General features: G+C 38.8%; 2 protein-coding genes and 1 pseudogene across 5 annotated transcripts; all 3 read left to right on the top strand.

Annotated features, from left to right (window-relative positions):
* Positions 1–43,530: 43,530 nt before the first annotated feature.
* On the top strand, positions 43,531–49,037 carry LOC143607055 (uncharacterized). 3 transcript variants are annotated; one of them, XM_077082634.1, is made up of 7 exons: positions 43,531–43,699; positions 45,881–46,042; positions 46,556–47,185; positions 47,262–47,608; positions 48,299–48,397; positions 48,483–48,620; positions 48,694–49,034. In XM_077082634.1, the coding sequence occupies exons 2-7, from the start codon at positions 45,949–45,951 to the stop codon at positions 48,829–48,831; spliced, it is 1,446 nt and encodes a 481-aa protein (XP_076938749.1). In that variant the 5' UTR covers positions 43,531–43,699; positions 45,881–45,948; the 3' UTR covers positions 48,832–49,034. The 3 variants fall into 3 exon arrangements, with proteins under 3 accessions (XP_076938749.1, XP_076938752.1, XP_076938758.1); XM_077082637.1 differs by having other exon boundaries at positions 43,541–43,699; positions 45,891–46,042; XM_077082643.1 differs by lacking the exon at positions 43,531–43,699 and having other exon boundaries at positions 45,961–46,079; positions 46,496–47,185; positions 48,694–49,037.
* A 4,369-nt stretch (positions 49,038–53,406) lies between these two features.
* On the top strand, positions 53,407–55,136 carry LOC143605381 (peroxidase 21-like; annotated as a pseudogene). Its single transcript, XR_013148508.1, has 5 exons — positions 53,407–53,492; positions 53,615–53,762; positions 53,888–54,076; positions 54,265–54,430; positions 54,504–55,136. The product of XR_013148508.1 is annotated as a peroxidase 21-like (transcript).
* A 5,965-nt stretch (positions 55,137–61,101) lies between these two features.
* LOC143606986 (L-type lectin-domain containing receptor kinase VIII.1-like) lies at positions 61,102–63,604 on the top strand. Its single transcript, XM_077082593.1, has one exon. It carries the CDS (start codon positions 61,406–61,408, stop codon positions 63,521–63,523), a length of 2,118 nt encoding a protein of 705 aa, XP_076938708.1. The 5' UTR covers positions 61,102–61,405; the 3' UTR covers positions 63,524–63,604.
* Positions 63,605–72,089: the final 8,485 nt, after the last annotated feature.

Genomic DNA, 72,089 nt, shown 5'->3' with positions numbered 1-72,089 from the left:
GGAAGCGTAAAGAAGCAGACTTCCACTCGAGAAGAAATTTCGAGGGAACCTTCAAACCAAAGAACACGGGGGGAAACCCACGTGACTTCTCCAAAACTTTCAGACCAACTGTTGCGAATGCGGGAATATCCAAATTTGCAAGGGACATTGCAGAAGCAATCGCTCCAAAGAGTGCCAAACAGATGTCCAACATAGGCACTTACGATGGCATATCTGACCCGGACGATCACTTGAACAGATTTATAGCGGGGGCAACCGTCAGTAATTGGACAGAACCCACATGGTGTTACATGTTCCAGATGACGCTCGTGGGGGCAGCCAGAGCGTGGTTTGATTGTCTACCGGTCCACCACATCTATGATTTGGCAGACTTCCAGCACAAGTTCAGCCAGCACTTCAGTCAACAAAGAAAATATACTGAAGAGCAATGGACGATCCTCAACTGCATCCGTGAGGAAGACGAATCTTTGCTAGACTTCATCACTCGCTTCAACTCAAAGAAGCTAAGTCTGGGCACTATTAGCGAAGATCTTGTTCGCGCCGCTTTCATACAGGGCGCTGAGTACCCAGAGCTCATCCGCACGTTGACGGGTAAAGATGGCATGCCATCCACGTGGGATGCCATCATGACGGCAGCTAAACGCTTTGCCGAGACGGAGAAGCAACTAGGTAGAAATCTTCCCCAGAGCACAAACCTCTACACGCAGAGAACAAGAGAAAATAACGTCTGTACCGCCCGACAAAATAAAAAGAGGAAGCTTGGTATTTGGCAGTCAAGGATAAACTTTGACACCTCATCCAGCTCTCGCCCTCTCTTAGGCGGAAGGGACAACACGCACTCGTCGAACCGGAATCCCAGATGGACGCCACTCACCAAAAGCGTCACCGAGATATTTGCCACCGAGAAACTCCCATGGCCAAAGGCTCCAATAATCCGACAGCGTCATAACGCTGATCAGAGCAAATCCTGAGACTTCCACGGGACAAAAGGCCACACCACAGAGGAATGCACATCTTTGAAGGATATCGTCGAAACATTCGTCAAAGATGGGAAACTCACACACCTCGTGGCGTCAATCAAGAACGGAGGGAGGAATGACAATCGGTACAAGGGCAATGGACGAAAGCCCGTCGACATCAGTATTCACATGGTTCATGGCAACGTCAGAGGAAGAAAACGACGAACAACAGAGCCAAGTGCGTGGAAGGAAGCTGAAGTGCGCTTCCCGCGTGTGCCAAGAGGGCCCAACAAAGAAGGCCCCATAGTCATCAAAAGCCAGCTGGGGCACTACATCACCTCCCGCACTCTTGCTGATAATGGCGCTTCGTCAACGGTCATGTATAGGCAGTTCTTCGACAAGCTAGACGACGAAGACAAAGAACGCCTAGAAACGGTTTACGCCTCGATGGAAGGGTTTGACGGCAGCACAAGCACCTCCTTGGGTATCCTATCTTTCCCCGTCACTCTCACGGACGGGAAGTACTCCCGCACAGAAGACGTGGACTTCGTTGTAATAAGGAAGCCACACCACACATACGACATTCTCTTCGGGAGAGATGGGATAGCAAGATTTAATGCCGTGGTGTCTTCGGTCCATGGGATGATGGGATGGCCAACAGCCGAGGGCGTTGCTATGATCACGGGCATTCTCCAGGTATGCATCGCATCTGTCTCATCTAAACCCAAACCAAAAATGGCTAAACCAACCACCTCTGAACCAGAAGAATGGGCCTTCAATGGCAAATACCCTGACCAGGCTGTTACCATTGGTCCAACGATCACTAACCCCACACGCACTTTACTCAAACGCTTGTTGCAAAAAAACGCCGACATCTTTGCGTGGACACCAGCTGACATGACTGGTGTACCTCGAAGTAAGGCTGAGCATAAGCTCAAGTGTGACCCGGCGTTTACGCCGGTCATACAAAAGCGTCGCGTACTGGGTGCTGAGTAGGCTAACGCGTGTAGAACCCAAGTCAAGGAACTCCTTGACGCAGGCATCGTACGCGTTAGTAAATATCAAACATGGGTTGCAAATCCCGTCATGGTACCAAAATCCAACAAACAATGGCGCATGTGCATAGATTTTAAAGACCTAAACAAAGCATGCCCCAAGGATTGTTACCCGTTACCCGAAATTGACCTTAAGGTAGATTCATTAGCACCGTTTCGCCTTAAATGTTTCCTTGATGCGTATAAAGGATACCATCAAATCCACATGGCTGTTAACGATCAGGATAAAACCGCATTTCGGACGCCCGATGGCACATTTTGTTACCAAATGATGCCATTCGGACTTAAGAATGCCGGGTCCACATACCAACGCCTGATGGACAATGGAGTTTCATGCCCAAATTTGGAGGAACTTGGAAGTTTACATGGATGACTTGGTCATCAAAAGCCTCGAGCCAGAAGCGATGTTGAAAGACATCGAAGAAACTTTCAACACGCTCAGAAAGATAAACATGAAGCTCAACCCGAGAAAGTGTTCCTTTGGGATGGAAGAAGGGAAGTTCTTAGGAGTCATCGTTACCTAAGATGGCTTCAGAGAGAACCCTGAAAAGGTCGAAGCCATTATGAAATGGAATCACCTACTACCATCAAACAGGCTCAGACACTGAATGGACGACTAGTCACACTTAACCGCTTTTTGGCAAACCATGCGGATAGGTCGTTCCCATTCGTGTCAACATTGAGAAATTGCTTGAAGAAAACGCCTTTCCGCTGGACACCAGAAGCGGAAGCAGCTTTTCAAGAGATTCGGTCACGCTTGATCGAACTCCCAACGCTCACAGCACCAGAATGAGGGGAGGAATTACTTCTCTACCTCTCCGCCACAGACAGAGCAACCGGGGCAGTCTTACTAGTAGAACGAAAAGGCATCCAGATGCCTATCTACTATGTAAGCTGCGTCTTAACAGACGTGAAAACCCGGTACTCTACCCTGGAAAAATTAGTCTTAGCGCTTGTACAGGCTTCACGCAGGCTAAGACGATATTTCCAAGGTCACCCAATCACCATTCTCACCAACTTCAAACTTGCAAACGTTCTAGGCAAACCCGAATTGTCGGGGCGCCTAGCCAAATGGGCAATTGATTTGGGGGAATACGCGATAAAGTACAAGCCAAGACCAGCCATAAAAGGCCAGGTCTTGGCCGACTTTATTGCGGAAGTCCCCGCATCGCGGGAAAAAGAGTGCCAGGAAGAGGCTCAACCCTCTCCAGCACAAGACATTGACGATGTCTGGCGACTCTATACTGATGGAGAAGCCAACAACGAAGGTTCAGGCGCAGGGTTGAAACTAACTAACCCAGCAGGCCAAGAATACACTTATGCTATTCGGCTGGATTTCCCAAGTACGAATAACGAAGCGGAGTAGGAAGCATTCTTGGCCGGATTAAGAATTGCGCGTAAGATAGGGGTGAAAAACTTGGAAGCCCACGTGGATTCCATGCTAGTAGCCAGCCAGATTAACGGGACGTACACGGCCGTGAACGACACAATGGCCCTGTACCTCGCACAAGCAAAAACCCTTATGCGCGATTTTAACAATTACAAAGTTGTGCACATCAAGCGAAGCGAAAACAAATCTGCGAATACGTTAAGCAAGCTTGCATTGTTAGCCTTCACCCACCTGGGAAAGGACATCCGCGTTGAACTTCTTGGAGCACCATCAGTCCCGCGCAAGGAAATTTGTGTCATCCAAACCGGCACGGAAACATGGATGATACCAATCATAAATTACCTTGCAGCGAGTATACTACCAGAGTCAAAGACACGGGCAAGAAAGATACGCTGTAAATCACTGAACTATCAACTTGTTGATGACCTACTTTACAGGCGTAATTTTCTTGGCCCACTCCTCAGATGCGTTGATGACCAAGATGCCGACTACCTCCTAAGGGAAGTACACGAAGGCATCTGTGGAGTACACGCAGGTCCACGCACAGTTGTAGTTAAGCTAAACAACGCGGGATACTTTTGGCCGGGGATGCACACGGATGCGCTGGCCTACATCAGAAAATGTAGGTCCTGCCAGCTTTACGCACCCAACACGCATCGCCCGAAGAACGAACTTGTTCCAGTCACTTCTTCATGGCCATTCCAGAAGTGGGCCATCGATGTGACAGGCCCATTTCCCACAGCAGCAGAGAACGTTCAATGCCTAGTGGTAGCCATCGACTACTTCACCAAGTGGATAGAAGCAAAACCCCTAGCCCAAATAACCGCAAAGCATATCAAAAAATTTATTTGGGAATTTTTTATTTGTCGTTTTGGACTTCCACAGAATTTGGTGAGCGATAACGGCACCAACTTTGCTGACCAGAAGCTACAAAAGTGGCTGAAAGAGCTTCAAATCACCCACACCTTTACCTCAGTGGCACACCCGCAGGGTAATGGTGAGGTGGAAAGAGCAAACAAGAGCATCGTCGACGGCATAAAGAAAAGACTCTTTGAGCATAGATCCGGCTGGATGGACGAAGTTCCACATGTCCTTTGGGCAAACAGAACGATGAAAAAAGCAAGTACGGGCGAAACCCCGTTTAGCCTCACCTATGGCACTAAAGCCATGGTTCCAGTCGAGATTGGTCTACCCTCACCAAGAGTCATAACTCAACCAGAAGACAATGATGCGGAAAGACGGTTAGACCTTATGCTAACCGAAGAGCGCGGAGACCTAGCCGCAGCGCGTGAAGAGAATTACAAGCGACAAATGCAAAAGTACTACAACACACGGGTAAAACTCTGCAACTACAATGTCGGAGACTACATACTGCGTAACAACAAGGCTTCGAACCAAGAGCGCCCAGGAAAGCTGGTCCCGGTCTGGAAAGGGCCATACATTATTAAAGAAGTTCTGGGAAAGGGCGCATACCGGCTCGAAAGGCTCGATGGCACCCCCATCCCAAGAACATGGAATGGAGCTCAATTACGCAGATGCTACATGTAGATCAATTCCAAACTTGTAACGAACAGGCCTAGAGCCACTTCTAATGGAAATGATTCTCCTTATCACATTGATGTTGATAGCCTTACCTTTATACTTATGAACTGACCACACTGATATGCCAGTATTCACCGCATAAATAAGTGAGGGAGGAAGTAAGTCGTTGCGTGTGGAAAGCGGCACAACCCGCATAAACACAAAAACAGCAAAAATTTCTAAGGAGAAGATGAGGAAAACCTTCACGAAGGTCAGACATAGATGAAGTTTGGTCATCCTACTAAGTGAAAGTGACGGTCCTACCCGCACAATCATGATAGAGGAAACAGAACATTAACCTATTATCTGACACGCGTCGAAAGGTTAACTTATTCAAAACACTTAGAAAATTGTTAAGTTAAACTAAAATATGCATGAACAAATCATATAATGTTTACAAGGCAAGGCGTTAACAAAACATTTATATTCACATTAAAAGCTGTTCAAACATTACAAAATGGCCAGGTATCTACCCGCCTACAAAAAATACAAATCTATCCTAACGGCTGGGAGAAATCTCAAGATTCAGGCTTCGGGACCACTCTCTCCAAACCCACTTGAACCCGCACCATCAGTTGACTGCGGATGTTCAAGGAAAGATTTGAGAACAGCTAGCCCGTCATCAGCAGCAGCAACTTCGTTCACCTTCTCCACAACAGGATGAGAGAAAGCAGCATACTGGTTCACAGCTTGGTCGTAGGCAGCTTCAGTGTCAGCATCGTGTTGAGGAAATTTGGAAGGCGGGATTCCTTTCTCTGCAAATCCTAGACCAAGCAAGAAACCAGCTTTCTCTCCATCCTCATGAGAAGCTTTGAGGGCTGCACTCATGGCATCATTATAGGATGTGTTCGCGAAAATCCGATGCACAACCTACAAAAAAAAATTCTAAGTATAAAGAAAAAAGCAAAAAGCAAAGAATAATGGAGCTGTGCGTACCTGCGGCAACGCTTCTCGTAGAAGCCAATCCTTACTGGACAGGGCCTCTTGAAGGGTAGCGTGAGCTTGATCGCGTGCGCGTTCTGCTTCATTCTTGTTTAAGTTGGCAAGCAGCACTTCCTTGGCAGCAGCCTCCTCAACGCTTTTAAGCTTGCGCTCAGTGCGATCAAGCACACCCTTCTGATCCAAAAGCTCCTGTAGCTTCTTGGCATTCTCCAAAGCTAAAGCCTCATGAGCCTGCTGAAGCTTCTCTAGTTTAGCTTTTAATTCTTCATTCTCAGCGCGTAGAGGCTCAGCAACAGCTTCAGCTTTGGTGGCCCTTTCGGTTGCATTACGCGCAGTTTCCTTGGCCAACCTAAGCTGTTCGTTAACAGCTTGGGTAGCCTTGTAAAGGGCCTCACGCCTGGCCTGGATTTCGGCCTCAAGGTCCTTGAAGGCCTTCTCTTTTTCAGCAGCAGTGGCGGCAAGCTTCTTGTTCTCCTCCCGCAGCGATCGCACCTGAGCCCCCTCCATGCTACGCGCAGTCCTTAACTTGTCGTTTTCACGACAAAGTAATTCGACACGCGGCTGCATCCGGGCGAGTAGAATTCGGAGCTCGTTGGACAACCTGCCCTCCTGGTAGCTAGCCATTGCCTCCCCCAATGCACCGCTTGGAGCGGCATGACGAGTCCAATCGACGCAGTCTGCAGCCGTCCGGAGGGTTGTTCCCCGGCGGATATTCCACCTTGGAGCATAAACCTCATTGGAATCCGAAACTGCAAAAACAAAAAACAGTTAGGAAAAAATGACAAGGATGGATAACAGGCAAAAGTAACCCCACGCACCTGTAGGGTCGATGACAGGCCGATAGCCGCTGAACCCATCACCTGAACCTAAAGGATACCCATCCAAGAAGTCAAGGAGATGGGAAGGAGGCAAAGATCGGACCCCCTCATCAACAGAGGTAAGTCTAGAGGCCCCAACTAAACATACCTGAAGAACCGGCCAAAGACGAGGTAGTCGTTGACGCCGAATGTGACACTGTAGAAGCCACTGAGGTAGAAACCATCGGACATGAACTCATTTGAGATGAACTCACAACCGTGGTAGCTGCTGCGGATGAGCTCACAGAAAAAGTCACCGCCGGTCCGGTGAAGGATGTAGTAAAGATGGCACTGACGGCCGGCGGAGAAGTTGAACTGCTTAACGCAGCAACGAAACTGGACGCCATCGTCGGCACAGAATCCATGACAGATGACGTCATAACCGGAACAGTTGCTTCAACAGTATGAGCAACTGAACCAGTACCAGAAACAGGCGCAGCCGCCTGGGGCATCGCCTCGGATAGGTTGACCAAACCTATCGTCGTGGGTCCTGAACCGCTTCCTCCCGCACCGCTCTCGAAAGCAGATAAGTCCACTCCTGCATGAAGAAAAAAAGATATAAAAAACAAAGGCGGAAGGAAATACGGAAAATGTACACAAAAAGTATACTTACTGGTTTTCTTGATCTTGAAAGCCCTGACAGGCGGAGATGGACCCGATGAAACTGGCCTCTTCACGCCAGTCACCTTCGCAGCGCTTGGTGGCTCGGAAGTGACAGCCGTTGTCTCAACCTCTGAGACAATGGCCTCGCCACCACCACCAAGGTTTCCCGCTGCCTCCTCACTTTCAGTCTCTGAATCAGACTGATTCCCCAGGTCAACGAAGGTAGCAACCTTCGTTTTGCCCTTCACCCCGGCCACCTTCTTCTTCCTCACAATAAAAGGTCCATCTGCGGATCCCTCATCAGAAGATGACAAGATCAGAGGAATTCCAGCAGAAGTTTGAGCATGAAGAGGACGAGGATTAAAGAACTCTTTACCTGGCCGAGTGGCGCTTAAAATCTCGTGGCCTGGCGGGTAGACCTCTACGAATCTATCTGCAGTCTGCTCCAAACTGGGCAACTCGTTCTCATCGAGATCACGAGTACCCAATCGTGCGGGACCACCAGTCTCCCGCGGGTGCAAGAGCGAATGTAAGTTGTTCCCTTCTGAAATAAAAACGATAAAAATGTTAGAAGGAAAACCCTAAATCAACACAAAAGACGGGGCGTACCAAAAGGAAGATAGTTCAAACCGTATTCGAGAACGATGGGTATTTGCGGCGTCCCAGACCCGGCATCCTTCCACACGCGGCTCATCCCAAGCATCACCATCCCAGACTCCGCGAAGCGATAAACCGGAGTCTGAATCTGGGAGATCTTGGTGAACCATTCCGTCTCCTGGTAATTGGAAGCCGGAAGGTTGGGAAGTGCCCTCCCATTCTTGAACGTCATCGCAATGGGAACGACGCGAGCGGAAATGTAGAAAAACTCACGCTTCCAAGAGCGGAGACTACGCTCGGTAGCGCAGATCTTCAAACCCTTGATCCGAGTGACAAGGGTATACCAACCCTGGATGCACCTCCAGGTATAGAAGGTCATCAGGCGGTCGACTAGAGGCTTGATACCCAAAATACGGCACACCCATTCTAAATGGCGAACTTTAGCAACTGCCATTGGGTGCACCTCCGTCAAATGAACACCGTGTTTCTCCAAAACACGGTACACGAACTTCGTTAATGGGAATCTTAGATTCCCATATAAGAAGAACGAAGCGTAAACCCCTGTCTTGCCCTTAGGGGCATCGTACACCGTATGATGGGCCTCCGGGAACTCTGGCTCATAGGGCTCCAGCATGAACTTCTTGACGATGTAATGGTATACATTGACAGAAAGAGTACACTGACACTCGCCGGCAGTACTCTTATCGTCCTTATCGGACGTAGACGTCGGGTTCTCGAGGTAAACGTCGGACTCCTCGACGTTAACCTCTGGGTCATGAGTAGAAGAAGACATTTTTCAAATGTTAAAGATGAAAGAAAGCGGTTTCAGGAGAATGCTCGCTGGAAAAGATGAGTATTCGCCGGAAATCGCTTAAAAGGAGGAAGAGTGAAGTGAAAGTATGGGACGAGATACACCCTCTCCCCCCTTATATACTCATCGCAATGAATGCGATGAATTTAATGCGGATGAGAGAGAAAGCACAGGCGCAATGACACGACGACACGTGTGGATAAAGCAAGCTGGCAACAGGTGTCGGAATGGCGCGTGTCATGAAATTCGCGCCCACGCGCCTGAAAAAGCGTCCTGATTAACCACATGCTGTCACGTCGTCATAACTTCCTGCACGTCCTGAAACCGTCAGAAGACGCCAACGTCCTTTCAACCGTTTGGACTGTCCTTATCCTTTCACCAACTCTCCGAATTCCAAAAAGATTCAAAAATAAGAGGGAATATACCCCCTTACCTTGGAAAGCAAGAAACCGTAAGACAAGTGCGGGTACAGTGTCAAGGCGAAACCCTTCACATACTTAGCACTTGCAGGGAATTGAAGCCAAGAAGGACCTTATGGGCCATGCTTGCGGAAAGAGAAATAACATCCCCGCATGGCGGGAACGTTGAGAACTAGATTGTTTGAAGCTTCAAGGTGGAATTGGTTGTCTAACATAACTGATCACTATGTCTAAAACTCCCAAAACCTCGGAGAATCTATACAAGTGAAACTCAACGCTCCCGACTTGCGAGGAGGTTACACACCTACCCGCATCATAGCCAAAGATCAGGCAGAAAAGTCGGGAATTTCTGCAAGTGACATTAGGAAAACTGCGGGAAGAATCCCCACGGAAAACCTTAAAAAACGAAAACCCCTCTTTAAAACCCCTTGCTTAAAGTCCAAAAGTTCACCTCACTTATTAACAATTCATGAGAAGAACAATAGACTGGGGGGACTTGATGAGGTAGGTCCCCGCAAAGCCCAGTTGGACCCGCAAGACTCACCTTGAAGAGGTACGTCTGCGCATAGACCAACTGGATCCGCAGGACCCGCCATGCTCAGAGATGAAGACCTTACACGCAGTAAGCCAGCTGTCCCCGCAGGAAAGCCTCCCTTGGTACAGTACCCTGCCTGTCCCCGCAGCTGTGGGTACAAGCCAAGAAGGAAGGCTACCCGCACTAACAGTAAGGCTACACGCATAAGGCACTAACTCTTATACTTCAGTAATGTCACCTGAAGAAGGAATGAGCAGGGCGGGAATATTCCCGCCCAAAAGAGCCAGTCCGTACGCTTCTAGAAGATCTTTTGTACTATACCTACCAAGGTATGGACAAATAGACAAGATCTGGCAAAAGCAACCCATGAACCAATCACAGGGTGACAGCTCACCGACAATAGTACGAGGAGGAGCACGCTCCAGTACAAAATGTCACTATCAGCCGCTGCCTACCCACCAACTCCCATCGTGGCACGAACATAGCCCATAGTTGGTGGAAAAGGAATATTATACAGCTGGCCGTACCTGCTTAGAAACCTACATTCGGCTATAAATACTCCAACACCTTGGAACGGTATCATCATCTTCTCTCTAGCTATTTATCTCAATATACACTTATATTCAGAGCAATCTAGTCTGATTCTCACGCCGGAGGGTGGTCACAAGGAGGAACCCCCCCCCCCCCCTTCTCAGTGACGAGCTTACGGTGTCTGTTTTGCACGTTGAGAAGAATAATCATCTTTGCCGGACCTAACCCTCGTGGGAAACATCTACTTAACCCTAAGATTATCCTTAATCTACCGGGGTCACTTAGTGTTTCTTCATTATTATTGTAATTGATTTGATTGAATATATAGCTTTAAATATTACAAATTTAATATGAGGCAGAGATTGTGTTTTATACCATGCATAAATTAATACCAACATTTGGTCTCAAAATATGAGAAAATGAAAAATAATTAATATGGCAAATAAATATGCCTAAAACACTGAAAATTTATACAAATTTGTTATGTATAAACAATGTGTGCATGGTCATTACTGTCCTACATGTTTTAGCTAGTTTGTTATGTAATGTTGGTTTTCTATATTGTTTCTCAGGTGTAATAGTAATATCGAAAGCTTTGAAACTGTTGGTGGTACAAGGGTACGTTGTCGACTTTCTTATCCATTGTAAGTCTTTGATTTTATATAATTTTGTTGTTTTTAATTCTTTTTATATATGTAATGTTCATATAATGTGCGGAATTAAGTCACTAAGATTCTTTTGTTACTACATGCTTTATTATGTTTAGTGACGTCTTTTTAGTTTGTAGTGTAATGTCTCTTTTCTATTCTTATTGGAGGTGTCCATAATAAGTAACAGATTGTTTTAAAATATGTTAGCTGAATGCAAGTTTTGAAAAAGAAAATAACGTAATCTATACTATATATGATACATCAAACAAGGGCAAATTAAGACACCCATTTTTAAGTAATTTACAACACTTAAAGCATGAAGTATATGTATAATTAAGGGTAAATTTGTCTTTTAAACACAATTCACTCAACTTACAAGTTTGCCCCCTCATCTTTAACCATATCATGTTTTTATTTCAACTTTAAACCAACTTCTCACCCACAATTTTTACACGACGATAAGTTTTTCATACGTTAATTTTTTTGTAAAATTATTGCACCATAAAAACGAGTATTTTATTCTCTTTAATTTGTATATAATATTATTATAATTTTTTCAATTGAAAAAAATTAATATGTTACGTAGGGGTGTTCAATGCCGGTTTTGATTGTTTTTAAACGAAAACTAAACCATTAAAAATTGAAACCAAACTGTTATTAACGGTCTGGTTCTGGTTTGGTTTAAGAGTTTTAAGCTTTGATAATAAAATTTGCTTAAAATGATTATTAATATAACTGTATCATCAATTCCAACTAAGTCAAAATATGATACTTGAAAGGATAAAGAAAGTAAAAAAAAACGACTGAAAGTAAACAACCCAACCGTGAAACCAAGCCGATGACCAGTTTTAAACGGTTTCAAGTTTTTAAACCGACCCATGAACATTCATAATTGTTAGTGATTAATAGAGTCCGCGTTCAAAGACCCGCTGCATCGCGCGGACGCTCGTCTAGTAACAATTGATGTGGGTTATTTTCATTTCAACTGTTTTTTTTCACATAAAAAGAAAATGTTTTTGTTTTTGTTTTTGTGACTGGATATACGAACTTATCATGGCTGTACATGAAAGAAAATATATATGTGTACATCTATAATTTGTTTATATATATATATATATATATGTGTGTGTGACATTCTTGAATATATGGTTCAATATAGTCAAGAAAAATAATTAAGGTTATTGAGTATTTGAAAGTAATTCAAACATCATCATCATCATCGTACTCAGTATATCCCACCAATAGCAAAGCTATGGTAGGGTCTGAGGAGGGTAAGATGTAGGCAGCCTTACCTCTACCCCATAGGGATAGAGAGGCTGCTTCCGGTGAGACCCCCGGCTCGATAGTAGTTTTGCATCAAGCCTTGGACATAAGGCACATAGCACTCAATCATCGGGACACCGGCTGATCGGTGCATGTACCCTTATCTTTCAGCTATCAACGCCACTACATGATGCCTGATTAACCGTCCGTCACTTTTAACGTTATTTTCACGAGATTAGTAAAATAACGTCAAAATTAGTGCAATTTCACTTTTGCCCACCCGAGGGTTCACACATATATACATCATATGTGCGCACCGCAAGCAGGGCTATAAGTAATTCAAACATATATATTAATTTTGTGATGATAGAATTCATGTGCATATATAAAGAAATAATTATACACTTCAGTTAATTGAAAATATACATTATAATATATTATTTGGTGTGGTTTTGAATCAAGAATAAAATAGTATTTTATTACTATTGAATTGTTATATTGCTATCGATCTCTTAGTGTATCTTTCAAAATTCAAAACAATTTGAATAAGATTTATTTACCAATTTTGATAATTATCATTATGAGAAAACCATTTCGTTTTTTTGTGTGGGGAAATTATGACAGCGAAGGTTGGCCATTGGAGTTCAAGTGAATAATTACATATAAGCAGAAACATGATCAAATACATTTTATTCTTAACATGAAAACGGTGAGAACCAATTTGATGTTATTATTAGGTTTATTTTTATAGGTGTTTGCTGTTATATTTTGTTCGTGTTTGCTAATTTTCGATTATGAGACGTTATAACTATTTGCTGACTTATATTTTGTTGTTATTATTAGATGTTTTCTTTTGTTGATATAATTATTTGTTGGTATTTGTTGTTATTATTTTGTACTTGATTTTGATTATTTTGTTGTAATTTTTAGGTTCTTTTCTTTGTTATTATAAATCATTGTTTATGTATACTGGTATTGTAGTTGGTATTGTTTCTTATGTTCTCAATTTTTTATAAATTGGTATTATTTTCTACGTTCTCATGTTAAGACTAAAATGTACATAAACATTCCCCCATAAAAGCATTTTATCCATTAATAACATAAATCACACATATACATATGGTATTCTAGGGGTTGTTGTCTAGTAGATGGGTTGTGAAGAGGAAATAATATGTTGAGAAATAAATTGGTTATGACACGGGATCATGATAATTTCGATCCAAATGTAGTGAATACGTTATACGGAACCTGATGTGACTTCAAGCTATATGTATGATAATAAAGTTAGATTTATATGTTAGTTGTTAACCCTGCACTTGCTTTAAATTTCAAAGGTTGTCACGACTAATTTTATTGTTTATTTGAATCTGATTATTGAACTGCTTATTAGTTCAAATGCGAACCAAGGAAAACATTTAAAGATGAAGCAAAAGAAATTAAGATGCTTATATATGCAAAAAGAAATCCGGAAGACAATTTTCGGTTGCTAAAAGGTACGTTTACTTACTCTACTTTGATAAATATGTAAAACGCTTTGGTTTTGGGAGTGTAACGTCTAATAAAAATGTAACAATTTTTTGTTTCACAGTCTAGTTTAATCGATTTTGATAACAAAAATTAAACTAAACCTGTAACTACAGACTACAGTTTTGGGAATGAAAATTTTTAACACACGGGATCGGTTGGATTTAGTGGGTTGGTCGGACATGCTGGGAAAACGGTTTGGCTTTGATGCTTTCGATCGTGTTTTTTCAAAATTGTTATTTGTGTTACATTTTTAAAAATGATAAATTTGACTCACTGTTATAAGATACCCGATTATGATGCAATAATAATTATTCTTTTATTTTGATTTGATGCAAGTTGTTAACAATCTGAATATTCTTTACGTTACATACTACATGCTCTCATTAAAAAAAATAACAAACTGATTGATCGTTACATATTTATTAGACGTTACACTCTCAATCTCAAAACCATATCAAACGAACTCATATTTGAGTGATTCAAGCGGCCACGGAACCGTCTCGTCCCGATCTACAAACCCATCAGCTCAACTTCGCCGAAAACGGCTGCTACAGTTGCCGGAATAGTGAAACAGTGGCCGGAAATCTTCATGTTGAGCTGCTACGGTTTTGCTAATAAAAGACAGACTTCCCGACTCTGATCGAAGATCTAATCGGTGGGAATCTTCATTTATATACCATAAATACTCGGTTAAAATTTGAGACCGATCCGACGGCTAGATCTCCGGGAATCTTTGTGTCTTTGTGGGTGGTTTTCTAAAAAACGGGAATTGGGTTAAGTGTGTGTTTTGATGGTGTAGGCTATGGTGTAGAGATGTATGAAAATGGAAAGGATTAGGGTTTTAAGGGGTATTTATACTCCCTTAAGCCCATGGACCTTAGGCCCATCTTTCCTTTTTGGTCTATGATTAATTACATCTAATTAGCCTACTTATCCTTCCAACTTTATTATTTTACTATTTTTCTATTAACTCAAGTAAACTTTTCCGTTTTAAATAAATAATATATTAATTATTTATTCTTGTAAATTTCGGGATGTTACAACAATTCGAATAACAAAACTAAGAAGCGATTTGATTTGTAAATCGTACCGTCACTTTGTCGCTCAACTGTTGGAACTTGTCAAATTTCGGAAGTGATTCGTAAATCATATCCGCCATGAGTGATGCACCTGTGGAGATTGAGAAGAACAATAAATAGATTGAATTAGTTTTTATTGAGATTGAGAGCGTAACGTCTAATAAATATGTAACGATCAATCAGTTTGTTATTTTTTTAATGAGAGCATGTAGTATGTAACGTAAAGAATATTCAGATTGTTAACAACTTGCGTCAAATCAAAATAAAAGAATAATTATTAATGCATCATAATCGGGTATCTTATAACAATGAGTCATATTTATCATTTTTAAAAATGTAACACAAATAACACTGCATTTAATCTCGAATAACAAAGCCTGAATAACGTTATTGTTAAACGAACCCGCACTCCCGCGTCACATAACTCGTTTAATCTCGTAACGTTATTTCCTCCATCGACAAGTTAATCCAATAAATATGTAACAGTTTTTGGTTTCACGGTCCAGTTTAATCGATTTTGATAAAAGAAAATTAAACTAAACATGTAACTACATTTTTAAAAATGATAAATATGACTCATTCTTATAAGATACCTGATTATTATGCATTAATAATTAATTTTTTATTTTGATTTGATGCAAGTTGTTAGCAATCTGAATATTCTTTACGGTACATACTACATGCTCTCATTAAAAAAAATAACAAACTGGTTGATCGTTACATATTACATATTTATTAGACGTTACATTCTCAATCTCAATAAAAACTGATTCAATCTCTTTATTCTTCTTATCAATCTCCACAATTGCATCACTCATGGCGGATATGATTTACGAATCGATTCCAAAATTATTAAGTATAAACAAAATAACTGATGTGAATAACAACTTGAAAAAAGGATTTGTAAATTATAAAAATAATTTCAGAAATTTACATCCAATTACAAACACAACTGATTCAATATATAATTATTATAATAACAAAATAAACAAAGGATCCGTGCAATTATCTGTGAATTCTCAATCAATTACAAACACAACGGATTCAAAAACCATTGTAAGGCCCCGTTACCGGTAGTCCTATCTTGGTGTTGGATTTACTCATAAACGCAGTTCTTTATATCAGAGTTAATTAAAAACTTTACGCGGAATAACATAAAACATCAATAGTCGTTACAAACATTCATAACTTGTCTTTAAAACATAACTTAAAACATGTCTTTTAGTTCAAACGTTAACAATTAAATCTTCAGATGCCAGCTTCTTTATTCATCCGCCATATGTCTCCCTTTAAGCCAGCTGTCTCATCCTACTCACCTGCGTGCATACTAAAAGTCAGCTACGCTGAGTGAGTTCTAGTTAATCATACATCAAACAATACATTCACTTACCTTCAATCATGCATCCGAAGATGCATAATAATTACTTTACTAATTTACTTATATATCGTACTTTCATACATACGTACATACTTATTACTTTTATACTTTATATTTACTGTCCATTCTATCTCAGATATTATTAGGGTCTGATCCCTTCCTTTTATATCTCAGATATTATTAGGGTCTGATCCCTCTTTCCTTTGTCTATCTCAGATATTATTAGGGTCTGATCCCTTTCTTGTCCATCTCAGATATTATTAGGGTCTGGTCCCTTTTTACTTCTCTATCTCAGATATTATTACGGGTCTGATCCCGTCTTCTCTATCTCAGATATTATTAGGGTCTGATCCCTCTTTCTTCTTCTTCGTTCATACTATCTTTACATACTCATATACATACTTTCTTTAATCATTATTACATACTCATGTATCGTACATATATTTATATCATACACATTCATCTTTCATATACAAACCTCCCTTGTCAATACGTGTAATATCCGAAGATCGTTCACGTATCGACAAGCTTTCATTCACAATCATAACATAATATCTATCACATAAATCATACATGGCATACACTTACCATTTAAGGTAAGTGTATTAACTATCACATCGAGTATGCACACAGCCCCGAAAACATAACAAGGAAATTGGGCTAGAAACTCACCTGGATCCTGTTGCGTTAATCGTTAATCGTTATCCCCTTCTTTAACTGAGTTCGGCTAACTGTATATAAGTTATACGTATCAAAACTCGTCCTATAATATCATATTACTTTAACTTAGTTTTAAGCGAACTTAGTGTTAAGCGAACTTAACATTAAGCGAACTTATTATCTAAGCGAACTTATCTTTTAAGCAAACTTATACTGCGAAGTTGATCAGTAGGCGAACTTGCTTGCAGGCGAAGTTGTACAGTAGCAGTTTCGGGTTTGGTTTTGAACCCATAAACATCTCAGTTTTAACGTGAAATCATTTGATACGATGTTAACAATTCCCGTGAACATTCCCATGGTCATTTTCGGATAAGACTCGGCCCGAAAACGCATAAAGTTTGGATCTTTAAGCTTAAAACGTTTCAAACTAGATCTAAGGTCTATTTTAAACGAGCCGTTCATAATCATGAGTTTGTTAAGTCTATTTTAATCTTCAAGTTTGCAACTTTACAATTTATCTAGACCCGATCTATCATCCTACCAATTTTCATATAAATCCAGTCATGAAAAGTAAACCTTTTTAACAAAAACGTACCTTTGAGGTTTTTGTCTAATATCACTCGAGAGGCCCAAAACCATACCAAACGAACTCAAATTTGAGTGATTCAAGCGGCCACGGAACCGTCTCGTCCCGATCTACAAACCCATCAGCTCAACTTCGCCGAAAACGGCCGCTACAGTCGCCGGAATAGTGAAACAGTGGCCGGAAATCTTCATGTTGAGCTGCTACGGTTTTGCTAATAAAAGACAGACTTCCCGAACTCTGATCGAAGATCTAATCAGTGGGAATCTTCATTTATATACCATAAATAATCGGTTAAAATTTGAGACCGATCCGACGGCTAGATCTCCGGGAATCTTTGTGTCTTTGTGGGTGGTTTTCTAAAAAACGGGAATTGGGTTAAGTGTGTGTTTTGATGGTGTAGGCTATGGTGTAGAGATGTATGAGAATGGAAAGGATAAGGGTTTTAAGGGGTATTTATACTCCCTTAAGCCCATGGACCTTAGGCCCATCTTTTCTTTTTGGTCTATGATTAATTACATCTAATTAGCCTACTTATCCTTCCAACTTTATTATTTTACTATTTTTCTATTAACTCAAGTAAACTTTTCCGTCTTAAATAAATAATATATTAATTATTTATTCTTGTAAATTTCGGGATGTTACAACAATTCGAATAACAAAACTAAGAAGCGATTCGATTTGTAAATCGTACCGTCACTTTGTCGCTCAACTGTTGGAACTTGTCAAATTTCGGAAGTGATTCGTAAATCATATCCGCCATGAGTGATGCACCTGTGGAGATTGAGAAGAACAATAAATAGATTGAATTAGTTTTTATTGAGATTGAGAGCGTAACGTCTAATAAATATGTAACGATCAATCAGTTTGTTATTTTTTTAATGAGAGCATGTAGTATGTAACGTAAAGAATATTCAGATTGTTAACAACTTGCGTCAAATCAAAATAAAAGAATAATTATTAATGCATCATAATCGGGTATCTTATAACAATGAGTCATATTTATCATTTTTAAAAATGTAACACAAATAACACTGCATTTAATCTCGAATAACAAAGCCTGAATAACGTTATTGTTAAACGAACCCGCACTCCCGCGTCACATAACTCGTTTAATCTCGTAACGTTATTTCCTCCATCGACAAGTTAATCCAATAAATATGTAACAGTTTTTGGTTTCACGGTCCAGTTTAATCGATTTTGATAAAATAAAATTAAACTAAACCTGTAACTACATTTTTAAAAATGATAAATATGACTCATTCTTATAAGATACCCGATTATTATGCATTAATAATTAATTTTTTATTTTGATTTGATGCAAGTTGTTAGCAATCTGAATATTCTTTAAGTTACATATTACATGCTCTCATTAAAAAAAATAACAAACTGGTTGATCGTTACATATTACATATTTATTAGACGTTACATTCTCAATCTCAATAAAAACTGATTCAATCTCTTTATTCTTCTTATCAATCTCCAAAATTGCATCACTCATGGCGGATATAATTTACGAATCAATTCCGAAATTATTAAGTATAAACAAAATAACTGATGTGAATAACAACTTGAAAAAAGGATTTGTAAATTATAAAAATTATTTCAGAAATTTACATTCAATTACAAACACAACCGATTCAATATGTAATTATTATAATAACAAAATAAACAAAGGATCCGTGCAATTATCTGTGAATTCACAATCAATTACAAACACTACAGATTCAGAAACAATTCGAATAACAAAACTAAGAAGCGATTCGATTTGTAAATCGTACCGTCACTTTGTCGCTCAACTGTTGGAACTTGTCAAATTTCGGAAGCGATCGTAAATAATATCTGCCATGAGTGATGCAATTGTGGAGATTGAGAAGAACAATAAAGAGATTGAATTAGTTTTTATTGAGATTGAGAGCGTAACGTCTAATAAATATGTAACGATCAATCAATTAGTTATTTTTTTAATGAGAGCATGTAATATGTAACGTAAAGAAGACAACTTGCATCATAATCGGGTATCTTATAACAATGAGTCATATTTATCACTTTTGAAAATGTAACACAAATAACAATTTTGAAAAAATACGATCGAAAGCATCAAAACCAAACCGTTTTCCCAGCATGTCCGATCAACCCACTCAATCCAACCGATCCCGTCTGTTAATAACTTCATTCCCAAAACTGTAGTCTGTAGTTACAGGTTTAGTTTAATTTTCTTTTATCAAAATCGATTAAACTGGACTGTGAAACCGAAAATTGTTACATATTTATTGGATTAACTTGTCGGATGGAGGAAATGACGTTAGAGATTAAGCGAGTTAGGTGACGCGGGAGTGCAGACTTGTTTAACAATAATGCTATTTAGGCTTTGTTATTCGGTTGTTGTAACATTTCCAAAATTTCCAAAACATATGATGGGTTCTATCCCACATATAAAATAAGAAAATGGAAATACCTCACTTTGAATAAATGAAAAGATGGGTTCATCCCACATTAAAAGATGGAAAAATATGGAAATTTCCACTTGGGTATAAATATGGAAGGGAATTTGATCCCACATGAAAACTTGAAAGAAAATGGAAGCTCTTTAATGAATTTCCATAATAATATTCTTATATGATAGGTCACTCTCAAGTGTTCCTAGCGGAGGGTGCGTAAGCACCCGACGCGCACACGCACGGGCTCGGGCTCGGGCGAAATGCGATGGGCGCAATGTGGCGCTCTGACGGCGCACTTTGCACTTCGCTCGCTCGCTTCGCCGCGAGCCGCTATAAAGTTACGCAGACTTGCCACGTCACCTGACACGCGTCAGAAATGGGGATGACTCATCAACCCATCGCGATACGCGATCCCCGCTTATTGAACCCATCGCGATACGCGATGGGTCAGAAAATCAGTTATAAAAGGGGGCAGAATCAGCCTTTATTTCCTGCTCATAATTTTCTTTCTCTCTCAAATTTTCTTAAGGATGTTGGTATAATACCCGAGTGGTCGTAACGATATCCTATCCGATCGAAAGAAGCTTTTTATACACGAATCCAAAAGCTCTACTTGAATAAGGTAAGACATTGTGCCATCGTGTAAAGTTTCTAATCTTGTGATTATCGTTATGATTATGGGTTTATATTAACTTAGCTCATAAACCGTAAACTTGCAAGGTGAGACATTCGAGTTTTTGTAGCACTCACATTTGCGTGAGACAACTGTTCTTCCGACACTGTCATGATAATTTCAAAACCTATAAAACTCATGGCATATGGTTTAAATGTTTTCAAATATATTTTTAAAAAGTATTTTAAATACATTAAAGTGATTAAGTCTCTGCAGACTTACGAGATGATTACTACTGGTATTGTGGGGTTTTGTATACAAGGTTTGCCTACTGGGCTATTACACGTTACTTATTGGACAAGTGTTAGCCAATAAGTAATATGACCACAGTCTTAGATACGGTCGAGTGACAAGTACCTTTCGGTAATTTTTAAGCAGGCAGACGTAAAAACATCTTAATGCTGTAATCGTATATGTGTCATCATAAATGAATGTACTCACCAGTATTTTCTGCTGATCAAATATTTTTAAAATACATGTTTCAAGTGAGATGATAAAGATAAAAAGGAATGATGCCCGCGGGCCTTCCAGCTTAAATAAGTGGCTTATCACCAGAATAAAGAAACATGTTATTTTTTTGTAAAATAGGGTTTATCCCTATAAAACATTTGTAAGGATATAAATGGGTTTTACCCAACCAGATGAAATGAAAATCATGGTATTTTACACTCTGATGATTTTTCCTAACTACGGTCCTGATAAATTTTCCCCCTGCTAAATAATGAACACCGATACCACCACTCGCGTTCACGGCTCCCCTCCCGGGGTATGGGTTCGGAGGCTGTGACAGTTGTATACTTGGGCTTATGTGTAATGTTAATTGGGCTTTTAATTTATTTATTTGGGCTCATGAGGGAATTAGTCTTGGATTAATATATTAATCAATATTTTCCCTGGATAACAAGATCATCTCGATCGAATATACAGAACAGAGAAGACGATTACTTATTCTCTGGTCCTTCATCACATTCACAGAATCATCAAAATCCAATTCCATCTATGGAAAATCTCCGTCTTATCCGATAAATTATTGCGTGTAACTCGCAAATATGTTTATCTAAAAGTGATTCACGATTCAGAGATTAATTCAGGCAATTGTTCAAGAAATCAAAGATACATGTTTGCATCATTGATTGAATTCATCATCGAGGTACGCAAATTATACAACAATTATTCCAACCCGAAAAAACCATGAGAAATTTAAATTAGGTTTTGGCTCTAAATTTAAAACTTTGGTATCCGAAAAACCTGAAACCCAAAAAACGCTCATTCTTCATTGAGTCACTCATGTCCCCCAAAAGTGTTGTTTGTGTGGATTGAACCTAGGTCTCCATTGAGAAACTTAGGTTTTCTACCATTACACCACAATGGAGAGAACATGAGCCTCGTGTTCTCTCAACTACTCATATCGATCGAGTTAGGTTTTCTTAAATACAAACACGGTTGTGTTTTTAGATTTAAATTTTAAATAAACAATTTAAGTTATTAAGCAAAAACTAAATTGTAGATTAAATTAGCTAGGTTAATTACTCGTGTTACACACGGGTAGAAAATAAAAATAACTTTATATATGTGTGTATGTTATATATTTTAATGAATTGTAAATGTCATATATATATATATATATATATATATATATATATAAAAGAACGAATAACTTTACATAATTAAAATTACTTAAAACATAATAATTATTTGATTTTGGTCAAGAAAAATAGGAAGAAAAAATATATATAAATCGTTTGAATATTATACAATTTGTATATCGTGAATATGGAAAGGTCAACGTATAAATATAATTTTGATTTTTTACTTGAAGAGAATACATATTTATAAATGCTAAGTCAAAATATCTAATACAATTATCACTCATGTGGAGCTGGTAAGCATTTTTGATTTGAAATATGAGGTATTGGGTTCAATATCATACAATAATTTATTTTTTAAAATTTTAGAAATCATTACTGCCATGAAACACGGGTCATGAGTGATAATAAAAAAACATATCATGGGTCATGATATAATAGGAAATAGCTGACATGACATCTATTTTGAATGACATATGAATAATATGTCTTCTTTTAATGGTATATTTAGATTGTTAACCAAAAAAAGGAAAAAGAAGCATGAACTAATAATTGGCTAACACATGGCATAAAGTAATATGACCACAATCATAGATACAGTCGAGTGATAAGTACCTTTCGGTAATTTGTAAGCAGACATATGTAAAAACATCTTAATGTTGTAAATGTAAAATGTGTCATTTTCAAATGAATGTATTCACCAGTATTTATTGCTGATCAAATATTTTAAATATATCTCAGGTGACTTGTTAGAGACAAAGGAATGATGTATGCGGGCTTCCAGCTTAAATAAGTGGCTTGTCACCAGAATAAATAAACGTGTTTTGTAAATTAGGGTTTATCCCTATAAAGTTTATGTTTGTATCAAAATGGGTTAAATTCTCAATTTATAATAATAATAATAATAATAATTATGGTGTTTTTATAACTCAGATCATTTTTCCTAACTACGATTCTGATGAAGATATTCCGCTGCAAAATAATTTAATAAACACCGATACCACCAATCAATGTTCACGGCTTCCCTCCCAGGGTATAGGAGTCGGGGGCTATGACAGTGAAGAGGTAGGTCCCAGCAGAGCCCAGTTGGACCCGCAAGACTCACCTTGAATAGGGACGTCTGCGCAATGACCAACTGCTCCAGCAGGACCCACCATGCTCAGAGAACCTTACGCGCAGTACGCCAGCTGTACCCGCAGGGAAAGCCTCCCAATGGTGAAGTACCCCGCCTGTTCCCGCAGCTGCGGATACAAGCCATCAGGGAAGGCTACCCGCACTAACAGCAAGGCTACACGCACAAGGCATTCGCTACTTCAGTAGTCACATGAAGGAATGAGCAAGGCGGGAATACTCCCGCCTAAATGAGCCAGTCCGTATGCTTCTGGAAGGTCTTTCGTACTATACCTACTAAGGTATGGGCGGAACAGACAATTTGACCAGAGCAGCCCATGAACCAATCACAGGGTGACAGCTCACCGACAACAATACGAGGAGGAGCACCCTCTAGTACTGTTTGTCACTATTAGCCGCTGCCTACTCACCAACCCTTACGTTGGGACGTGCGCAGCCTACAGTTGGTGGAACAGTGCGCAGCCGGCAGTAAAGGAACAGTATACAGCCGACCTTTACTGTTGGCCGTAGCCTATCCACCAACCAGCATGGCCTGTGCGTAGTCCACTGTTGGTGGAACAGGAATACTATTCAGCCGGCTGTACCTTCTAGGAAACCTACATTCGTCTATAAATACTCCAACACCTTGGAATGGTAAGGACATCATCTGATATCTCAATCTTATATAGCAATCTCTTAATATACACTTATATTCAGAGCAATCTAGTCTGATTCTCACGCCGGAGGGTGGTCACAAGGAGGAACCCCCCCTTCTCAGTGACGAGCTTACGGTGTCTGTTTTGCAGGTCCCCTGAAGAACAACCTTCTCTGCTGGACCTCATCCTCGTGGGAAACATTACTTAACCCCCAGATTATCTATAATCTGCCCGGGGTTCACTTAGTGTTTCTTCATTGGCGCAATCCGTCAATAACAGGCCGATAGCCGCCGAACCCATCACCTGAACCCAAGGGAAATCCATCCAAGAGGTCAGGCAGATGGGAAGGTGGCAGAGTTTGGCGATACGCCCCATGCATACCTGAAGGATCGGCCGTCGTTGCCGATGACGGAGGAGGCATCGCTGCGGAATCCGCAGCAATAGTAACCGCCGGCTCGGTAACAGATGCTGTAAAAATAGCACTCACAGCCGGCGGTGACGTCATCACAGCTGGAACAGTCGGCTCAAAGGAGTGAGCAACTGAACCAGCGGAAGCAGGCGCAGGCGCCTGGGTCGTCGCCTCAGGTAGTGTGACCAAGCCTACCGTCATTGGCGGAGAGGTACTCCTCTGCGCTCCACCCTGGAATGCGCCAACATCCACGCCTGCCTAAAGAAGATAAGTGTTAATGATAAAAACTATGAAGTTAAAAAATAAAGGAAGTTTGTACTTACGGGTTTTCTTGAGCCTAAAGGTACGGAGAGGCGGGGACGAACCCGATGGAGCCGGCCTCTTTGCGCCGCTCACCGTCGTCTTCTTGGGCTCTCCGGAGGTGACAGTCGCAGCCTCCGGAGCGGTGGTCTTATCACCACCGGGATTCCCCGCCACCTCTTCGCTCTCGGTCTCCGAATCAGACCGAGGCGCTGGATCGGCAGTGGAGGCCACCTTCTCCTTCCCCTTCCCGCCGGCAGCCTTCTTCTTCCGCACCAACGGAGGACCATCTGAGGATTTCTCATCAGAACATACGATTAGAGGAATTCCAGCAGAGATTTCAACATTGAGGGTCGAGGGTCGAATAGCGCCTTACCTGGCCGCCGGGCGCTAAGGATCTCATGGCCTTGCGGATAGACCTCCACGAACCGATCCGCCGTTTGTTCTAGGATGGGCAACTCGTTCTCGTCCAGAGCGCGAGTACCCATCCGAGCGGGACCGTCAGCCTCCCGCGGGTTCAGGAGCGACTGCAAGTCATTCCCCTCTGAAATAAACAGGAAAGAAGTTAGAAGAAATTCAGAATCAACAAAAAGAAACAAAGCATACCGTAAGGAACAGAGTTCGAACCGTATTCGAGGACGATCAGAATCTTTCGCGCATCCGCCTCCTTCCACATCCGGCTCATCCCCAACATCACAATCCCGGACTCCGCAAACCGGTAAACCGGAGATTGGACCCGGGATATCTTCGAAAACCATTCCGCCTCCTCGTAGTTGGAGGCGTGAAGGCTGGGAAGTGCTTGCCCGTTCTTGAATTTCATGGCAAGGGGGATGGCGCGAGCGAAGATGTAGAAGAACTCCCTCTTCCACGAGCGAAGACTGCGCTCGGTTGCGCAAATCTTCAAACCCTTAATCCGGGTTATCAACGTGTACCACCCCTGGATGCACCTCCAAGTGTAGAAGGTCATCAGGCGGTTAACATAGGGCTCAATGCCCAGAATCCGGCACACCCACTCGAAGTGCCGAATCTTGGCAATCGCCATCGGGTGCACCTCGGTCAGGTGCACACCGTGCCTCTCAAGGACACGGTAAACATACTTTGTCAATGGGAACCTAAGATTCCCATAAACAAAGAATGCAGCATAAACCCCGATCTTGCCTCTGGGGGCATCATACACCGTCTGGTGGGGTTCAGGAAACTCAGGCTCGAGAGACTCGAGCATGAACTTCCTGATGATGTAATGATACAGATCGCCAGGCAGAGCACACTGGCACTCGCCAGCAGTACTCTTGTCATCGGCTGTAGAATCGAGATCACGAGACGACATCTTGCAAAAGAAAGAAGAAAACGATTTCGGGAGAATGCTTGCCTGAAAAGGAGAGTATTCGCCGGAAATCGCTTAGAAGATGAAGAGAAGAGTGAAAGTGTGGATTACAAAGAACCCTCTCCCCCTTTATATACTAATCGCAATTAATGCGATGCATTTAATGCGGAAGAGAGAGAAATCGAAGGTGCAATGAAACTATGACACGTGGCAAAAAGCAAGCTGGCAACAGCTGTTGATAGGACGCATACCATTAATTCGCGGCCACGCGCCCGAAAAATCGCGCCCACGCGCCTGAAAAAGCGTCTGGAATGACCATGTACTGTCACGTCACCATAACTTCCTGCACGTCCTGACACAGTCAGAAGAAACCGTCGCACGACGTTTCAGAGGTTTGGACTGTTCTTATCCTTCCACCAACTCTTCGAATTTCAAAATTCAAAATTCAAAAAGATTCAAAAGTAAGCGGGAAAATACCCCTTACCTTGGCAACCAAGTAACCGTAAGACGGATGCGGGTACAGTGTTAAGGCAAAACCCTTCACATACTTAGCACCCGCAGGGAATTGACGCCAGGAATACCTTGGAAGTAAAGTAACCGTAAGACAAGTGCGGGTACAGTGTCAAGGCAAAACCCTTCACATACTTAGCACTCTGCAGGGAATTCAAACCAAGAAGGATCTTCTGGGCCATGCTTGCGGAAACGGGAATAACATCCCCGCATGACGGGAACGTCGAGAACTATATTGTTCGAAACTCCATGATGGGATTGGTGGTTTTAACATAATTGATCAGTATGTTGAAAACTACCAAAACCCTATGGAGAATCCACACAAGTGGGACTCAACGCTCCTGACGTACGAGGAGGTTACAAACCTACCCGCTTCACACCCAAAGATCAAGCAGAAAAGTCGGGAATTTCTGCGTGACATCAGGAAAACCGCTGGAAGAATCACCACGGAAAACCTAAAAACCCTTTTCAAAAGCCCCTTGCTAAGTCCAAAAGTTCACCTCACTTATTAATAATTCATGAGAAGAACATTGGACTGGGGGGACTTGAAGAGGTAGGTCCCAGCAGAGCCCAGTTGGACCCGCAAGACTCACCTTGAATAGGGACGTCTGCGCAATGACCAACTGCTCCAGCAGGACCCACCATGCTCAGAGAACCTTACGCGTAGTACGCCAGCTGTACCCGCAGGGAAAGCCTCCCAATGGTGAAGTACCCCGCCTGTTCCCGCAGCTGCGGATACAAGCCATCAGGGAAGGCTACCCGCACTAACAGCAAGGCTACACGCACAAGGCATTCGCTACTTCAGTAGTCACATGAAGGAATGAGCAAGGCGGGAATACTCCCGCCTAAATGAGCCAGTCCGTATGCTTCTGGAAGGTCTTTCGTACTATACCTACTAAGGTATGGGCGGAACAGACAATTTGACCAGAGCAGCCCATGAACCAATCACAGGGTGACAGCTCACCGACAACAATACGAGGAGGAGCACCCTCTAGTACTGTTTGTCACTATTAGCCGCTGCCTACTCACCAACCCTTACGATGGGACGTGCGCAGCCTACAGTTGGTGGAACAGTGCGCAGCCGGCAGTAAAGGAACAGTATACAGCTGACCTTTACTGTTGGCCGTAGCCTATCCACCAACCAGCATGGCCTGTGCGTAGTCCACTGTTGGTGGAACAGGAATACTATTCAGCCGGCTGTACCTTCTAGGAAACCTACATTCGGCTATAAATACTCCAACACCTTGGAATGGTAAGGACATCATCTGATATCTCAATCTTATATAGCAATCTCTTAATATACACTTATATTCAGAGCAATCTAGTCTGATTCTCACGCCGGAGGGTGGTCACAAGGAGGAACCCCCCATTCTCAGTGACGAGCTTACGGTGTCTGTTTTGCAGGTCCCCTGAAGAACAACCTTCTCTGCTGGACCTCATCCTCGTGGGAAACATTACTTAACCCCCAGATTATCTATAATCTGCCCGGGGTTCACTTAGTGTTTCTTCAGACAGCTTCCCAAAGGCACCTGAAATAACACAAAGTATGTATCAATTTTCACAATTCTAGGTACTCCTTTAGTTTATAGTTTGAAGTTCCATCTTCATGTTTTATGCTACTAGAATATTCATCTACTAAGTTGACATTTGTGTTTTGTATTATTCTTTTACTAGGTTTACTTTATACCATGTGTCGCACTACTTTTTAAAAAGCAAAAGAAACTTGTTTAAATAGTATTTGATGAGCATTGTGTGATTCCACTTGCATTTGTCTATTGATTTACTAAGCAATATAATGGTCAATATATCCGGCAAAAGAGCCAAAAAGTTGCAACCCCAAATCACAACAAAAATATAACCTATAGTAGGTTTTGACTTTTAAAATTTGTTGATATAATTTATAAAATTATATATATTATTTTGTATATTAATTATTTTTCATGTATGACACAACAATAATATAGTTAATTATTAATTATATATGTTTAAAATAAGTGATAAATATAGATAAATGTTGTGTAAGTTCTAAATAGGAAGCATAGATGGGATGTGATGAATGAAAACCCATTATTTTATCAACACACTAGGCAACATCAAGGAGGGTGATGACATGCCGACATGGCGCCCGTGAGACCAAATAAGCATCGCGTCACATGTGTCCATACCACGCGTGACATGGTCTAATTTTTTGGAGGAAGGAGAAAGTTTTTTGGTGGTGGGCGGTGGCTAGGTTATGGACCGTGGTGGGAGGTGGCGACGATGGTTTGGGTTGAAAAAAGGAAGAGTGAAGGAGAAAATAGAAAACGAGGTAGGTCTCTCAAATAGTTTTATTTTATTCCTTCATTTTAATCAATGATAATGATATTAATATAATTAATGATATTAATATAATTAGTATTTTGAAAAACTATTAAAATAAATAAATAAAAATTATTAAAAACATTAAAAATATTAAATATAAATTACAGCAAAAAACTAGAAAATGAAAAATGAGAAATGAAGTTTAATATAGGTTGAATGATAGGGTTGAATGGTGAATGAACAACTAATGATACTAATATGACGAATAATTTAAAATGTGAAAAATATAGTAAAACGTGTACCCTTAGATAAAATTCTTTCTTTAAAGTAATAATAATTCAAATCCCACTTAAAATCAAATTAATAGAAAGTTTAACATTGCTAATATTTTAGAAAAGTAATTGATTAATATAGCAAATGTAAAGTCATTCAAATATATATATTTCTTTCCAATTTTTAATATTTCAGATGCCGCTGGATGAAAATATAGTAATTTACTTATGATATAAATATTGCATAGAACTCAATTTGAAAAATGTCATGTTACCATATCATAACTAGATATTGTTCCAAGTCTTACGCCCCTTAACCAACTGAGCTACACAGCGGAGACATCATGATTAGATATGTGTTTAAATACGTTGGTATATGAGTGAAATGGGGTTAGATCACAAATGAGACGACACAATATTAACAATGCCTCAAACCAAATCTCAAAATCGAGGTTATGCGAAGAATGTGACGAACTAGGGTTATAAAGACCCAAACTGGATCTGAATCACGCCTGAATTGGATCAAATCGGAGGTTAGCAACCAAATCATATCTAAATCGACAAAATCGGCCTTGAACTAGGGTGATAGCCTCTTTTTTGACGACTCGTAGTCTCGTTTTTCCGACAAAGGTTGGTGGTTGTATGCCAGTGGTGGTGGTGATTTCAGTCGACGATTATGGTGATGCTAACGGAGGTTAGTGGTGTTTGGTCGACAATGATGAAGGTTGGGGTGGTGATCATGATAGAGGTTTGGTGGTACCAAGTTACCAATAATGATGACGATTTCGTGGGGCTTTGCAGAGCTTTAAACCCGTTTTATCTTCTGTAACCATAAAATGTGTGTATAAAGAGAAAGAAACGGGATTAGATGGGGAGCCACATTATTTAGTATATCAATATAATTTTTAACTTTTAGTTTTACGTTTTTTAATTTATTTTTAAAATATCTGAAATAAGAGAAGGGAGAAAGAAAACTGAAATTACCATTATGCGCATCCCATCATATGCTTGGCATATGGAATTACTTAATCCAATTTTTGGATAGATATTTGGGTAAAGTACTCGGTCCATAATTTTTCATATAAAGAAGTAAAGGACAATCACTGAAAGTACTTTTTTTTAAGACTCCGTCTATAATTTTAAAAATAAAAAGACAAAAATTATAATTTAGCTAAGTTAAAATTTAAGTAATGTTTCGTTATAAGAAAGTTGAAAATTAAAAGAATATATGTTTTAAGAAAAATTTGAAAACTTATGATAAGGAATTCATATCATGGGGCACATCATAATAATTGCTTAATGCTCATGGATACAATGATATTTTATTCTTAAGATAATCCAAAATTAAAATCTTGCGATTCTTTAAAGAAAAAGCAACAATCGGTCATACCTTTTAGGCTAGTATAAAAACCTAATTTTGTTGATAAATGTTATATTATAAGAAAAATTAATATATATTAATAATACTTTATCTGAATAGTTTTAACATAATTTTATTACACACAAGCATATGATTTTATTAAAGTAAACGTATTTACGGATAAATGCTAGATGCACGTAACATAATTTTTAGGTATAAAACAGGAGGCCTTAGATTCAAATCTCATCTATAATAATAAGTGGTTTCAAGTTGGGTTAACGAGTTGTCTTATCTATGTTTCCTCATAAAAACGAAATTAATATGATTAGATGGGCCAATAAACCGTCCGTGATCCAGATAAAAAACATATATCATACATAGATGCCACCTACACAATTTTTTTTATTGATGTAAATATCACTCTTATATTTGTCATATATCGTAACAGAAATTTCACTTTATGAAATTTTAACATCTATGATCGATCAACTCATCAAACAAATTTAGCATTTTAATATGCTAAAATTAGAATGAATTTCTTACACAAAGTGACAAAACAGTAGCTTTTTAAGGTATCAACCTTTCAATAATTTATCCTTTTCTTTTTAATAATGACCTACTTTTGGATTTATTTTGAAAAAAAGAATATATCATGGAAGAAAGGATACTTACCATAAGTTGTTTTGAGACAAGACAAATGATTAGTTATATAGAAAAATATTTGGCTATAAAGGTTCCACACGATCTATCAAATATTGTATAAGTAGCTATATAAACAAATACCTTTATATATCGTATAAACAAAATAAATAACTATATTTCAATAATCCAAATTATTATTCATCAATAATGATCTATACCTGAAGAGGTAGGTCCCAGCAGAGCCCAGTTGGACCCGCAAGACTCACCTTGAAGAGGGACGTCTGCGCAGAAACCAACTGGATCCGCAGGACCAACCATGCTCAGAGACGTGACGTCCTTACGCGCAGTACGCAAGCTGTTCCCGCAGGAAATGCCTCCCAATGGTGAAGGACTCCGCCTGTTCCCGCAGCCTCGGATACAAGCCATCAGGGAAGGCCACCCGCGCAGCAAGGCTACACGCACAAGGCACTTAGCTCTCAATCATTCAGTGTCACCTGAAGGAATGAGCAAAGCCGGGAACAATCCCGCACAGTGGCGGGAGGGGGAATACTCCCGCCCAAATAAGCCAGTCCGTACGATACAGGAAGATCTTCTGTACTGTACCTGACGAGGTATGGGCAAAAGATCTGACTAAAGATACGACAGCTTATTGACAACAGTATGGCGAGCAGCATGCTCCTGCACTGTATGTCACTATTAGCCGCTGCCTACTCACCAACTCCTGTCATACCACGTGCGTAGCCGGCAGTTGGTGGAAAAGGAATAGTATACAGCAGGCCTGGTCGCTATCAGCCGCTGCCTACCCACCAACTACCAGCAGGGCACGTGCGTAGGCTACTGTTGGTTGAACAGGAATACTATTCAGCAGGCCACACCTCCTTGGAAACCTACCTTCGGCTATAAATACCACAAATGGTATGACCATCTCATCTTATCATATCTTACCATATTATCATCATGTTATACCTGATATCTGCTCTAGCAATCTCTTAATATACATTTATATTTAAAGAGCAATCTAGTCTGATTCTCACGCCGGAGGGTGGTCACAAGGAGGAACCCCCCCCCCCCTTCTCAGTGACAAGCTCACGGTGTCTGTTTTGCAGGTTATCAGAAGAACCATCTTCTCTGGGTCTAACCCCTCGTGGGAAACATCTATCAAACCCCCAGGTTACCCGTAATCTGCCCGGGGTCCGGTTAGTGTTTCTTCATTGGCGCCATCCGTGCATAAAGCTAGAACATTTCTCCAGTTTTTTCAAACTTTTAGAAAGATGGTTAAAGAAACTCCGGTAACCACAACCCCAGCTACTGGGGGGAATACCGGCAACACAGTTTTTACAAACACTACCCCGGTTACCCAAGCCGGGGCAAGTGAAGTAAATTTTACGAACACTACCCCAGTTACCCAAGCTGGGGCAAGTGCAGTAAATAATCGCTCACTGGGATTCACCGATACCCAGTTAGAGAAACGAACAAGACTCCCCCGCCAAACACTCGATGAAGTTAAGGCATGGGCGGAGGCACGTCAAAAGGAATTCCAAGCTGAGTTGGACGAACGCTTGCGTTCCGTCCAACAGGCTGACGAATTCGAAGAGTACTTGGACGATGACTCGGAGGAATCCGACTCCGACGCGAACCCTCGCCATAGGGCAAAAGGGAAGCGTAAGGAAACGGACTCCCAACCGAGAAGGCATTTTGGACAAGCCTTCAAACCAAAAAATACAGGTGGAAGTCCACGTGACTTCTCCAAAACATTCAGACCAAACGTTGCAAATGCGGGAACGTCCAAATTTGCAAAGGACATTGCGGAAGCAATCGCCCCAAAAAGTGCCAAACAAATGTCCAGCATAGGCACATATGATGGTATATCTGACCCAGATGATCATTTGAACAGATTCATAGCGGGGGCAACCGTCAGTAGTTGGACGGAACCTACGTGGTGTTACATGTTCCAAATGACGCTCGTTGGGGCTGCTAGAGCGTGGTTCGATCGTTTACCGGTCAACCACATCTACGACTGGGCAGACTTCCAACAGAAGTTTAGCCAACACTTCAGCCAGCAAAGAAAATATACCGAGGAGCAATGGACAATCCTCAAATGCATTCGAGAGGAAGATGAATCTTTGCTAGACTTCATCACTCGCTTCAACTCGAAGAAGCTAAGTCTGGGTAACATTAGCGAAGATCTTGTTCGCGCTGCTTTTATTCAGGGCGCGAACGACCCAGAGCTCATCCGCACCTTAACGGGTAAAGATGGCATGCCATCCACATGGGATGCCATCATGACAGCAGCTAAACGCTTTGCGGAAACGGAGAAGCAACTGGGTAGAGATCTCCCTCAGAGCACAAACCTCTACACCCAGAAAACAAGGGAAGACAACGTCCTTACCGCCCGATTAAACAAAAAGCGAAAGCTAGGCATTTGGCAGTCAAGGGTAAACTTTGACACCTCATCCGGCTTGCAACATCGGTTAGGCGGAAGGGATAACGTACAGTCAAACAAGAACTCCAGATGGACGCCGCTCACCAAAAGCGTCACCGAGATATTCGCCACCTAGGAGCTCCCATGGCCAAAGCCTCAAATAATCCGACATCGTCACAATGCTGATCGGAGCAAATACTGTGACTTTCACAGGACGAAAGGCCACAACACTGAAGAATGCATAGACGTAAAGGACATGGTCGAAGCATTTGTCAGAGATGGGACGCTCGCGCACCTCGTGGCGCAATGAACGCTGAGCAGGCTGATGCGTGTAGAACCCCAGCTGGGTAAAACACGAATAAAATTCCAGCTTCAATATGGAGACTACATGCTGCGTAAAGAACGAGATCCGAACCAGGTGCGTATCGGCTCGATGGCACTCCCATCCCAACAACATGGAAGGGAGCTCATTTACACAGTTTGCATGTAAATCAATTCCAAATTTGTAAAGAAAAGGCCAAGAGCCACTTCTAATGGAAATGATTCTCCTTAAAACATCGATGCTGATGATTTTACATTTATACTTTTATGAACTATCAACACGGATATGCAGGTTTTCACCGCATAATTACGTGAAAAGTCGTTGCATGGGGAAGGCGGCAAAACCCGCATAAACCCAAAAAACGGCAAACCTTCACGCAGGTCAGTTGAAGGGGAAAAGTTCAGTCATCCCACTAAATGAAAGTGCCGGTCTATCCGCATGAATCATGATAAGAGAAAACTGAACACTAACCTATTAACAACCGCGCGTCGAACGGTTAATTTATTAAACACTAATATGCCGGTTTTCACCGCATAATTACGTGGAAAGTCGTTGCATGGGAAAGGCGGCAAAACCCGCATAAACCCAAAAAACGGCAAACCTTCACGCAGGTCAGTCGAAGGGGAAAAGTTCAGTCATCCCATTAAATGAAAGTGCCGGTCTATCCGCATGAATCATGAGAGGAAACTGAACACTAACCTATTGACAACCGCGCGTCGAACGCTTATTCAAGAAAAATTTCTAACGAAAAGATGAGGAAAACCTACACGCATGTCAGATATAGGTAAAGTTTAGCCATCCTACTAAGTGCAAGTGACGGTCCTACCCGCACAATCACGAAAGAGGAAGCAAAACTTAACACCTAATATCTGCCACGTTCAAAGGTTAACTTATCCTAAAGACTTAGAAATTTCAAGAAAAGATGAGGAAAACCTACACGCAGGTCAGATATAGGTAAAGTTTAGCCATCCTACTAAGTGCAAGTGACGGTCCTACCCGCACAATCACGAAAGAGGAAGCAAAACTTCACACCTAATATCTGCCACGTTCAAAGGTTAACTTATCCTAAAGACTTAGAAATTTCAAGAAAAGATGAGGAAAACCTACACGCAGGTCAGATATAGGTAAAGTTTAGCCATCCTACTAAGTGCAAGTGACGGTCCTACCCGCACAATCACGAAAGAGGAAGCAAAACTTCACACCTATTATCTACCACGTCCAAAGGTTAACTTATTCTAAACACTTGGAAAATTGCTAATTTAAACTAAAGTATGCAAGTCATATAACGTTTATAAAGCAAGGAATCCAAAGAAAATAGCGGTCTTACCCGCACAAAGATTTATATTTCACAATGATTCATTACAAGAATGGCCGGGTAACTACCCGCCTACAAGAAAATAAATCTATACAAGCTAAATCTATCCTAGCAGTGGGAAGGGATCTTCAGGATCAGGCTTCAGGGCCACTTCCACTTGGACCAGCACCATCATTAGAGCGTGGTAGTTCAAGGAAAGCTTTAAGGATAGCTAGCCCATCATCAGCAGCAGCGACTTCGTTCACCTTCTCCACCACCGGATGCGGGAAGGCGGCGTACTGATTCACTGCTTGGTCGTAAACAGCTTCAGTATCAACATTATACAAAGGGAATTTGGAAGGCGGGATGCCTTTCTCAACGAACCCTAGACCAAGCAGGAAGCCGACCTTTTCCCCATCCTCGTGAGAAGCGTTGAGGGCTGCGCTCATAGCATCGTCGTAAGATGTCTCTGAGAAGACCCGATGCACAACCTACAAAAGAAAATATACAAGTGTCAAAACCTTTTCTATTTACAAAGAAAAGCGTAAAGACATGAAAACATACCTGAGACAACGCTTCTCGAAGAAGCCATTCCTTGGCAACCAGAGCTTCTTGGAGGGCAGCTTGAGCTTCGTTACGGGCGCGTTCGGCTTCACTCTTGTTGAGGTTGGCAAGCAACACTTCTTTAGCCGCAGCCTCTTCGACGCCCTTTAGCTTCCGCTCAGTATGGTCAAGCACCCCCCCTCTGGTCCAAGATCTCCTGGAGCTTTTTGGCGTCTTCCATCGCCAAGGCATCATGAGCCTGCTGGAGAGCCTCTAATTTGGCTTTAAGCTCTTCATTCTCCACGCGTAGAGGCTCAGCAACAGCTTCAGCCTTGGTGGCCCTCTCGGTTGCGTTCCTTGCAGTCTCCTTAGCCAGCCGAAGCTGTTCATTAACAGCTTGGGCAGCCTTGGAACGGGCCTCGAGTCGAGCCTGAACTTCAACCTCGAGGGCCTTGAAGGCCTTCTCCTTTTCCGCAGCCACTGCGGAAAGCCTTTGGTTCTCCTCCCGAACAGCCCGCGCCTGAGCCACTTCTTTAAGGCGAGCTGCTTTTAACTTGTCGTTTTCACGACAAAACAGCTCGACGCGCGGCTGCATCCGGGCCAGGAGAACCCGAAGCTCATTGGTTAGCCTACCCTCCTGGTAGCTAGCCATGGCTTCCCCCAACGCACCACTGGGAGCAGCGTGACGAGCCCATTCCACGCACTCCACAGGCGTCCGAAGGGTTGTTCCTCGGCGAATGTTCCATCGTGGAACATACACTTCATTGGAATCCGACACTGCAAAAAACATAAAGCAGTTAGGAAAAGATGATAAAAAAAATATATATATATAAAAATGGGCCAAAAGAACCCTACGCACCTGTAGGGTCAATAACAGGCCGATAGCCGCCAAACCCATCACCTGAACCCAAAGGAAATCCATCCAAGAGGTCAGGCAGATGGGAAGGTGGCAGAGATTGGCGAGAAGCCCCATGCGTACCTGATGGATCGGCCGTCGTTGCCGATGACGGGGGCATGGTGGCAGCCGTCGCGATCGCCGCCGCGGAATCCGCAGCAATAGTAACCGCCGGCTCGGTGAAAGATGCTGTAAAAATTGCACTCACAGCCGGCGGTGACGTCATCTTAGCTGGAACAGTCGGCTCAAAGGAGTGAGCAACTGAACCAGCGGAAGCAGGCGCAGGCGCCTGGGTCGACGCCTCAGGTAGGCTGACCAAGCCTACCGTCATTGGCGGAGAAGTACTCCTCTGCGCTCCACCCTGGAATGCGTCAACATCCACGCCTGCGTAAAGAAGAAAAGTGTTAATGATATTAAGCTATGAAAAAAGATAAGAAATTTGTACTTACGGGTTTTCTTGAGCCTGAAGGTACGGACAGGCGGGGACGAACCCGATGGAGCCGGCCTCTTTGCGCCGGTCACCGTCGTCTTCTTGGGCTCTCCGGAGGTGACAGTCACAGCCTCCGGAGCGGTGGTCTGATCACCACCGGGATTCCCCGCCATCTCTTCGCTCTCGGTCTCCGAATCAGACCGAGGCGCCGGATCGGCAGTGGAGGCCACATTCTCCTTTCCCTTCCCGCCGGCAGCCTTCTTCTTCCGCACCAACGGAGGACCATCTGCGGATTCCTCATCAGAACATACGATTAGAGGAATTCCAGCAGAGGTTTCAACATTGAGGGGTCGAGGGTTGAAGAGCGCCTTACCTGGCCGCCTGGCGCTCAGGATCTCGTGGCCTAGCGGGTAGACCTCCACGAACCGATCCGCCGTTTGTTCTAGGATGGGCAACTCGTTCTCGTCTAGAGCGCGAGTACCCATCCGAGCGGGACCGTCAGCCTCCCGCGGGTTAAGGAGCGACTGCAGGTCGTTCCCCTCTGAAATAAACAGGAAAAAAGTTAGAAGAAATTCAGAAAAAAGTTAGAAGAAATTCAGAATCAACAGAGTTCGAACCGTATTCGAGGACGATTGGGATTTTTTGCGCATCCGCCGCCTTCCACACCCGGCTCATCCCCAACATCACCATCCCGGACTCCGCAAACCGGTAAATCGGAGATTGGACCCGGGAAATCCTCGAAAACCATTCCGCCTCCTCGTAGTTTGAGGCGTGAAGGCTGGGAAGAGCTTGCCCGTTCTTAAACTTCATGGCAAGGGGGATGGCGCGAGGGATATGTAGAAGAATTCCCTCTTCCACGCGCGAAGACTGCGCTCGGTTGCGCAAATCTTCAAACCCTTTATCCGGGTTATCAACGTATACCACCCCTGGATGCACCTCCAGGTGTAGAAGGTCATCAGGCGGTCAACATAGGGCTCAATGTAACACCCCGACCGATGGCGGATTATACATCGGGGCGTCACATATTGTTTCATTACTCGTGACACTATTTGGTGTCAATATTTATTAATACACATTTATCGCGCACGCGCAACGCAATCACAAGATAACATAAATTATAATTCAAAATATTCAAATAACATAAACTTGTCTTGTTACATTTTAAACTAGGTCCAAAATAAAAGCAAACATCCTATGTGTCCTCAAGCTCCGAATGCAGCTACTGCGAACCTGAACATGTGTTAAAATAAAACGTCAACACTTGCGTGTCGGTGAGAAATCAAGTTTAATAGATATAAATAGATAATACAAACACTGCGCGCAACATGTGCATAACTGGGGTTTAACATAGGGTGTAATCAGATTGTGATCAAGCCTTAGATCATAGCTCATAGTTCAATCCGTGCTCCCAATTGAGCACAAAAACGAGAAAACATTCGTGCATGTGTAATAAAACAAGAAAACCGTAAACGATAGGTCTCCCCGTGTTCATCTAATGGATCCATGAAAACTTCGGAATAGGCCGAACAAAGCGGTTAATGATTCACACATACAAATAAACAGCCAAGTAAACGTCCATAACACATGGGGTTTTGCGCACATAAAGTTCATAAACAAGTTTAAGACTCAAGTTGTACGAACACATGAACATCCCAAAACGTTAAAAATAAAAAGGGGATTAAGTACGAGATTACTCACCTGAAAAAGGTATGTTCAAAGATAATGCAAGAAACAAGCACAAGTTAACCTATAAATAAGAGATTATTGGTTTAACGATTGGTTTTATGTCTTTAATATATGCAGTAAGTATCGATTCTTGTTAGTTAAACAAATTAAAATATATATACTTATAATTACCGAGATCTGGGCAGAACAGAAGAGAAGACGGAGGCAAAGAGAGGAGCGGCGATCTTCGGCAGAGAGCAAGGGAGAGAGATTTAGGGGGATGTTTAAGTGTAGTGTGTGTGGTGTTAAAAGAAAATAGTTTTATTTATAGGAAAACCCTAGGGAACACAATCCCTAAAAAGGAGGAAAAGATCTTAACAAATCAGGCAAAAGATATCAAAAAGCACAAGAAAACAAAAGCAAAAGATATCAAAAGATATGCCGGCAGCTGCAGGGGATGGGAAAAGCATGGGAGAGGTCAGATAAACACTGTTCAAGACATGCAAAAGAAGATTTCAAAAGATAATGTCAGGCACTTTTTTTGTCAACCAATAGGATTGGTGCGCATGCTGCGCCGAAAGTGGCTTTTCGGACAGATGTTGGAACTGACCTACAGTGCTTCAAACAAAAGATAAGATATCTCAAAAGAATACAGGCTGACCTAAACAGAAGAAAAGACTTAAGGTCTAGCGCGAGAAGGTTCGAGCGCACGCGCGAGGGCGAAGGCAGACAGAGAACGATCCACAGCGCGTCGCGGGAAGAACTTAGATCCTTAGCGCGTCGCGGGAAGAACTACCATTCTTAGCGCGCTGCGGGAAGAACTACAATTCTTAGCGCGTCGCGTGAAGAACTATCATTCTTAGCGCGCTGCGAGAAGAACTACAATTCTTAGCGCGTCACGGGAAGAACTACCGTTCTTAGCGCGCTGCGAGAAGAACTACAATTCTTAGCGCGCTGCGAGAACAGTTCGCCTCGCGTATCGCAGGAACAACTGGCCTTCACGCAGGCTTCCTTGTAAGGAGTCTGGCGCGTGGAGCTGCGCAGACATCCTTAGGCGGGAAGAACCAAAGGACAAGCAAAGAGTTAAGAGAAATGGGGGTTCAAGGCGCAAGGGTTAAGCAAAGGGGCGGAACGGCGACAAGAGAGAAAAGAGGCGGGACGGCGACAAGAAAGAGAAAGAGGCGGGAAGGAATTATTATTATTAGTAAGTAATATATAAAATATATATATATTTAATTTACAAAGATTAAATAATCAAATCATAAAAAGAAGAATCGGATTCGAAAACGGGTACCTGGGTCTGGTCGGATTGGGCAGGTGTCACACTCAATGCCCAGAATCCGGCACACCCACTCGAAGTGGCGAATCTTGGCGATCGCCATGGGGTGCAACTCGGTCAAATGAACACCGTGCCTCTCAAGGACACGGTAAACAAACTTTGTCAATGGGAACCTAAGATTCCCATAAACAAAGAATGCAGCATATACCCCGATCTTGCCTCTGGGGGCATCGTACACAGTCTGATGGGGTTCAGGAAACTCAGGCTCGAGAGACTCGAGCATGAACTTCCTGACAACATACTGGTACAGATCGCCAGGCAGAGCACACTGGCACTCGCCAGCAGTACTCTTGTCATCGGCTGTAGATTCAACATCACGAGACGACATATTGCGAAGGAAAGAAGAAAGCGATTTCGAGAGAATGCTTGCCTGAAAAGGGGAGTATTCGCCGGAAATCGCTTAAAAGATGAAGAGAAGAGTGAAAGTGTGGATTACAAAGAACCCTCTCCCCCTTTATATACTAATCGCAATTAATGCGATGCATTTAATGCGGAAGAGAGATAAATCAAAGGTGCAATGAAACTATGACACGTGGCAAAAAGCAAGCTGGCAACAGCTGTTGACAGGACGCGTACCATTAATTTCGCGGCCACGCGCCCGAAAAATCGCGCCCACGCGCCTGAAAAAGCGTCTGGAATGACCATGTACTGTCACGTCACCATAACTTCCTGCACGTCCTGACACAGTCAGAAGAAACCGTCGCACGACGTTTCAGAGGTTTGGACTGTTCTTATCCTTTCACCAACCTTTCGAATTTCAAAATTCAAAATTCAAAAAGATTAAAAAGTAAGCGGGAAAATACCCCTTACCTTGGCAAACAAGTAACCGTAAGACGGATGCGGGTACAGTGTTAAGGCAAAACCCTTCACATACCTAGCACCCGCAGGGAATTGAAGCCAAGTAAACCTTGGCAAACAAGTAACCGTAAGACGGATGCGGGTACAGTGTTAAGGCAAAACCCTTCACATACCTAGCACCCGCAGGGAATTGAAGCCAAGTATACCTCGGCAACCAAGTAACTATAAGACGGGTGCGGGTACAGTGTTAAGGAAAAACCCTTCACATACCTAGCACCCGCAGGGAATTGACGCCAGGAATACCTTGGAAGTAAAGTAACCGTAAGACGAGCGCGGGTACAGTGTTAAGGCAAAACCCTTCACATACCTAGCGCTCCGCTGGGAATTGAAACCAAGAAGGATCTTCTGGGCAATGCTTGCGGAAACGGAAATAACATCCCCGCATAGCGGGAACGTCGAGAACTACGTTGTTTGAAGCTCCAGGATGGAATTGGTGGTTTTAACATAATTGATCACTATGTTCAAAACTACCAAAACCTCATGGAGAATCCACACAAGTGGGACTCAACGCTCCTGACTTGCGAGGAGGTTACAGACCTACCCGCATCGTACCCAAAGACCAAGCAGGAAACTCGGGAATTTCTGCAAGTGACAAGGACTTCCGCGGGAAGAATCCCCATGGAAAACCTTAAAAAACCACTTTTCAAAACCCTTTGCTTAAGTCCAAAAGTTCACCTCACTTTATTAAACACTCATGAGAAGAACATTGGACTGGGGGGACTTGAAGAGGTAGGTCCCAGCAGAGCCCAGTTGGACCCGCAAGACTCACCTTGAAGAGGGACGTCTGCGCAGAAACCAACTGGATCCGCAGGACCAACCATGCTCAGAGACGTGACGTCCTTACGCGCAGTACGCAAGCTGTTCCCGCAGGAAATGCCTCCCAATGGTGAAGGACTCCGCCTGTTCCCGCAGCCTCGGATACAAGCCATCAGGGAAGGCCACCCGCGCAGCAAGGCTACACGCACAAGGCACTTAGCTCTCAATCATTCAGTGTCACCTGAAGGAATGAGCAAAGCCGGGAACAATCCCGCACAGTGGCGGGAGGGGGAATACTCCCGCCCAAATAAGCCAGTCCGTACGATACAGGAAGATCTTCTGTACTGTACCTGACGAGGTATGGGCAAAAGATCTGACTAAAGATACGACAGCTTATTGACAACAGTATGGCGAGCAGCATGCTCCTGCACTGTATGTCACTATTAGCCGCTCCTACTCACCAACTCCTGTCATACCACGTGCGTAACCGGCAGTTGGTGGAAAAGGAATAGTATACAGCAGGCCTGGTCGCTATCAGCCGCTGCCTACCCACCAACTACCAGCAGGGCACGTGCGTAGGCTACTGTTGGTTGAACAGGAATACTATTCAGCAGGCCACACCTCCTTGGAAACCTACCTTCGGCTATAAATACCACAAATGGTATGACCATCTCATCTTATCATATCTTACCATATTATCATCATATTATACCTGATATCTGCTCTAGCAATCTCTTAATATACATTTATATTTAAAGAGCAATCTAGTCTGATTCTCACGCCGGAGGGTGGTCACAAGGAGGAACCCCCCCCCCCCCTTCTCAGTGACAAGCTCACGGTGTCTGTTTTGCAGGTTATCAGAAGAACCATCTTCTCTGGGTCTAACCCCTCGTGGGAAACATCTATCTAACCCCCAGGTTACCCGTAATCTGCCCGGGGTCCGGTTAGTGTTTCTTCAATACCCCTTTGTGTTCGTTAGCAACATCGATCTTGCTCTAATACAAAAACAACTTTGCACGTATCTAGAATGACTGATGTTTCAAATTTAAAAGTTGTAAATAGTTTTCAAGCTACATAAATAAAGCAATGTTACACTGTTGTCACCGATATTTCAGGTGCCCCTAACGAGGGCTAAAAAAGGACCCGTATATATAAATGTTTTTCTTCAAGGATAGACGATAATTGTGATAACAATAAAATGAATAAAGCTATTGTAGCGATAAAAACATACAAAAGCTATTTTAAAACACCCATCTCTTAAGACATCTTAAGACAAATGATTATATATAACTTCTTATAATAAATATATATAAAAACCATCATTTATAAAATTTTGTGTCCTCAGCGTTGCCTCAGAAACGGCCAAGCAAAGTCACATCTCCGTTTGAGAAGATTGCTCATTGGTAACATAAGTGAAAAACCAATTTTCATAACCGGATCAGACAACGAACCAGATGTGCTACTGATTCACGTGTTGACAGGTCGAACAAATTTAATATGAAAATGACAGTCAAGGCTGAAAAGAAATAATTTTTTTACCCATTGTAAAACGGTTCTCTGGTCAAACATGTGAACCGGTTCAAAGCAGCCGACTTTTTAAGTAGCAGATGAACTATATAAAACCAGACCGGTTAAGTGACTAAACCCCTGTTGGCCTAGACGGTCTCAAAAACATTGGTAAAAACTATTAGTATCATCGGCCATATCGTGAACAATAACATTAAGTATTTTTATCATTAGTAGCTAATAATATAATGTTAAGTATTTTTATCATTAGCAGCTAATAATATATCACAATATAAAATATTAAAATAAAACTTCCCAAATTAAAAAAAATTGTCATATTTATCATGTATTGTATGTATAGACAAGGAAGGAAGGAAATCTAATGTAAATATTGTAATAAGATACGAATACGTAGGAAGAGGAGTTGTAATAATAATATTATTATGGGGTGAATATGAATATCAATATATATATCATATGTATGTATATGTTGGCCTGGCTTACGTGTAAACATAACCCAAACCCAACTCATACGCACACCTCTTTCTTCTCTTTTCTTTCTTTAAATCCATTATTATTATTATATAATTAATTTATTATTCACCGAATCATCTCTCTCTTTTCTTTCTCTCGCACGAACCGTCTCAACAAATTTACATTTACAGGTATAATAATAATAATTATTATTCCGTTTCAATTACTTATTTTCCGATCCATCGGTTACTAATTTCGTTCGTTGCTGATTTGTTTATTAATCAACTGTTTGGATTCTGTATTTATACTAGTGTTTCGATTTGTTATGGATGTTACGTTTTGTGTAAGTGAATCTGATCGGCAGTGTTATTGAAGCTGGAAGTAAGTGATTAATTATTATTATTATTATTATTATTATTATTATTATTAATTATTATGCGGATAGTTTACTGTTTACGGAATATAAAGGTAGGTTTAAGATGATGATGATGTTTAGGTATTGTTTGAAGGATGTGTTATTGTTATTGTTGTTAATAAGTTTGAAAGAATAGAGGTAGTTTAACTGTAGGTGTAATTTGATTGTGTGTGTAATTGAAGCTGGAAGTAAGTGATTAACGATCGTTGATGATTGTGAAGTGTGTTGATTATTAAGCGGATAGGTTATGGAATATAGAGGTAGGTTTAACATAATGATGATGATGTTTAGGTATTGTTTGAAGAATGTTATTATTGTTAATGAGTTTGAAAGAATAGAGGTGGTTGAACTGTAGGTGTAATCGAGTTTAGTTTAGTTTAGTTTAGTTTAGTTTAATCTATTGAGTGGGGAGTTAGAGGTATAGAGTGAAGAGTTTTGATTAGTTTACGGAACATAGAGGTTGGTTTAAGATGATGATGTTTAGGTATTGTGTAACGGATGTTATTGTTATTTACGAGTTTGGAAGAATAGAGGTGGTTTAACTGTAGGTGTAATCGATTTTAGTTTAGTTTAATCTATTGAGTTGTGATTTAGATATGTAGATTGAGAATTTGGGGATATTAGTGCTTCGTTGTTATGGCTTTGATTAGTTTACAGAATATAGAGCTCCGTTTAAGATGATGATGGTGATGATGATGCTACTGCTGCTTAGTTATTGTTGTCAATACGTTTGGAAGAATAGAGATATTGATTGAAGAATGTTATTATTGTTTAGAGAATCAACATGTCTTTCTCTCATTTGCTTTTGATACATTTGGTTATCTGGCCCATTTTGAGTAGGGTTCAGGGTGTCGTACACGAAACCTCTTCAGCTCCTAGGTCCCAAAGCTTCGTTTTTAGTAGAATTGACTTTGCTATTCAAAAGGGGGTTGTGGCGCAGCTTGTTGCCCGTTTGCCTGCCACTTTATTGTAATCGCTTTGTAGAGGTAGTTTAACTGTTAGTCGTGTTTGAAAGATGAGATGCTAAAGTTTAGTTATATTTGTCGAGTGATGAGTCGGAGGTATAGATTGCAATGAGGTAGATGTTTGTAGGAGGTTTAGATATATAAATTTGAGAATTTGGGGATATTAGTGCTTCTTTGTTAGGGTTTTGAATAGTTTACGGAATATAGAGCTCGGTTTAAGATGATGATGACGGTGACGGGGATGATGCTTAGGTATTATTTAAGGGATGTTATTGTTATTAACAAGTTTGGAAGAATTAGGTAGTTTAAATGCAGGCGTAGTTGTGTTTGAAAGAAGAGATGTTAAAGTTGAGTTTAATCCGTCAAGTGATGAGTCGGAGGTTTAGATTGCAGCGAGGTAGGTGTTTGTAGGAGGTTTAGGTATACAGATTGAGAAATTGGGGAGATGATGTAAAGCTTTGTGTGTGTGTGTGTGTGTTTTTTTTTTTTTTTGTTTTTTTTTTGTAGTCACTGGTCATTCGCTCTCTAAGTTGCTAGGAATTAGTTTTGGGCCTTTGACTGCTATGCAGGTAAAGGATCGTGGATTTAGACATCCAGTTTTCTGTTGCTGATTTCTCAGGCTGCTAAAGTACTATTTCATGACTAAATCTTTATGTAGTAAACATTTTGTGTTAATTGTAAAAGGTAAAGACACATTGAGTCAAGCCAATGAGTTGCAAAAGCAAGACAGCAAGTAACACAACACAATCCAAATTAAATGATATTGAGGATAGTGGTGTTAGTATAAAAATCCAGTTTAATCACTTTATGTCGGTTTAGCATAACTTCTATTTTATCTAAACTATTGTGTGTTTATACCTCTTTTATTATGCTTTTTAATATGTGTCACAAGGTTAAGATGTGATATTCTGAATAATAATATATGCTCCATGTTTTCTTTCTATCTTTTTTGTGTATTAAAGGTTGCAAGTATTCATTATTATTATTTGCAGCATTTTGCAGTTTGAAAATTAGTTGACTATAGCTGACAGCTCATCGTTGTGATCTTTGGCTGATCAACATGGGACATCAGCATCAATTTAGTTCATCCTACATGCTTGATACCGAGAACGAACCAAGCTGGAGCTTTGCAGAAAATACCTACATGCATACTGGTATTGATAAATTGATTTTCAAAAATACTTCATTTAGGTATTTCATCATCATCATCATCATCATCATCATCATCGTACTCAGTATATCCCACCAATAGCAATGCTATGGTAGGGTCTGAGGAGGGTAAGATGTAGACAGCCTTACCTCTATCCCATAGGGATAGAGAGGCTGCTTCCGGTGAGACCCCCGGCTTGATAGTAGTTTTGCATCAAGCCTTGGACATAAGGCACATAGCACTCAATCATCGGGACACCGGCTGATCAGTGCATGTGCCCTTGTCTTTCGGCTATCAATGCCACCACATGATGCCTGATTAACCTTCCGCCACTTTTAACGTTATTTTCACGAGATTAGTAAAATAACGTCAAAATTAGTGCAATTTTACTTTTGCCCACCCGAGGGTTCACACGTATATACAATATATGCGCGCACCGCAAGCAGGGCGTATTTAGGTATTTGATTAGCGTTAATTATCCCCTAACATGTTCTTTCCTCAAATATCTGATTTGCAGCAAGAAACGGGGCTGGTCCAAGCAGTTCTCTTTTATACCCTGCTGATAACATGTCAATTGATGGACCACAATATGCACAGTGTACTCACACACCAACATCAAATGGATACACTTCATTACCTCACAATCTTCAAATCCCAAGTTATCAACAAGACGTCGCGGGCCCATCAGATCTTTCTATGCTTACCCTTCATACACCCTCTGCTTACATAGCACCTGAAGATTACAGAAACCGAGCTTCTTCATCTAGTTACAGTGGAAATCCTTTCAATGAAGAAGATTTATTTGACATTAGGGTCGGTAATCAAAGCGTTCAGTATAAACGTAAAAACCCGGTTATTCCAGAAGGTCAAAGCTCTTCTGATGTTGCAATGGTTGATGAACCTTGGTCAAGTTTTCTTCAAGCGCCTTTCGATTATAACCCACCAAACTCTAATGTCCTCTCAATTGGTGCGGGGAGTTCTGTTAGAAACGTGAGAAGCCGGTCAACATTTGACTTAGAAACAAACTCGGTTAGAAATCATTCTACAAGCAATTGGGCACGTGAGTTTTATACAACCAGTCGACCCATGGATATAGGCTTGAGCTTAAATGGTTTGAATTTGACTCGTATGCCTTCTGCTGTTAACGGTAAGGTTTCATACTTTCATGCACATTTCATTGTGTTTTTCAAGTAACTTAATATATATATATTTTTAAATTGCAGATAACAGTTCCGTTAATTACGAACGATTAAACCCGTTTCTCGAACCAAGCAGTAATCATAGTTCTTCGATAGTAACCGGACAACCGAATAACAGTCATGCCCTTCGAAATTTCCCAAGCTCCTCTGCTCATTCCGTGAGAGGAGTTCGAAGTGGATACAGTCAGAGGCCTGCTTCAACTTTCAGGGTGTCTTCAACCAACTTAACAGATGAAGGATTGCAGTTAGCCACCAATAATAATCATTCTTCCCGCCATTCGAGACCTTCATCCACCATGGGCTGGCATGCTAGTGAAAGGCGATACCGATCTTTATCTAGGGTGAATTTTCATGATCGTCCGCCTTCTGAGGTATGCACACCTGTAAACAAACTGAACGTTCAGTGAACAGTGTGTGAATCATCTGGCGAAAAGTTTGTTTATGTTCGTTTGTTTGATAAACGAACAAACATGAACAAACAGTCTTGTTCGTCAGGTTAAATGAACGAACATGAACACGTCTCGTTCGTTCATTCATTCATGTTCATGAACGTTCATCTACTTAAATTCATTTGTGTTCATTACTTTACGTTTGTTTAAGTTCGTTTGTTTATGCTCATTAATAGATTTATGTAAATTTTTTGGCCCGTTACAACTTAGTCTAGCATTTAACAACTTTCTAGGCCCAACACATTGTTCTTCACATTACTTTAAAACTGGTTAATGTCTAGTTATGTTCGTTTTTTACCTTCCTGAATGATTAGTTTGTATCGTTAGTGAAAAAACATAAACGAACATGAACATGTTCATTTTCTACACTAACAAACGCGGACAAAAATACTGTGTTTGGTAATCGTTTGTCTTTGATTGTTTGTCTGGCTAAAGCTAAACGAAAACAAACAAGCTCTGTTCGTTTTTGTTTGGTTCGTTTACATGCCTACGCACACACTTTTTATAAGGTGACATGACTTAGTTACATGGTCAAAATGATGACGTGGCAGCTGGTGTGTTAAGTTTCTTTTGACCATTTTGATATGACATATTAAATGTGTTAAGTTTCAGGGTGTTATGATCATGGATCGATCGGCTGTGTATGGATCAAGACATCCTTTTGATCAACATCGGGATATGCGACTCGACATAGATGACATGAGTTACGAGGTTGGCGTCATATTTTCATCTCTTTTTGTTGTAATATTATTGTTGTTATTGTTGTCTTTCATCATCTAATTAATGAAACTAACAGGAGCTTCTTGCACTCGGGGAAAGAATTGGAAGTGTTGGTACGGGCCTGCCAGATCATCTTATCTCAAAATGTATACAAGAATCGATATACTGTTCTTCAGACCAAATACAAGAGGAAGGAACTTGTGCCATCTGCTTGGTGAGATTTCGTTTAATTAAAATTTATTTACGTACTTTTGACTAGTTTTGACTTGGCCCGGTTTGATTTGCAGGAAGAGTATGCAAATATGGATGACGTGGGGGTGTTACGAATTTGCCGGCATGATTTTCATGTTGGGTGCATCAGAAAATGGTTGTCAATGAAGAACTTGTGTCCGATTTGCAAAGCGGAACCGATAAAACAGAAGTAAGTTGGTAAAGACTTTTATCTTGTTCTTGTAAATACATGTTTGAAAAATGGAGGGTTTGAATAATTTGGTAAACATTGTGTGCATTCATGACAATCATGGATGCAGTCAGTGTCTCTGGTTAATTTACTGGGGCTGTGTATGTATATATTTATGTATGTGCTTAAGTGCTAATTAATGGAAATTATATCAAATTCAGAAGGTTTGTTTATTGTTAATTGTTCTCTCTTTTGTTGGTTGCAACCGGAACCAGGTTTTCCCAATATCCGACACCGGGCATTTCAAATACCCGATTTATACCGAAATTACCTGAAAAATCCCCCCCCCCCCTCCTCCCCCATCAATAATAATAATAATAATAATAAAAAATAAAAAATACAGCCCCTTAAAAAAACTTGTCTCTACCCGAAAAATACTCTGAAAAAACCGGAATATATGGTTATTTCAATACCCAGAAATAGGGTGTCAAATACCTGGTATCTGACCGGACCCGAACTTGGTGCATAAGATATGGATTTAGAGATAGTACCCGGACTCAAACTCTATCTGGGTATTGTCAATATCCGATTCTCCAATACCCGGGGTATTGGAAAAATCCAATTTGTGCACCTCTAAGTTATAGAGTTCTAAGTTCTAACTTCTAAACGTGTCCATCAGCCCTAGAATGGGCCATGGGCCATAAAGTACAAGCATAGGGCCCCTGGTAACGTAAAATGAGCTGAACAAAAAATATGACTTCTTTTTTTCATCTACGACAAATTTATTTATTGTTGGGTGTTTAAGAGACTGTCTCTGTCAGATTATCACTGGGCCAAGCAGCCGGAGCCTAATAATATTACGCAGCTGAACCAAAAATATTACGCAATGATACAAGAATAACGTTGCATACTGTACTTTGTGTTACTATGCCATTCGAGTCACGACTGACTGATTGTAATGCATCGTGATTATAATTTCTACTCTCTTAACACCCGATCAGACGAGGCACCTTATGCTTGTCGGTCGATAACACGATCTGGCAATTAACTTTTACAGTCTTATTTACAATAAATTTAACCAACAAGAGAGAATTCATTTTCTCTTATGGAATTAAAGTCAACCCTTCATAATACTCTAAAAATAGAACTTATGATAATTGTGATAAGACTTGGAACAACATGTACTTATTTTAAAAAATGCCATGTTATCTGATGTGATGGTGAAACCAACCCAACATGATGAAAATAAGATAATGGTGATTGCACTATATTTTGATTGGATGTATTATAGAGAGGGTTAGATCACTAGAAAACATAGAAGAAAAAAAGAGAAAACCACTTTTAAATAAGATGTTTTAATATTTTTTTATATTTTATTAATATATCGTCAAAACATTAAAAAAAATATGTGTAGAAACAATTATATATATGTAACTCCTAACCTACATATATGATATATGTAGCTCTAAACACACGTATATGTATCTCATATGAGATATATGTACATGAGCTATATCTTTTTTTTTTTGCTAATCTTATAATTAAAAGAGATGATAAAAAAAATAACTCTAAAACAAGTCATTGGTTGATAGTAATTTTGTTGGTTTTCTGGTAACTTTAATGTTTTCTCACATATATATGTTGTTTTTTAACCTTTTAATTACTGTAATCGTACATTATTAAAAGAGGATAAAGTGTTAAAAGTACAATGAACAAAATGCAAACGTTGACCTTTTTTTTACATAGGACTCGAATAATTTTACATACTATCCTTTTAAAACGTTGTAACATTGTTATTATAGTGACAAGTCCAACGATGCGTAAAAAAAATTACATCTAGACTAATTACAACCATATGTCTAACATTATAACGTCTTGTCCATTATGCTCACTATGTTTCAAGTAAAAACTCAATTTTTTTTATTGTAACCGACGTGTATGTAGAAGTGAAGATTTGTTTTTTATCATTCAATGAGCGTCTTGTATTTCATAAAAATTGGGAGCAATATAATCCTTACGTAAAGGCCATCCTATCCAACTTTCAGGCATTAAGATACGTTTCAAACGTGGATGATTATCATAAGAGATTCCCAACATATCATAAGATTCCCGTTCTTGAAAATCCACACTTTTCCAAACCCAGAAAACAGACGGAATTCTAGGATCCCTCCTCAGGGCAAATACTTTTATGCATACCTCTTCTGGTTATAATGAATTTGGTATAAATTTACTATTGACTTAACTACACATGTTATAACTATGATATCCCAACGTCAAATAAATGTAATTTTTCATTGACTATTTGAACTTGGTGTAGTGAATGATAAATCCCAGAGTTGAAAACAAGGATGCATTGTTGCCTAACTAGGAATTCCACATTCTAAGGTCAGAGTTTGTTCTAATCCAATTATGTTAATCACTTAATTTAAGAAGTGGTCCAAGATTAGATGCTCTTAATATTTAGACCAATAGGAGAAATGTTAGTTTTAGGAGTACAAAAAATAGATATAGTTTTTAGATTAAAAACTTCATGTTTATAGTTTTTTTTTTCTACTAGGAGAACCAGTGTCTAAAAAGTTACAAGATCTCGTCAATACCCTACTAACCAACGAGATTAGATAAATCGTAAGTTTTTGTTAAGTAGACGACATTCAAGAAGTTATGATAAAAAAAACAAGAAAATAATTACATGTACAATATTGGACTTTTAAACAACTCGATCCTCGAATTTTTGCATTTTCTATTCCTACTACTACACCAAAGGAAAGAAAATATAAAATGTCATTAAAGATCGTTTGTTTGTTGTGACGATTCTTTAAAAATACCAAGTTGTTCCCGAATCTCTATAAAACACACAAAGAGACAAATATTATAACTATCAACCCGATCAAGTTTTTCTTATTTTTTTGAACTTTCAAAGCTTTCAACCACACCATCGTCTCGCCGGTATATTATACATCACAACGGAAGGATAAACCATGACACTATGAGACACCAAATCCGCTTAGCAACCGAACATGTACCAAGAATATAATCACTAGTCACTTCATAATCATTGCATACCAGACATAAAACGTTCAAAATATCTATACAAACACTAAATTACGTATTGATCAAAATCTTTTGGTTATTGTTTTTTTATATATATTTTTATTTTTTACATTTTGTTACTAAGTAACACAAATTTAATTTTTACATCTAAGAACGGTTGGTGGGGCGGCTGTCTTGGTGTCGTTCTAATCATTTCAAGAACCTCCCAAATCAACTACTAATTTTATTTTCAATTTTCAATAATTTATCCACTCACTTCAATTATCAATCTTCATATATATTTTATTTAATATTATTAAACAAATTTAAATACTATTATTTAAAGAGAAAAACCACAAGATTGTATGCAAAATAGAATACAAATGTCATTTTTTTTATTTTAATTTAAAAAGATGTAGCGTTGTGGTCTAGTTGAATGTATGATCACGAGACCAAATTAATGATATAATAGGTGTGAAAATGTGAAATGTTATACCACTTAAAAATGCATCACAATAATCCACTTAAAAATGCACCACAATAATCTTGTCAGTTTTGGAATCACAGTTCCATTGATAATTATGTATTTGGTCATATGTAAGATAATTATATTAATGTGGACGGCTATTTTGGAACCTAAATTATGTTAAATACTGTAAGAAGTAAGAACTTCATAACACACTTGTATATTTTCTGTTTCTAAACTAAATATATTAGATAGTTACATAACCGTGCAGTGCATTTCATTAAATGAAGTAATCAACAAGCCGCCCTCTATACATGTTTTATATACTTTCATGTAAATTTACTAAATTTTGTAGATTGATCGAAGAATAAAATAATTTTACCTAATAAGAGTATAAGACCTTCTACATATCTAAAAAAAAGTCAGGCTCTTCACTACCCGCAACCCTCTTTCTTGCCTCCCCTCTTACATTTCTCGTCCTTAGTCGTCTCTGATGAAAAGATTCCACTCTTCCTTTCTCCTCGCTCACTCTCTACACCGTATTAAACTCGTCCGTCTTCCCTCCTTCCTCTCTTTTACGCTGGACACAAATTTCTTCCACTCAACCGTCATAGAAGGTTTAAGAAATACACCGAGTCGTACATTGATAATCGTTGCATGGACCTTCTCCATCTCTACAAACGAAGTGTAAGGACTCCTCTTTACTAGCGACCCTATTTTTCACATCCCCTCGTACATTTTTCATCCTTACTCGTCTGTGATAAAAAGATGCAATAAATATATCCCATAAAAGTGTTTTATGGTGTTCTTTTCATGAAAATTCATTTTCAAGTAGAAAACAAAATGTTTATGTATAAATACATAGATTATTTCTTATATCACAAATTGTTTATATAAATATAACCATTATATATGCTATCAATTTTAACAACACTAACCTTTTATAAATAGTTTGGCATATATAAGTGGATGAGGGGAACACAAAGTCAAAAAGAATAGGCCAAGTGGACAAGCTTTGCATGCTTGTAATATTTAGTTGCACTTGCAAAGACTCCTCTATATAAAGAAGGTTAGATAGTTGCAATACAAGTTCAAAGGTACAAGCTTATAAAGCATAGAGATTATGGCAATTCACAAGCTACTTGGCAACCTAAGCCTCATTTTCCTTTTATCCTTCCATTTTCATTTTGGTATTTCTACACACATTTCTTTTTCAATTACTTATACTTTCACAATTACTACATGTAAAGTATACATGTTAATTATGCACCTATGTGATTTATATTTATGTGTTCATATGCTATCCTTGAAGGTAACGGCGAACTTCGATTAAACTACTATTTGGAAAGTTGTCCAAACGCCGAAGAAATTGTTAAACAAGAGGTTATAAGTTGTATCATAAACATGGAAACACCGCGGTTTCTTGGATAAGAACTCTCTTCCATGATTGCATGGTTAAGGTGCTGATTTACGGTTTAAACTTCTTGGTTTTTAATAAAGTACTAGTAAAACGGATCTGTTTATCATAAAGAGATTCTTCGTTCCTGATCATACTTCACTATTGAAATGTTTTTATTTTTTATAGTCATGTGATGCATCAATAATATTGGAGAGCATAAATGGGATACAATCAGAAAAGAAATCAACAAGAAACATGGGAATGAGAAACTTCAAGTACATAAACACAATCAAAGATGCTCTTGAGAAGTCATGCGCCATGACAGTTTCTTGTGCTGATATCGTTGCTCTTTCGGCTAGAGATGGAGTCGTTTTGGTATGTAATTACGTCGTTTTTTTCGTAATTAAACAAGAAATCTTAAAGCAATTGTTACTAAATGATTGTATATATCTTTGCATGTCTCAGAACATTATACATGACTAAACCTCTAATGGGGTTAACCTTATTTTACAAGTTACAATATTTACTAGTTATTTACATTTTTTTTCACTTGTGTTACATAGTTGGGAGGACCTCATATTGATATAAAAACCGGACGAAAAGATAGCAAGGAAAGCCATTTTGCAGAAATCGACGAATTGTTACCTAACCATAATGATTCCATGACGTATGTTCTTTCGCGTTTCCAGTCAGTGGGAATTGATGTTGAAAGAACGGTCGCTCTCCTAGGTAACAATCAGTCACTTAAAACTATTTATACTATGTTATGAAACATTTGATAATCCAACTACTTTTGTTGTAGGTGCTCACTCGGTAGGGCGGGTCCATTGTGTCAACATTGTGGACGGGCTCTATCCAACAGTTGACCCTACCTTGGACCCAGACCATGCTGAGTATCTCAAGCGTCGTTGTCCCAATCCTAACCCAGACCCAAATGCGGTGGAATATTCGAGGAATGACCTACAAACACCTATGACCTTAGACAATATGTACTACAAGAATATTATGAACAACAAGGGACTACTTATTGTTGATCAACGACTTGTTTCAAGCCCGGCTACATCTTCATTTGTCGAGAATATGGCAGCGGATAACGATTACTTTCATCAACAATTTTCTAAGGCTCTTCTTATTTTGTCGGAGAATAACCCGTTGAGCGAGGACGAAGGCGAGGTTCGAAGAGATTGTCGATTTGTAAATAGTAACTAAGGTTTTGTCATGAACTTAAAAGGAATAAAGTTTGTAACATTATGAAATATATGTGGTTTAACAGCTTTTCTTTTTAATATATGTTTACTAAGATCATCATGTGTTGCTTCACCTAAGTGAATCTTAATATTTGAATACATGCATTAAAGTAATTCAGAAGGTTAAGTTTACAATTATTTCTTTAGAACGGTTGTTAAGCATTATAAGATAATATTTATTTAACAATAAAACTAAAAACGATCTTGGTGAATCATGTCTTTAAATATAACGGTCATTACTGACAAATACATTTTTTCCCCAGCATAATACTGTAAGTCTGTGATAACACGATAAAATACTTGGGAATCTTATCCTAAAGATTCAAATTAGCGATTATCATTAGCAACGATAATTTCTATTACTATTCAAACCATGCAATTATGGACGATAATTCCTGACATGTCATGGAGATAAATGAAAATGTCAACCCACATTCCACGTTTAATAAATAAGTAAACCTGAATATGACTCGTTTAATAACGTTGGTTAACTTAATAACCGGTCTAGGAAAATTTCTAAAAAGTTTTATTTAGATTTTAGAGAAGGTTATTTTAAAAAGTTCAAAGTTTGATTTTAGTTTTTATTATTTTAAAATTAATAATATTCTTAAATGAGTTATTTTTCCAATTTTAATATCTTTCACTTTTTGATTTCTAAAACAAAATATTCATGAGTTGTTCATGAGTTCTAACTTCCCCTTCTACAATCATTTCCATTCGCCTTATCTAAATCTCAAAACAATAAAAAAAATTACTAGTTACATAATGTTTCATTTTTGATAGTTTAAATTGCTAATAACTAGCTATTTCGAAATAAATATGTAAAACAAAGGTTTTTATTTAAGATGAGAAAGAAGAAAACAATAACAATAAAAAAAAGATGCTAATTACATAATGTTTCATTACTGATCATTTAAATAGTTGTACTAACTAGTTATTACTCGTATTAACAAATGAATACTAAGTTAACTTAATTGGATTTTTTTACTAGCAATTCGAATTAAAAAACCCTCCACTGATCTAAACGAAAAAAAAGTTACATACAAAGTATTAGTAACGGGTTTCTTAACCACGCTACCGAATTCAAATTAAAATCACAATTACAAGAAGAAGGCATAAATAAGAAACCGAAACAACATAATCGAAAAGAAAGTCTTTCTTATCAAGTTTTGAATAAAAAATCATCTTGTTTCAAGTATTCAAACGAAACCATCAAGTAGTGAAAATAGTCACCTTGACCACATCCTTTTTCTTTTTCACCAATCCAGCCGAATCCAACCACTTCAAAAGTTTTTCCGCCCCAAGCTGAACTTGACATGATTTTAAGTTGGTTTGACACTTTGACCTAACATGAATAGATATAATGGATGTGTTCGGGTTAAGATTTCAACTACTTACCCATGACACGATTGACATACATATACGAATTTACAGCCTTTGGGTTGACTAACACGACTCGTTTATTAATCAAGTCAACTTGACCCCCCCCCCCCCCGTTTAATAAATGGAATAACCTTTTTCTTTGAACGACACTTTTTTTCTATTTTTTTACTTTCAAGGAATTGAAACCATGACCTTTAATTGATTAAGAGACTTGTCTCTGACACTGGGTCACAAATCGACTGAACATCCGGTGAAACATTGTGACATTGTAGCAACCCATACGAGTGTGGGGCAGAGTGAAGCGATGTCGGGTCATGGTGGTTTGTGTGTTGGCTGAAAAGGCTAGAAGCCAAGTATTGATCAATAAAAGTTGTTCATCTATTTAGTTAAAACAATTTAAAAATGTGTTCTTGATAACAATTTGTTCATATTTTTGTTCGCATCACATTAATTACAAAAATTTTCATTTAAGCCTTAATTGTTTATTGTTTAAATTCTTACTAAATCATTAGGTATTATATAGTGAATAAATATTAAATGAGTCAATTTGGAAGTCTGAAACACAACATCGTTTTATGTTTGTTCCAACACGAATAAACATGGATCATGTTCGGCTTCATCTATTCATTAGCACATCACGTGTAACACCCCGTGTTATATAGAGGCACAAGCTCGATCATGCCATAGGATGGAATTGTAGTTATCTTAAAAATTAACTTTTTAAATAAAAAAATCACTCACGCTTAAACTTTGAATTTTGTTCGTCAATTTATCACAATTTGGATTTGATAATCAACAATTTTAATTTGAAGATGTTTGTTGAAATAAAACACCCTTAAGATCAACCTTGGAATACAGAATACTTAAAATGAGTTTGTTTTAAACGTTAATAACAACTCAAACTCAGTCAATGTATAAATCAACGTATAATGTTTGCATAGCACCGAGCGTGACAGTCATTTACGTGAGTGGTCTAGCATCTTACATACTCAAGTTACGTACTTAAGAGTTTTTAGTGCATAACAAATGGTGAGATCACGAGTGGACTCCTCTTTATAAAAAAAACTTATAATCCTATATACTTGTTAAAATCTCGATCACCCCCTACTTCTCGGTTCCTGGCCAGTCAAGCCCGCCCTAAACCGAAACTTAACATGAAAAAAAAAACAATATAAACATGATATGCATTAATTAGTTCTAATTTAAGCTACTGAGATTACATGATTTACATCTTCAAATAGTTTACTGTTCATATCTCACTCTATAGTCCATTATAGTATGAAGCTTTGAGTTTTCAATTTGGTCTCAAATGATATATATGGTCCTGTCTTTGGAATATAACTTTTTATCCTTTAGTAGCTGTTCCTCACGTGCCTTTCATTGATCCCGTTTTCTTTCTTTATTTTTAGCCACTATTATCCTGCCAAATTGCATGTGTTAGGTAGTGTTTTTGAGTATAGTTTTTAACAGTGTGACACTGTTATAATTTGTTCATGTAGATATAAAAAATACGACCCAACCAAAATATTGAACTTTTAGTAACGTAAACTGTGTTTAAAAAAGTTTTTATTAATCCTAACAATTAATTATCTTTCCATCACTGTCGGTCTTAATTAATAATTTGGTTGATAACGATATACATTTTATCATATTTGTTCATAATGGTCCATGACTAACAGGATACTAACGTCGTTAGTTGCAAGTCAGTGGAAAAACGATTTTGACGAAAAGTCACATGTTTTGCTGGAAAACTAAACCTAATTAATAGCATATGAACACCACCACCACCAACTGAATTACTATCAACTAACTACCACCACTTGAGCACCACTAACCGATTCCGAAGATGGTTTTAGGGTTCCGGCAACCTCAATAACTGGGTTTTAAAACTAGAAAAAGTTTTCTAAATGTCCGATTTGAGGTTACAATGATGTTTGGGACGAACAACGTTTTTCTAGCGACTCGCAACTAACGTTGTTAGCATTTTATTATTCGCCGACCGTTGGAAACAAATATGATAGAAGGTGGAATCGTTATCAGTCAGTTCGTTAGTTACGATCGTCAGCTGTCAAAAGATAATAGTTGAGAGTAATAAAAACCGATACACCTTTTCTTTTACACTTACTTGTGAAGGTAAAATATTAATATTATTGACATAACTTTATTTGTCTTAATGATGTAAATTCTCATAATCCCTAACACGTGTGGTTTACAAGTTACTACCAACTAAAGCAAATATCATGATCTAGTTGCATAAACCGTACCTCATAACATGGGTTTGATTTTAAATGACACGTTCGTAGAACTATTGTTTACTGATGTATTAACGACATTCTACGTATCTTTCAAGAAAATTTATGTTCGAGAATAAAATAAAACAAGTAAAAAGTTAGGAGTGTGATTGCTCACAGTAACACGAAACTGATAATTAGACATGACATCGGTCAAATTTTCATTATGATTTTTTATTGGTGAATGTGTCGTAATTTGGACTATAAAATCTAATTAGATAAAAAGAATTCCAAGTAAATGGCGCGTCATTTTTCATGTCGTTAAGGCAAACCAAGTTATTTATTTGTTAGAGTTGAATTGTCTTTGGCAACAAAAATTGAAAGTTATGATTGTCACCGGTTAAATTGTAAGTGTGGATTATTATTGCAGTTTGGACTATTAAAATATGATTAATTAAAAGAAATGAAATGAAGTAATAAATTTCAAATCGTACTTATATATGATGTCTGCTAAATTTGACGAGTTGTATTGCAATTGGTATATTTAACTAAACCGGTTGCGTTTGACATGTATTAAAATTAAATAGACCCGTCAAGTTCATATTAAAAAAATATAAAATATAAATTTAAAAGTTAAATTGTTAATCACTTTACAACTTGTTTAACTTATTTATAACTAGTCGACTAATTTTATGACCATCTTATCTATTAAGGTTAGGAGGCTCTTTGTATGTGGCATTGTATATTTCTCAAGTGAGAAAGTCTAACCCGATATGAATCACTGATAGACTTTTTTATGAACGGTAAATTTCTGTTATTCTGAAGACTTGAAATCAAGACCTTTCAATCTTTGGCGTTTACTGTTTTAAAGGCTTTTGTAACCGGCGCTAATAGACTTAACCCGACCATGTTTAACCCTAATATACAAACTCTAATAGTTGTCACCTTGTGTATAACATTTTTTCTATATGGTAAAGATGATAATGTTAGAAACACTTGTGAACGTAAATTATTGTGATATTGTCCATCGTGAACCTAAAGTTTCGACCACATACTTGGTTAACTCATGATAAGCATGCATCATCAATGAACACACAAAACTCGTTTGTTTTTCTCATGAGTATATATGTATGGTAATAGTTGAGTAGACAAGACGCCAAATCACATACAAGATACAATTACTTATTTCAATATTGTAAGTTGCAACAATTATATTATTGTCTTTTTCATATGTTTAAACACTTGGTTTGAGTGTTTTGTTTTTAATATCAAATATTTGTCTGGACGATATAACAAGAAACACTTTTTATTTCATTGAATACTAGAATAGTCATTACTTGTTAATCTAGTAGGTTTCACACCCGCAAATAGTGTAACAAGGATTTTATAATAAACTGGTGTTTGAACAAACCGTTTTACCGGATCATTGGTCGGATTGGTTAAACCGGTTTAAAAACGGATTGGCATTATATACAAGCATATACATATACAACGATTTTAAAGTAAAATAAAGTATGAAGTTTAAACAAAAACATGTATATAGAGTTTTAACTAACAAATAGATTACTAAATGATATTTAAAAAAAAACTGAATTTTGGTATTACCAGTAGCGTAGCTGGGCAAGCTTAAGATCAATAACGGCTTGATCCGGATTTTTCTTCCATTTAAGTATCATACAGAGAGAGAGAGAGATATTCATTGATTGTATACTCTTTTCTCTTGTTTCCGTATCACATCCAATAGGAATAAAGAATCTATTAGAGAATCCATATTAAAGAAAGGTCTAGCTCTTGGAATATTATGGTTAGTAAGATCGGTAAATTAAGTGAAGGTAAGGAAAGAGAGGCATACAAACCCTCGGCAAGTAAAAGCCTACATAGCAGTTCCAATGCTATGCTTTCAATAACTCAACCATCTCTCCTACCGAACGACATAACAATGTCTCTGAAATCCGACTTCAGGCTAAATGTGAGGTTACCCATTTTACCACCATTTCATAGAATCCTTCATATAAGGCTGACAATTTGTGTCTTAACAGGTTTTACATGTAAGGGATAATGAGGGAGTCTAGCATACTAATTTCAACTATTTAAGAAAATAAAAAATTCACATACGACACTTTTTTGATTAACAGGTCTTATCGTGTCTTTAATAGTTACCAAATTACCAACCCTACCTTCATATTCAAAATTTTTGAGAATACATAGCCAAGATTGTTAATAATCAGAAAGATTTAAAAGAAAATACATCAATAAAAGAACATTAACATACACTCATATCTATGGTCATGGATAGAAAGGTGAACAATATATGTTCTCACCATAACATGCCAAATGTTTAACATTTGCTTGTTTGTGTTAACATTTGGCTTTACTTATTACTTATTACTTATTAAGAATCTTGGTTTTCATCATAAAGAGCCTTAACAATTTGGAAAATGCATGCACTATAACTTACTAGCACCACATATTCTTTGTAAACATTAGTAGTCTTAAATACTATGCAACCTTAAGTTAAAGCCAAACCCCACTTCACAATTCACAATTCAACAATTCACAAATCATGTGGATAAAATAATAACTCATCTTCACATCATAAAACATTACCATTAGAGTAGCCACGTGTCCTCCAAAACACCCACTTGTCTCCCCTTGGATTCTATCTTTCATACCTCCCTTTCTTCACAACTATTCCTTGTTCTTTTCCATGCAACAAATCCTTCCATTCTCTCTCTCTCTCTCTCTCACACACACACAACAATATTATTATTATTGTTTCTCAATGACACTTATTAATAATCATCATCATCTTCTTCTTATTCTTAAGATCTAACTCCCACATCATGCTATCCATGTTCTTATTCTTGTTACTCCTTAGTGTCGTTTCCACCAATGCTGGTGCCGAAACGACGTCGTTTGACTTCCAAACACTCACACTCACTAGTTTAAAATTCTTGGGTGATGCTCACATGTTCAACAATAGTGTGCGCCTCACCCGGGATCTCCCGGTACCGAATTCTGGAGCCGGGAGAGTTTTATACAACAAACCCGTCAGATTTCGGCGACCGGGAGATCCAACTGCGGCAAATTTTGTCGCATTCTTTAAATTTTCAATACAAAATTTAAACCCGGAGTCGGTTGGGGGCGGGTTGGCTTTTGTGATATCCCCCGACGATGTAACCGTCGGGGAACCCGGTGGGTATATCGGTATACCCACCGGTGCTGTTGCTGTTGAGTTTGACACTTTGATGGACTTTGAATTTAAAGATGTTAATGGGAATCATGTGGGATTGGATCTTGACTCAATGATTTCGACAGAAGTTGCCGATTTGGACCTCGTAAATATTAATTTACGAAGCGGCAACCCGGTCAACTCGTGGGTCGAGTATTCCGGGTTGTCTCAGCAACTCAACGTCTCTGTCTCGTATTCAAATACTAAACCCAAATCACCTACGTTGTCACTAACCACAAACATGAACTCGTACCTAAACGAGTTCATGTTTGTGGGTTTTTCTGGGTCAACACTGGGAAGCACTGAAGTCCACTCGATTGAGTGGTGGAGCTTCAGTGCTTCCTTTGATGACCCAGACGTGTCTGGGTCATCAAAACCCGGTGTAAACCCCCCACCTCCCCCACCGACGGCGATGGGGACGTTTATGAACCCGTCCCGGCCGTCGATGGCGCCGACGGGTTCAAATGCCCAAACCGAAACCGCCCACACGACACAAAAACAGAGTAAATGTCGTAATAAATTATGTAAAGAAGGCGCTGGGGCGGTCGCTGGAGTAGTGACCGCCAGCGCCTTCTTTTTAGCATTATGCACAATCTTGTTAATTTGGGTTTATTCGAAAAAATTCAAACCCGCGAAAAAACCGGATCTTTTTGTGAGTGATATATTCAAAACCCCTAAGGAGTTTTCATACAAGGATCTTAGATTAGCAACCAATGGTTTTGACCCGACCCGGGTGATCGGGCACGGGGCGTTTGGGACGGTTTATAGAGGGGTGTTAATCGACACGGGGGATGTTGTCGCGATAAAGCGGTGTAGTCATAGTGGAGATCAAGGGAAATCGGAGTTTCTATCCGAGTTGTCGATAATCGGAACGCTTCGGCATCGGAATCTATTGAGGTTACAAGGTTGGTGTCATGATAAAGGTGAAATAATGCTTGTGTATGACTTGATGCCAAATGGGTCACTTGATAAAGCACTATTTGAGTCAAGGTTCACATTGGCATGGGTTCATAGGAAGAAAATATTAATGGGTGTGGCCTCTGCTTTATGTTATTTGCATCATGAATGTGAGAATCAAGTGATTCATAGAGATGTTAAAGCGAGTAACATTATGTTAGACGAAGCGTTTAACGCGAAATTGGGTGATTTCGGACTAGCCCGTGAAATCCAGCAAAACAAGTCGCCGGACCCCACGGTGGCAGCCGGGACAATGGGGTATTTAGCGCCCGAGTATTTGTTAACGGGACGGGCTAGTGAGAAAACGGATGTATATAGCTTTGGAGCAGTGGTGCTAGAAGTGGCTAGCGGGCGTAGACCGATTGAACGGGAGGTGATTGGGGTTGGGGTGGGGGTGAATGGGCAAAAGAGTAGTTTGGTGGATTGGGCTTGGGGTTTGCACCGTGAGGCGCGGTTACTAGCCGTGGCGGACGGGCGGTTGTGTGGTGAGTTTGAGGAAGCGGAGATGAGGAGAGTATTGTTGGTTGGGTTGGCGTGTTCGCACCCTGACCCGACGGTTCGACCCACGATGCGAACCGTGGTTCAGTTGCTCGAGGGCGAGGGCGAGGTGCCCGTGGTTCCGAGGGCGAAACCATCATTAAGCTTTAGCACTTCAGATTTATTATTGAACTTGCAAGATAGTGTGTCTGATTTGAATGAGATTATTACACTCTCAACTTCCTCATCTGACCATAGTTTCAAGGGTGATGCTGATGGGTTGCCCCTGGTTTGACCCGACCCGACCCGAGTGACCCGGATCCGGGTTTTGAAAATTTTGTTATAAATTCTTTTTTCTAACTCTACAGAGTGTATTTGAGTGACTTATGATAACATGGACAAGAAGTATAGGGACATGTGGGTCATTTGATGAAAGTGTAGGGTCTTATCATAACTTCTTCCAACTCAAAACAAAGTGTTGGTGTCATTTCATATGGGAAGATGCTTTGTGAAGTAACAATCAAAAAGGTCAAAAGAGCAATAACAACAACATGGAAGTTTGAGTAGATGTTTGGTAAAGTATACATGATTTTTTATTAATCATTAGTCCTTTATGTTTTGTCTTTCTTCATGTACAACTTTCTTTATGTGGGTTGGGACCGGTCCCAAGGCGTGTGGTCGTGTTTGTGGGTGCGGCTCGAGTCATGGTGTGGTTAGGTTAGTTGGAATGTGGCCCATAAGAGAAGATGTGAAGAAAGGAAATGTATGAAAGAACTAAGTTGATTGATTGCTACACAAGTTTGCCCTTAGCTACACTAGTTGATACTTGATACTACAAAGTTTCTTTTTGAAATATGTAACTTGTAGATAAAGTATAAAGAAAACTTTTCTTGTTGTCCACTCTAAGAAAATAAAATAATGAAATCTTACATCGAAAGAAGAAAGTATAAGAAGAATATGATGTAATTAATAAATTCCATTGAATCACTTGATCTTTTTCTCATATCAATGAGCATCAACAATATGTAAATGATTCCCGGTTTAAATGTTGATGTAAGTCTAGGGCTGTTCACGAGCCGAACCAAGCGAAGGCTTGCTCGTTGTTTGGCTCGTTAAAACCGAACAGAATCGAACGGTTGAAATTCGAACCGAGCGAAAACCGAAACGAGCCAGAATCGAATCGAGCATTTTTCGATCGAACATCGAGCGATCTCGAGCATTTCTTTTTCACTTTAAAATTTTCAATAAAAACAATTTCGAAAGTTGTAAATAATATATTTTATAAATAAATTAGTATTTTTTAAACAAACGTGTAATAGATTTTATAATTTTATTAAAAATAGTCTTAAGTGAGATATAATGACCATGTAAACAAACTTCTAGTATTCTAAAAACTTGAAGCGAACAAATAAAACTATAAAATTGACGGAATATGAAAAATTTAAAGGGGTAAAATTAATTGTAAGCTTATATTTATGTGTTTTGTCTATATATTTATATATTTGTTCATATAAACCGAACTGAGCAGAGCGACTCGTTTTCAATCAAGCGAAAAAACGAGCGAGCATTTTCCGAGCGAGTTTGAGCCACGAGCGGTTTGGACGGCCCTAGATGTAACACATCCAAAAATTTCATTTTTTAAATAGAAGATTTAAGTTTAACTTCTACTTGTGATAAAATATGGGTCTCGGGTTAAGCTATTGGATTTTCTCATATATGCAAGGTTTTCTCCTGAGAGTAGACTCTATTACTCGAGAAATGGAGATGATCAGATAAAACAGTAATCAATCAGTAATCTAAATAACCGTTAAAAAAAGGTGCATCAATAATATAAGCTTCCTAGAACATAAAAACCTCCAAAGATCATGAAATAAAAAAATAAACAAGTAATAGTAATCTCTTGAATGGCTAGTTTTTTAAGGTAGCATTAAACTACCATTTATAAAAATCATGACACTATCCTCTTTTATTAGCATAAACATCAATTAATGCTGTTAATATAGATAGGAATGGGCGACCTAGAATTATAATAAAAAAAATAAAAAAAAAAAAACTTTCATATACAAAGAAATTAAGATTTATGATGATAACAAATTTGAGTTTTATTATATAACAAAAATAGAGTAGATCATTGTACATCTTTGGATGAAAGATCACTCCTTTTTACTGTCCTCCAGCTTCACTACCCTCGACTACCATGAATTACGTTTATTGGTGGCCCCACTCATTTCAAGTACCTTAAACTAGGGGTGAGCATAAACCAGGTAAGACATGTCACACCCGGACCCATGACACCCGTTTATAGATTTATAGAGTCAGTTCCAGTAGCATATGGAGTTAATCGGGTCTTGAGTCGTGTCTATGTCCACCAACGTTTTCTTTACGACTTGAATTGTTTAATAAGTTTGAATTGGTTTATTTAAGTCAAGTTTTATGAGAAATTATCATTTGTGACATGCTCTTGTATACGTATGATGAAAAGAAACTTTTATTTGCACTATATATATTTCAGTTGATAATTTTTATAAATTGTTAGTTATGCTTGTGTTACTGTTTTCTATAAATTACAATACAAGCCTAGTAATTTTTCAATTTAAAAACCATCTCATGTCAAACAAACAGGGTCCAATATTAACAATCGGTTCTAAGACTCAGTAAACACATCTACAATCCGAATTGATTATTAACATTATTTACCTGGTCAGGAATGGGTATTGCTAGTAAGACCCGTTTGATCACCCTTACCGTAAACAAATTTTTAATTAAAAATAATTTATACTTTTAAAAACACAATTAAAACTAAACTTTTATTAATATTAAAACATTATATAATTCAAATTAAAGCGTCAAAATACAAAAACATAAAATAAAATACATACATACAAAATTAATGATATCAATCTCGTTCTCAGTCGGTTAAATTGTGGGAAATCAAATTCTAGGAAACCCAATTAATTTATGAAGTCAAGATATATGCTCAAAAAGTGATGGCTGACAATATTTTTTAATATATTAATTAATTTATACATATATTTTAAACCGAACATGTCCTATTGGTGACTTTTATAAGACAATTCAACCCTCATGGCACATGACCAACTGACCCCATAGATGATAGATCTTTAAGTTTGAAATTTTAACTAATCTATTTATTTACATAAAAACTAGTAGTTTTTAAAAACCACCAAGCTCTTCTAACTAAAGAACCTTGCCAAACTTGTTGGCCAATCTTGTGGGCTAATAGAAAATTTTCCAAACTCATTAGGCACTTAGAACGATTCACCTATGAACGAAGAAGAAATATTCGTCGATAAACGAACTGAATGAACACGGACGATTCACTTACTAAATTCGTATGTGATCACACAACTTAAACAAGCCACCTTATGTGTATATATTATATAAATAACTTATGTATTTGTTAAAATTTAAATGAACATAAATAAATAACATAAATGAATATATATATGAAAGCACATAAACAAGCGTTCGTGAACATAAACTAATGAACAAAAAGCGTGTTCATTTTCAACAAAATGGAAAAAAAATTGTGTTCACGTTCTCCGTTTATAAAATAAACGAATTTTCCGCCAAGCTATTTATGTGCAATTCACGAATGTTTGTTTCATTTACAGACCTATTATTCAACTTGAAGAATGCATCTAGTAGTATTACAAGACTGCCCATAGAAACAAAACCCATCTTTCGTGTACATTTGTCTATCGATTATTGAAACCTCGGTCGGTTTTACGGGTTGCAACAATTTCATGTGAATCTTAAAAAAAAGCCATAAAATTATTCACAAAACAATTTCAAAGGTTTTTAGTGATATAAGTAAATTTAAAATAATTTTCATAAAAATATTTAAAAGTTATATCACTATGTGAGTAGGTTCATATGATAATATAATTATATGACTTTATGTGTACTTTTTGCATAATATATCGTTAACAATAGTGTAGCTGAAATGTCATTGTTGCAAATTATTTTTATATGACCGACACTTTACACGATTCTTAATAGAAACAAAAGTAATCTAATCTAGGAATTAAATATATACCACATACTACTCGAAAATTGTTAACAGTAAATTTAAGGAAACAAATGCAGTTGGTTCGAAGAATGACACAAATACTTACGTAAGTCCAACAACATATATTCCTTTTGTCTCCGATGCCAAGAAGACAAAAACAAATATTTAAAACCAAAGAAACAAATAAACCTCAATTCTGTTGTCGACATTATGATTCTCGTATGCGCTCTTCTCATATTAAACTTGATCTAAATCTAGTAATGAATATTCGTGTTGGGATTAAACTATTGTTTAGTTCGAGTTTGATTTTGTTAATAAAAAACGATGCATGTTTAGCGTATATGTATAGCTTATAATGAAACAATATTTTCATTTGGAGAAACGTATACATCTACCGCTTTAGACATGAAAACGAGTACCGTGAAATAACCAGCGTAAATCAACATCGGTTTGAGTAGGTTCATCAAATCATGAGTCATGAGTGAGCTTGATCAAGTACGTTATAAACAGGTCGAGTTTAAACTCTTATGACGTAGGAGCAACGAAATTTTAAATAATTTTTATTTTGATTATCTTTTGGTTTAATTCGTTTTGAGTTATTGGTTTGTTTGGTTTTATCTTTTTGTTGGTTAGTGTTTATATCTTAGTTATTTATCGTTGTCTCTAAGTTAGTTGAAATGTCTTATAAACACTTTCCATTTTGGAATTAAAGTGGAAAATTTTTATTTTTAATTTGTTGATACACAACTATTTATTATTCTCTTTATCGTCTCTAATGATCCAATTACCATGACTCACGAGCATAGCCAATCCGCATGATTTGGTATTAGAGCTTATGATTACCAAATAGCCGCTCGCGGATTGGATCGATGAACTACTGATCGAGATGTTAAGTTAGCTATCAAGATCTCGGACTCGGTGACGGCTCAACAGATAATGGTCTATAATTAATACACATAAAATCATATTTGTTTTGTTTTGATACAAAATAGAAGTTTCATTTCTAGCATAACATGAAAATTAATTATAACATCACATCACTAGAACTCGATAAACCTAATCTACATATGCTATTAAAGCAAAATCATTCTTTCAGATGACATTTAATTAGAGTAACTAACAATGTTATAAATATAACTTTAAATATTGTATTAAATGAGGGTTTTAATAACCACACACGTTAATACTGTATTTTTGTTTATGTGAATAAAGAATGAACCTCAAATGAGCAACTACATTGTGGTTGATAATTTAATATGCTAGCACTAAATAAAACATTAATTAATATAGTAAATCTAAACATATGACATGAAGTGACTGAACTACACGCCGACGAACACATGAAGTGACCCACTATTTATATTTATATTACCTTTGCAAATTGCAACCTACAAACATCCTTCTTTTGTTTGCCGACACTACCACGGATATATATATAGGCAGTTTCCTTTGTTGACATATATATGTATTTATGGTGAATTCTCTTTTCGTTTACCGACACAAAGCTAAACCACATGCCATCAAACGGAGACTTGGTCACATAACATCATGTACACATTGAAGGACCCAACCCTTTTATGTGCTAATTTATTTTTATTTTCTAACGGTGAATTTATTAAAACCAGTTCCAGCCAAACGTATAAAAAAGCACGAAACATAATTATAAATATAAGTTTACGAAATTAAAGTTGCTCTCTCTCTCTCTCTCTCTCTCTAAGGATATGACTGACTGTCAGGAATGATATCTCATCTTAAAATCATAAGTATTTTACCCAATATTGATTCTCAGATGTTAGGGTTTACTGTTATCGCCAGTGGGAGAGATTGTAGAAACATGATGACTGAATGAGCAGCTATAGCACATCATTTAGTATATACATTAACAAACGCCGTCGAGTAAAAATGGCCATCCAACCCTTCTGGTTCCAAACTTATTAGATCATCTTTAAGTAGCTAGCCCAAACGAATAGGCCTAACTTCCTTTTATCTCTTGCCCGACTAGTTTGTTGTTCAAGTCCATCATCTATTAGACCAATTTGAAGCCTTCTTGTCAATTATCCAACCCTCGTTAACAAAACAATAACAAAGAATTAGAACTAAAAAACATATAATATTTTGATCATAAGAACTGAAGTTAGATATATTTCAATAGGGATGTTTGTTCACATTTTCTATTGACTTGTTTCTATTTTACTTTGCTTAAATCTAAATGTTTAATGCGTACAAAGACTTTATTTTTTTTCCGTCTTATTGGTTAATCATAAAAAGCATTTATTAAATACAAAATTTTCAAACTTATATAGCTCTTTTAGGCATAGTAAAATTTTAATATATATATATATATATATTCGATGAGTTCTATTACCTTAAATTTGAGTATAGCAATATCATCTTGCATTTTAAAAAATGTTTAAGCACTACGATTAAAACAGTACGACTGCATTACTTGCTGGTGTGGCTAAGTTATATGTTACAATGGATGTGTTAAAAGTTAAAACTAGTTGCAACGATGCGTCTAATACATAATTTGTTGTTATTTTTGGTGTAATGAGACATTTTAAGTGTAATCAAGCAGCTAGGAGATGTGGAGTGCACACTCGTTCAATCTTATTATAACTTTAGTACAGAGGAACCTATACGTTAGCTAGGGGTTCTAGTGAGTCACAGATAGCTCTATTGCAGAGTCAAGGGAATGACCCTTTGTGGGGTCATAGGGGCTATGTCCCTGCTGGGATGACAAAAAGATGCATAAAGCTAATCTTCAAAATTATTGGACTTAATAAAGTAGTAAGTTGCTACTACTTGGTATTGAAGGTCAATAGTGACCAGTAGTTTGATAGCAACTTTGAACCTTGATAGAAACCTTGTGTTGTGGTAGCATTTCTTAATTTGGTAGAATCTTAAAATTAAGTTTGCTTTCTAAGATATCGAGTTTTCACATATAGAACTTCCCGTTCTTTGACAAAAACTTTATGTCTTATTTAATTATTGATTTCGTTTATAGAGGAAATACTTTAATACAAAAGTGATATTCCATGATTTATAAAACTATTTAGGATACTTGAAAAATACAAATCCTTCCGAATTGAGCCTCCATGTTGTTAAGTTTTGAAGCATGAAACGCACTAAAACATTTCAACACGTCTAAAATTACCGTAGTCTTCAAATACATGTCGAAATATTCTCATCGCGTACCTAGTATGATAGTAAGATACTTTTTCCATTGTAATGTAAAAACATACAAAAGCAATGATAGATAATTAATATTGGAAAATAAAGAGATCTTGAACTTTCTCGTGATCTATTAATCCATAAACTATAAGTATATAATAAGGTTCTATTCTATAACACTCCATTTCCATGTTCGTGAAGGTGATATTGTCGTTGACTCGTTGCTAAGTGCTGGGATGCCGAATATATATATTTTATAATTTTTAAAATCATTTGGGCCCGAAGTCATATCTTAAAGTTTTCTTTTTATTAAGTGGGTCGGCGCCCACAAGCAAGTAAACAACTGGAGGTGCACACAGAAACCGGTTAACCGGTTTCTAACCGGTCCAATCCTAACCGGTTACTAACCGATTCTAACCGCCGGTTAGTAACCGGATTGTATTATTGATTTTAAAACTGTTTATAAACCGGTTAACTGATTTTTTTAATTATTATTTTATTAAAAACCGGTTAACCGGTCCGGTCTAACCGGTCAAAACCGATTTTCTAACCGGTCAAAACCGGTTACTACCTACCCGAAAAACCGGTCTAACCGGTTATTTCCCGCCAAAAAAAACAGTTACCAAATTAACCAGTTAATGGTTAACCGGTTAACCGATTTGTGCACCTCTATAAACAACTGCAGTTTGTACTTTGTGATGATAATTTCATTCAACAAAAAGAAATGTATTAGGACGGAGCTCTTACGCCATGTGTAGTGGAGGGGCTACAATTGAGGGCGAATTGTGACACGTGACGCCCAGTCAGTATGGAGTGGAAATTTGTTTTTTGGGTGTAATGGTGTAGGGGCTACAAGTTGGGCTCACAGTGTCTTTTTTTATTATTTTCTTTTTATAATTAATCTAATTAAATAAAAACCAATTTATTTAAATAATTAAATAAAAATACTTTAAAATTAAAAAATAAATACAAAAAAATACATAAAACTAAAAAAACACACAAATAATAAAAATAAATTATAATAATAAAAAAACACACCACAACAAAATACATACAAGAATACAAATAAAAAAACTAATCTATTCGTCTTCATCTTCGTCAACGTTTTTTTAGAACCCCGAAACACCTCTCGATATCCTTTCTCGCGGACTCTTGCTTCTTCTTAAAATAATCTCTTTTTTCTTCGATAGGGTCTTGAAACGTCTTGACGATGATCGAGTACTCTGGATATATCCCATCTCCCAAATAGTATCCGTGACGATAGAAGGTATCGTTGGCATAAAACGGTAAGACCGGTATGCTATGGCTGATGTAATACTCTAACACGGTTGACGCGTTGAGAACGTTTATGTCGTTCTTGGACCCGACTGAGCCAAAGTAGGCTCACCAAATCCATAGGTCATGTGAACAAATGGCTTGAAGACTAACCGTTGGCACTCCATGGTCACCACGAGTGTATTGATCTCGCCATGCGGTTGGACAGTTGGCCCACTCCCAATGCATGCAATCTATACTCCCGATCATGCCTGGAAAAGAATGTTTGCTTTCGTGTACATCATATATGCAAGTCAGGTCGTTTGAAGTAGGTATCATCAGATAACGACGAGAGTATAATTGTATTATCCCTATACAAATAAATTATTAAACAATATTTATA

The sequence above is a fragment of the Bidens hawaiensis genome, unplaced genomic scaffold (genome assembly GCF_021521415.1).
Source record: "Bidens hawaiensis isolate Kalapana, Puna unplaced genomic scaffold, B.hawaiensis_p1.1 tig00002123_1, whole genome shotgun sequence".
Classification (NCBI taxonomy): domain Eukaryota; kingdom Viridiplantae; phylum Streptophyta; class Magnoliopsida; order Asterales; family Asteraceae; genus Bidens; species Bidens hawaiensis.
This window is presented reverse-complemented; position numbering and strand designations above follow the sequence as displayed.

Excerpts from the sequence above, each read along its gene's own strand:
- LOC143607055 (XM_077082634.1), top strand. The coding sequence starts at position 45,949 with ATGGGACATCAGCATCAATTTAGTTCATCCTACATGCTTGATACCGAG. Across the intron at positions 46,043-46,555 it reads AAATACCTACATGCATACTG|CAAGAAACGGGGCTGGTCCA; the intron begins GTATTGATAAAT and ends TCTGATTTGCAG. Across the intron at positions 48,398-48,482 it reads TAGATGACATGAGTTACGAG|GAGCTTCTTGCACTCGGGGA; the intron begins GTTGGCGTCATA and ends TGAAACTAACAG.
- LOC143606986 (XM_077082593.1), top strand. The coding sequence starts at position 61,406 with ATGCTATCCATGTTCTTATTCTTGTTACTCCTTAGTGTCGTTTCCACC.